The 72,089-nt window shown below is 37.8% G+C and overlaps 5 protein-coding genes, 1 long non-coding RNA gene and 1 pseudogene across 6 annotated transcripts; 6 read left to right on the forward strand and 1 right to left on the reverse strand.

The window, feature by feature from the left end:
- Positions 1-2,012: 2,012 nt before the first annotated feature.
- On the forward strand, positions 2,013-3,829 carry LOC107637942 (RING/U-box superfamily protein). The gene has a single exon (XM_016341174.3). The coding sequence runs from the start codon at positions 2,940-2,942 to the stop codon at positions 3,504-3,506; it is 567 nt and encodes a 188-aa protein (XP_016196660.1). The 5' UTR covers positions 2,013-2,939; the 3' UTR covers positions 3,507-3,829.
- Positions 3,830-13,401: 9,572 nt separating this feature from the next.
- On the forward strand, positions 13,402-14,169 carry LOC148569073 (protein FAR1-RELATED SEQUENCE 5-like). Its single transcript, XM_088484877.1, has one exon. It carries the CDS (start codon positions 13,402-13,404, stop codon positions 14,167-14,169), a length of 768 nt encoding a protein of 255 aa, XP_088341003.1.
- A 6,362-nt stretch (positions 14,170-20,531) lies between these two features.
- On the reverse strand, positions 20,532-21,926 carry LOC148569074 (uncharacterized). The gene is made up of 3 exons (XM_088483424.1): positions 21,740-21,926; positions 20,982-21,257; positions 20,532-20,869 (listed from the first exon to the last, which is right to left on the reverse strand). Exons 1-3 carry the CDS (start codon positions 21,924-21,926, stop codon positions 20,532-20,534), a joined length of 801 nt encoding a protein of 266 aa, XP_088339550.1.
- A 628-nt stretch (positions 21,927-22,554) lies between these two features.
- Positions 22,555-34,908, forward strand: LOC148569075 (uncharacterized). Its single transcript, XR_015881347.1, has 2 exons — positions 22,555-22,960; positions 34,577-34,908. It is a non-coding gene; the product is annotated as an uncharacterized LOC148569075 (long non-coding RNA).
- A 5,105-nt stretch (positions 34,909-40,013) lies between these two features.
- Positions 40,014-40,583, forward strand: LOC107636802 (uncharacterized). The gene has a single exon (XM_016340284.1). It carries the CDS (start codon positions 40,014-40,016, stop codon positions 40,581-40,583), a length of 570 nt encoding a protein of 189 aa, XP_016195770.1.
- Positions 40,584-43,040: 2,457 nt separating this feature from the next.
- LOC148569076 (uncharacterized) lies at positions 43,041-43,853 on the forward strand. Its single transcript, XM_088484878.1, has 2 exons — positions 43,041-43,429; positions 43,472-43,853. The coding sequence occupies exons 1-2, from the start codon at positions 43,041-43,043 to the stop codon at positions 43,851-43,853; spliced, it is 771 nt and encodes a 256-aa protein (XP_088341004.1).
- Positions 43,854-45,051: 1,198 nt separating this feature from the next.
- On the forward strand, positions 45,052-46,251 carry LOC148569077 (uncharacterized; annotated as a pseudogene).
- Positions 46,252-72,089: the final 25,838 nt, after the last annotated feature.

Consider the following 72,089-nt stretch of genomic DNA (forward strand, 5'->3'; position numbering starts at 1 on the left):
GATAGCATCACGAAATGCTCTCTGATCACTTCAACTTTCGAGAGCTGGTAGAATCCGGTGGTTCGTAAGGCTTGGTCAATCGCCGGATGCCACGTCTCTGGCTGGTCAAGCTTAAGGGACAGAAGATTCCTATTAGCCTGATAAAGTTCAACCACAAGAAATTAATTTAATAAATAACAAAAAGAATAAATTAATAACATCTTTTAACAAAAATTAAAATAAATAATAATAACAAAAATCCGAATTTCTTATTATTCACATTTATATTCTTTATTAGTTTCACTATATACATCATTTTATTAATTAAAACAGAAAATAAAATAAAAATAATATTAAAACACAAAACAACATATAATTATATATTATTCACTAGCAAAATATATGTTTATAATCATATTGATTATTAATTTTAATAAATACCAATTACAATAAAATACTGATGTTAAAATAAAAAATAAAATAAAAAACAACATAAAATTCGAATTTTATGTATATTAATTTAATCATTAAAATTTACACTACATAACAACAACCACAATATTATAACAGAAAATTTTAAAAAAATATGTATCTTATTTATTAATTTAAAAATTAACAAAAATATCATATTCTAATAAATAATAAAAAGAATCATATTCATTAAATTTATTAATTATTAAAATATAAAATATCATATTTTAATAAATAATAAAAAATATATACATACTAACAACACAAGAATAGTAAAAAAACAGCATAAGATTAATTTAAAAAAAATTATTATTAATTATATTATTTATTTATATTAATATTTAATAGTATATTTAGAGTAATATTATTCAAATAAATAATAACAAACTATTAAACTAATGTTAATCAAGTAAATACTAATAAATTAATCAAAATAACAAACTTATATAATTAAGATGTCCCAAATAATTGATAATATAATTTTTAGGAGACGTATAATTACGTATCATTTTAAATGTTCTAATCTCACTCTCAACCCTAAAACTAATTTATCACTCTCAATCCAATGAATGGAACCAACTGAATATGAAATGAAATGAAATACCCTATCTAAGCTTTCCCTCTCAACTATGGAATGAAATGAACATGAAGCCCGAAGTTCCACCACTCTTTTATACACTTGCGGCACCAACCCTCACCATAAATGACGCCTGTTTTTGGAGTGGGGCTTGTCTCTTGCATGGAGACACTGGACACGCATATTGCGTGCTGCTGCATGGACGACACGTGGCGGAGCCACATTAACACGCAACTTGCGTTCTGCTTGGATGAAGACATGTGGTTTTAGTGTGTTTGGAGTCACTAATCAATGCACCTTGAGAACCTGCGAAGAATCTCTACCACAAGAATTACGCACCCTGCGTGTTGCAATTCAGCTGACACGTGGCGAATCTCTGCTAAGAATTTTTCATAAAGTTGTCTCGAAAAATTGCGCGGAATTCCTGCTAAAGCAACACAGAACCTATGTGTTGCACGACACGTGGCGAATCTCTACTGAGTTCATTTTTTAAAAAACCAACATAGTATCTGTGTATTGAACAGTATTTCTGATACCTCCACATTTCTGTAAAGTATCTCAAACATCAATATTTAACAAAAATACCACATATTTTTTTATATCTAAAATAATTTCTGTTAAAATCAAATGATCTTTAATAATTTTTTTTAAATTATTTTTTTTCCATCTTTAACGTCATTATCAGTTTATCACCATCGTAAGTAATTGTCACTTCCACTATGACACTTACCTAGCAATTATTTAGAAAACAATATTTAGGGACTAATTTAAAATAGTTAAAGACAATTTAAAAAAATTTTAAAAATGATCATTTTAATTTTCAATTCAAATGTTACTAACCAAAACTAAATTAATAACTCTAGCAAAAATATAAAAAGTCTTGAACTGCTTGCCACTTGATCCACTAATTTGGTGCCCTTAAACAAATCATAAATTATTTTGTATCTTCTCATCTGCTGAGCATAAAGCCTTGAACCCCTTAAGACCAACATATAAATTGCATTTCAAACTTATATAGGAACCAAACACATCATCAACCCCCCCCCTCCTCCTTTGAATCTCGTGAGTGTGTGTGTGTGTTGCATTACTTTGTTAAGGTTAATTAGTTTCTTCCATTAACAAGAAAGGAACATATTATTTCTGAGAGAAACTGGGAGAATCAAACCTGAATTGTAGCAGCACAAGAACGGTCCCCAATTAGGATAACAACAACTTTTCTTTTCAATACCCTCAATTTTCGAGTTTTTTAATTTTGATATGGGGAAGGTGCTGGTGTTTCGCAGAGTTATGGGGTTTTGGGGTGTTTGACGGAACTGTGACGGCATTGATGAAGAAATCGGTGGCACCGATGGGTGGGACGGAAATCGGTGGGACCGATTACTGCACTCTTAGCTAACGTCTTCCAGCACCCACAAATCGGTGGCACCGATTTAATACCCCTTAGCCTCTCCCTCGCACAAATCGGTGGCACCGATTTCTTCCTCCTCGAATCGGTGCCTCCGATTTCTTCCCCCAAAATTTCAAAAAAGCAACGCCGTCATAACAGTGTAAATCACCCGTAATCATCATATTCCAGCATAACTCACACCCCCAAATCATATCTAAAAAAATCAGCCTCAATTTTCACCCTTCATTTTCCTTATCCTATTCTAATTCTAAATTCTCAAAAACAAAAGACAGAAACAGATGCTTTTCCTATTGTTCATTGTCTTTTTCTAATCAGAATCTCTTCTCGTCACACACTTCAGAGTAGTAGTACCCAAAAACCAAAAACTCTGAACCCAAAAAACAAAAAGAGACTCCATTGAAATTTCTTCTTATCACTTCACTAAAAGAGGAAACACCCCATTAAAATTCTCAGCAAAAAGCTTCAAACTTTAATAAGAAAGAAGACAAATTCCCACTACAAACTATGCAATTGCAACGGCGTGTTCTCGAAACAGGGTTAAGCATTTCACCATCTTCTTCATCATCTTCTTCTTCTTCGATCATCAATGAAGCGAACTTCGACACCAACATGGTGATAATCCTGGCGGCGCTAATGTGCGCACTGGTGTGCGCCTTGGGTCTGAACTCCATAGCACGGTGTGCGCTCCGGTGCGGACGGAGGCTGACGGCGGAGCAAGAGGCGGAGAGGCTGGCGACGACGGGGCTCAAGAAGAGCCACCTGAGGAGGATTCCCGTGGCGGTGTACGGCTCCGGCGAGAATATTCCGGCGACGGAGTGCCCAATATGTTTGGGTGAGTTCGAGAGAGGGGATAAAGTTAGAATGCTTCCTCAGTGTAACCACGGGTTTCACGTGAAGTGTATTGACACGTGGCTCGTTTCGCATTCGTCTTGCCCTAATTGCCGACACTCCTTGCTTGAGAAGCCTAAGGTAAATAATAGTGGTTCTGCTTCTTCAGGTGGTGGTGACGGCGGCGGTGGTGGGGGAGGCGGGGGAGGAAACATGGTGATCGTCCTCGACCGGGCAAGTTAATACTTATTACAAACATTTGACAATCAGACTCGGCTCGGATCGGCTCGGCTCAACTCGCCTCCATTCTGCATTTGTGGTTGGCTCTTTGAACGTGATGGTGTTTTTAAGGAACGCAGGCAAGTTAGTTATTGCCAGAGGAAAATGTGATATAATTTCAGAGACATGATATTAAATTCAGTAGACTTTTTATACATCTCTCTTATATCATTTGTTTTTATGATATAACTTCATACAGATTATGATAGCTTTAGATAATATGAGTAGTTTTTGTAATTTGATGAGTTAATAATTGGTTGTGAATATGAAGGAAAATTCAAAACACAATGAGGATACAAAGAGCAAAGGATAGTGTTTGCTGTTTGGTGAAGGGAGTTGGGATTACAGGGGCAAGCTAGGTTGAAGTTGAGAGAAGGGTTAGAAATTAATTTTATAATAAAAAAGAGTAAATTAAAAATTTTAAGAAGGCTAAAATAAAATTTATACATAATTTATAAAAAAAAATTTTAAATTTGGGACGGCCATTACTCTCCTTTTGTTATATGTGGCTCCACCCGACCACCCGTGGTTGAGAAAGTTAAGAATAGTTGTTAGTTATTAAATAAGTAAAAATAGTATATGCACACTAAAGTTAATTTTTTTCTAAGGTAGAAAAATATTTATTAAAATAATAAGATGGATACAATAAGTTGTTCGTCCTATCTAGACACTAAAAACTAGATTCAGAACGGTGGGTTTTCTAAAATATTCTTATGAATTATGATTAAGAAAAGAAGTTAACTAAAAAACTCAGAAGAAAGGAAGAAAATTGAAAAGAAAAAAGAAAGAAAAAGGAAAGTCACGCTACAAGTTCTCGTTCTTGTCTAAAACTCCTGTAATAATGTTATGGTTTGTTCAAAGGCATGTTGAGAAGCAATGATTTTATTCTCAAAGATCTTTATTAAATTTCTGGCTTCCCAGTTCATTCAGCACAACACTGCGAGCACCAAGTTCTTCATCTCATAAGGCATTTGGTTCGACTAATTTATTACTTGCGACCACCACTTTTAGAATGGTAGAGTTTTCAATACTTGGCCTTAATGTCTAACCGGTGAAAACTACCATGTTTGATTTACGAGATAGTACTGGATCAAGTAGTGAATGACTGATTCTCTATTTTTTTTTACATCTAGGGCAGATATTGGAGATGCTCTAGAATTTTTTATTCAATCTTCTCCTCACAGCGAGTCCATTATAACAAACTTTTCAAACGAAGACATATTTTTGGAGCGCATCATAGATTTCAAAGGGCTCCGTATCTTTCTTTTTTCTATTTGCTTCCGGTAATTATTCTATGGGTTGGTGAAAAAATTGATACGCAATTTGGTAACCCGTGTATACTAAGTATCTTCCCAATTTTTTTCTGGACCAAGTTAGTCTATCTTTTCCTTCTCCAATTTATGTTTGTAATATTCTTGTTACAAGTTGCAATATCTAAAATAAAATTTGTTGTTATTGTGTGTTCATCCCATTATCTATTGTTGTTAATAAATTGGTTAACCTGTTCTAGTTTAGCATTAGGATCTGATTTTGCGTTGTAGCAATAGGCAATAAGTTTCTAATCCAAGAGTCTTCAAAAATGCACACTGAGTTTTCCCGGCCAATTTTTCATAGCAGTCGTTTCTCCAAAATCTTCATCTTTTTAAGTAGGCTCCTCTATGCCTAAGATGGATTGTAACATATCTCAACTTTCAAGAAAGTAGAATACCTAAAATATCTTCCTTTGTAAAGCTTACTAACTAGTGAATATGATTTACTGGATATTCTCCATCCTTGTTTGGCTAGCATGGCCAAGTTGAAAGCTTTTAGATTTTTGATTCTCAGGCCTCCTTGACTCTTCTCTCTACTGATAACACCCCATTTAATCCACCATGGTTTTCTTTTCGAAACCTTTTGGTCCCACCAAAAGTTCATTATCTTCCTTTGTATTTCCTCTAATAAAGAGTCAGGTAATCTAAAACAACTCAAAGTATAGAGTGAAACAGTTATTGCTATTGTCTTGACAAGTACTTTTTTTTCACTTACCGAGAGCAATGATCTTTTGCAATTTTGCAATCTTTTTCTATTTTATCTTTGATATAGTTGACGATGCTCTTCTTAAACCGTTGTATAACCACCGGTAATCCTAAATATTTATCTTGAACTCCAATATGAAGAATATTCATTCTTTGTGCTAGATCATCTCTGACTTGCGAGGGGTGTTTTTTACTGGAAAAAAAAAAGGAGGATTTATTAAGATTTGTTTGTTGTCCACTTAGTTCATTATAGGTTTGTAGTACTTGAATCAATTTTTGGCATGCATTCTCGCTTGTTTTACAAAAGAGAATCGAGTCATCCGCAAATAACAGGTGGTTGATTGACAGGCACCTATTGTTAATCCTCAATCCTGAGATTTTTAGTTTTTGTTCTCCCTGTAGAGCAGATAGGAGAGTCTTTCTGCGCAGATGGTCACCTTGTCGCAACCCCTGCATGGTTTGAAAAAACTATGAGGTTGACCATCCATAGTAACAGAATATGATACAGTAGTTACATATTCCTTCATCTCCCCCAATCCACTGACTGCAGAAATCCAGTTTCTTTATTTCTTTCCAAACAAAGCACAATTCAACCTGTTGTATGCTTTGTTTGTATCAAGCTTCAAAGCTACTTCATAATCACCTTCACTTTTATTTTTTAGAAAATGCATCAACCTATGAGAAATTAGAGTATTATCGCTAATTAGTCGGCCTTTAACAAAAGCACTTTAATTTTCACTAATCACTCTGTTTAAAACACCCTGTATACGATGAACCAGCACTTTCGAAATAATTTTATAAACAACATTGCTCAAACTGATTGGTCTAATAGTGTTAGCATGTGGGACCTTAGGAATTAAATAGATATGAGTATGATTGAAACTCCTTAACCTTTTTCCACCACAAAAGAAGCTTGGAACCGCATGTATAACATCATTTTTTATGACAATCCAGAAAAATTGAAAGAATTTACATGTGAAACCATCATCATCGGGGCTGAGAAAGGATTGATTGAGAATGTAGCTTTCTTGATTTTCTCCTCTGTGACCTCTTTGTAAGTCTCCTATTAGCCTCCTCATTCACTTGCCTTCCCATCTCCTCTAATTCCTCTGTAGCCCTTCTTAGATTAGAAGTAGAGAAAAGATAACTGAAGTATTCTTAAGTAATGTGTGTCATGCCTTTCAAATCAGCTTTGTAGGAACCCGAGTTGTCTTGGAGTCTGTGTATCTTGTTCTTTTGGTTTCTATTCTAAAATTTTGCATAAAAAAATTTTGTATTCTGGTCCCCTCATTATAGCCATTGCACCCTAGATTTCTCTTTCCAATATCTCTCCTTTAATTCCTAGGCATTTGTTTATTCGGCTTCTAAAACTTGAATTCTCCTTTGCTCTGCCAACTTCCCTTTAGCCTTCTCTACTTCTAGCTTTTTTCTGATCACAGCGATTCTTTTTTGTGAATTGTGATTGTTACTCTGCTGCCAATCAACAAGAATATGTCTGCATTTTTTTAATTTGCAAAATAGCTTGTACATTGGCGAGCCATCCATATTTCAGCTGCCATGCTTCCTTTACAATCCTTATAACCTCTTCATTTTCGCACTACCTTTCTTGAAAACGAAACCTCCTTTTCATTCTTCTCTCTTCACTATCTGACTGAAGTAAAAGAGGGTAATGGTCTGATCCCGTATCTTCTAGATAGATGATTTGTACATTTGGATAGTCTACTCTCAACTGAGTTGAAGTTAAGCATCTATCCAGTCTTTCCCGAATAAATTTTGAATCCTATTGCTTATTGCTCCAAGTAAATTTTCTTCCCACGTATCCTAAATCCACTAAATTTTCTGCACTAATGAAGTTGTTAAATGCCTCAATAGAAGATGCTGATTTCATTCTCCCACCCTCTTTCTCATGATAAGATGTTACTGCATTAAAATCACCTATGATCATGAAATAAGGGTTGTCTCTTCTGACCATCTCCAAAACCACTTTGTACTAATCTTTCCTACGATTATCATCATCGTGATGATGAACCGTAACCACTTTCCATTACTTCTAAAGAGAGCGGTCAATCCACTAAAAATGAATTAGGAAATCTTCACTGTGTTAAATCGTGATGTCCGCTTCCTCTTTCCAAGCCAACGCTAATCCCTCTGTCATGCCTTTATGATTGACACAAAAAATTCTTAAAACTCGCCATCTTGCACTTCTCCATCACCGTCGAGACAATGTTTTTAGTATTTCACTGTTCTAATTTATATTTGTGCAATACACTAATATAGCATTCATTTAAAACATAAATCTTACTGTATCATGATTTTCCATAGGTTTCAATGCTATCGTTCTGGCACTTAGATTTATCCAATCTCTTGAGTTAAGGCCGAGTTAAGACCAAGTCAATCCAACTCTTAATATTTAGCAAGAAAAGTAAGAATACAAGACAATTCAAGAAAAATAAAGTTTTTGTGAAAATAATACTTTACTCTATAAGGTAGTGTTTGTTTTCAGAGATTGGAACTAAGACTGAAAAATTGAGACTTAGTATTGTATTTGGTGGCCAGAAACTGGAATTAAAATTTTAATCCTGAAATACAAAATTTCAGTACCTTTAGGTAGTGTTTGGTGGAGAGACAGAGACGAAAAGACTGAGACTGAGAGACAGAGACTAAGAGACAGAGATTAAAATCAATCTCAGTATTCTGTTTGGTACAAAATGAGAGACAGAAATTGAAACAAGAATAAAACTCTAATTTAATTTGCACAAAGGGTAAAATTAGAATTAATTAATTAAAATGAGGGTATTTTAGGTATAAAATGTTATTAAAGTTTCAGTCTCCATCTCTAAAAATTTTAGTCCCATGTGTCCTCACTTTTTGGAGGTATTGAAATACTGAAATTTTTGAGACAGAGACAGAAATTTTAATACGAGTCTCTGAACCAACAAACATGATACTGAGTCTCAGTCTCTTAGTCTCTGTCTCAGTACCTCAAAACAAACGCTACCTTAGTACCTCCAGAAAGTAGAAACACAAGGGACTAGAATTTCTGGGGACGGGGGACTAAAAACTTTAACATTATTTTTTAATAACTAAGGATATTTTAATAAATATTCTCATTTTATATCCATATTTAATCTTAGTCTCTGTCTCTCTTTCAAATATTATTTCTTAGTTTTAGTCTGTCTTTTAAATGCAGCTTAAATATTTGTTACAAATGATTTACACACTCAAACTAAAGTTGTCACTCTATTTATAAGCATCTATCTCCTAAATAAAAAATAAAGATTATAATAAACTATCTAGATTAAATATCTAAAACTTTTATTATAAATATCTTACTTATCATATTTTTTTAAATACTTCAAAATATTTTGTATTACTATTCTTCCTACTTTAATACGTATTTATATTATGTGAAAATGCTTTATAACATTTTAGAACCTTTGAATGCTTTCTAGAATCTTTTAGAATATTTTGTCATATTTTAGAACGTTCCAAAATTATTCAAAAAAAAATTTAAATATTCTCAATTTTATCTAATTTTTATATGATACCATTAAACGTAACATTTTAAAATTTACAATTAAATTTGACAAAAGACGATATATTATTACACAATATAAAGTACCAAAAAAAATAGTTGTAAGTTGAGATATTAGAAGAAAAAAGTTTAAAGAGCAAGATAGTAGACTTGCTTTATTCCTCGATCATGCTTTCTGTTTTTTTTTTTTTTTTTGAAATTTTAAATCTACGACTAAATCTGTAAAGGCAGTCCTTCAGATTTACAGCTTTTACTATTTTAGTTTTTTAGATATAAAATTCACTATATTGGTCCTTGAGATCCAATTTTTGATATTATATTAGTCCCTAGACCCTTTTAAATGCCGAATCAGCAAACAAAATACTGAGCATGTTCTGATTTGCCACGCTAGACACGTTGTTAAATAGTGTTGTTTCATTTTTTATGCTTAAATAAGGTAAAAACGAGAAGATGAAAAAGAGCTTATATAATGTGCAAACCATTTTGTCCCCCTTCATTCTCCAAATTAACTTTTATTTTATCTTGTTTAAGTGTCAAAATAAAACAACGGCATTTAGCCATATATCCAACATGGCAAGACAGAGTCAGTTTAGTACTTTGTTCACTGACTTGACATCGTAAAAAATTTAGGGACTAATATAGTGTTTAGAGCTAGATCTCAAGGACTAGTATATCAAATTTTGGATCTACACAATGAATTGTCCTCTAATATCTATTGATAACTAGACTTGTCAACTCTAATTACAAGGAGATTTGTAACTTCGTTTAAATCCTTATTTTATAGGTAGATAAAGCATAAATTCCGCAAAAAGATTTAGCAGAGTAAAATATATTTTTTATTTTTAATATGTATCAAAATTTTTAAAAGTATTTTTAAAATTTTAATTTACATTAGTTTTATTCATAATAGGTCAAAGAAGAATATTAGGGAATCAATATTTTTTATTAATATTAACTAACATTTAGTCAACACTTTATTTTTATATCTTTATTATTTAGGGTTTAGAATTTATAATTTAAAAATTAATAAATATTAACAAAAAATAATAAATTTTATTGATTATATTTTTTTTTTCTAAAGTTAAGAACGAGACTCGAACTCGTGACCTCTAAGTGAGTATGAAGAGACTATATCATCGCTTAACTTTAAAAAAAAATTATTGGTTATATAATATTGCATAAATAATTAATTTTATCTTTTTATATAAGTTCATATTTTTTTATTTATATTATAACTTTTTTTATAGCATCTTCTCTCAAACTTGGTTCTTTTCTAATTATTACCACCATGCCCTCTCATCTGCTGCCACAACCATTTAATGGAAAATAAATGAATTAATAGAAAATAAAAGTCATCGCCTCTTGTTTCATTTTCACTTCTGTCGCAACCTCGCACTAGGAGAACTCAGTATCACCTCCATTGACACTCATCCAGCATTTTGGAAGATAATGGTTTATCAACCTTCTCAATTTTCTTCAACAGTAACAAGGTCGTAGGAGAAGAAGAACATTCTTTTGTGGTGAAAGACCAGTTTTACACACATCATCAACGCATAAAACCCATGACGTTGAGGAAGTGTTGCAAGTAGCTTTTGCTAAAATTTTTCTAATAACACGCAGGAATAAAAAATAGTTCTCTTAACTAGTAACAGGTTTAATGTACATGTCAATCTCTCCGTTAATTGTTATCTAAAAAATTTAATTATAGAATTAAAATAAAATATTAAAAATATTAAAAGATAAATTAAAATTTCGATCAAATATTACATACCAAAATAATAGTAACAAAAAAAAACACACGTTTGAACTCATATAATGAAATGTGATTTTAATTTTATAGGCTCCTGCTTCAAATTTGTAATATGAATTCATATGTAGCTCTACCGGATCAAATAAATAATGATGCATTTGCTGAAAACACATACTTGCAAAAGAGATTACCCATAAAAGGAAATGAGAACCCTGAAAATCTATTGTTTTTGGTTATTATTTAGTTATTAATTTAATTTTTTTAATTGAGCAATTTAATAATATATTTTATTTTATATTTTTAAATATTAATAATTGATTAAAAATAATAAATTTTAATACTTTTTTAGTATTTATTTATCCATAAATATTATTACACTTATCATATGTTCAAATTATCTTGTAACATTCCAAATTTTTTAACATGTTCATTATTTAATAATTAATTAATTAAAATCATAATCATTTAAAATTCAAATTTATAATTAAAAAAATTAGAAGATAATATACTTAAAAAACTAACATATTTAATTTAAAATTTAAAAATATAAAAATATTCTTAACCAATAAGAAGTAATCTTTTAAGATATAGTCATAACTAATTTTATATTTATCGAATTTTAATAATCTTTGCTTATATGAAAAGATCGCATTGTAATCAACCAACCTAACATAATAATAGTATTTCGTAAATATCTCAAGTTACAGTTACTCGATTGACTTATTTCAAAGCTCGTTTTAAACTTAACTCAATTATCTGTAAATTTATATCTAATAGGTATTTTCAAATTTCAAACGTAGAAAATTTTATAAAGCTTTTAAAGTGACCATTCAGATTGAAAATTTCAATCTTTCGGTAATGAAAAGTAACCCCAAAGATAAAATAATCAAAGTGGTCTTTTTAGTAAGAGAAGGTGATTAATAAGCTTTTGGGATAAGAACTTTTGATAAAGAAAGAGGACTTCTATCAATTTTATATCTGGTTTGAACTCTCAATACCTTCCAAAGACAAAGTAATGTTAAAACTGAAAAGAATGCTTAAGAAAAGTTAAATTCAATTTCATGCATTGTATTAGAGTCCAAATCAACAATGGATCATTTTCAGTTCAAGTATGGAGATGCTAGGAGAAGGTCAAGAGAAACTAAGTCAAGGTTCTTGTGTTTACGTTCCGTATAATTTAATATTATAGGCATTTCAGTCATGAGCCACATGATTCATAACATAAATAAGTGAGAAGCATCTAAAAGTCATACCACTCCAACTAACAAAGACTTTTGAAAATAATAATTGAATAACATTGCATTATCATTTTTTTTATTTTAAAATTCAAAGTGGTCAGAAATAGATACGATGACACCATATAGATAAACTAATAATAAATCTTGGTTTCTCCCTCCTCTTCCTGTACCATCTTCAGGAACAACGCAGTACGAAGCAATTCGCTAATCGATTGAGCTGAAAAGACCAGTGTACTATAAGATGATTAGAAATTGAATACCAAGACATGAAAGGTTATGCACTTGCTCAAATTCATATTAAAGATGGAGAATAGGCAATTACGAAGTGAGAGAATTAAGATTCTCAATATGTCTTATTTTATCTTTATTGAGTGGCTATAATACTTGTTTTTTTATATGATTATTTGATATGAGTAAAGTTTGTCATTGTTTTTGTCTTTATAGTTTTGTACGTCTATTTTCGTATTAGTATCACTAAGTACACTTATATTTCTCAATTAATAACAATTCTAATGATCAAGACTCACTATTTTCAAATAGCTTTAAAAAATAAATACTAGTTATCCACTATTTTTTTATAAATTATTTTATATAAAGATTTTATTTCAAAAATTTTATACAATTTAAATATCAACAACCAATATAATTCAAATAATACTTAAGCCTACACTATTTATGCCTTACCCGAGCCAATTTCAGCAATGAAGGAAGACCATGGGAGAATGAAAATTGTCTTAAATGCTGAATTCACAATGGGTAGTACAAATAATGTGAAAGGAGAAAGCAGAAAAATGCTACAACTAAAACATCTTACAAAAAACGAGGAAGCAAGAGAGAGACTATTTGTTAGAATCAGAGGTAAAAGAAGTCCATAGCAGAAAGATGATGATTTGGAAGAGGAAAGCATGAGCAATTCAAAAAAAAAAAATTCTTGCTAAAAGGGAGCAGGGTGCCATCTGAAAATGGACACCCTAACAGTTATGAAGATGCTCCAGTAGAACTGCTGGGATTTCGAGAAGCTTCTAACAGTTCACAATTAATATCAAAGGGATTCAGATTTTTCATTCCCCTGAGGTGCTGTTTCTAAGTGAAACAAAGCAACATCCCTCATTTGTCGAGAGGCAATTAAAGGAATGTGATTTCTCATAATTTTACAATGTAGCGCCCAATGAAATAGCAGGAGGACTAACCTTAGCATGGAAGGAAGGACACAACATAGTGGTGCGAAATAGTGGGGAGTTTTTCATAGTATTTTCTATTAAAGATCCAAAAACTCATATCATATGGAAAGTAATCACTAATCAGGGTACACCTTAACAACATGAATAACGTTAGAATAAAATTGGTGAAAGGTCGGAATAATCCAATTTTTGTTGATGACGAGCTTGTTCCAAAGGTCGGAATGACCTTTACCACCCTTAAAGATGCTGAAAAATTTTACAGAAACTACGCCAAGGCTGCAGGTTTTTCTACAAGAGTTTGGTGCACAAATAGGAAGGGAAACGAGATTAAGAATCAACTGATTACATGTAGCAGAGAGGGAAAATGGAAATCTAAAATATCTCCGACCGAGAAGACCAATCCGACAGCCGGTTTAAACTGTCCTGCAAGAATTTATATACACACATTGAAGGATGTCGGTGCTTGGATCATTTCAAAGGTTGTGCTGGATCATTCACACCCCTGCTGTCCAAGTAAAGCAGAGATGCTCAAACAGCACAGGGAACTAAGCATGTCCATTCGTCGTACGATAGAGAATAACGAGGAGGCCGGTATCAGACCAAGCAAAACCTACCAATCATTTGTTGCGGCTGCCGGGGGTCACCGCGAGTTAAATTTTATCGAAAAGGACGTGAGAAATTACATTACGAGGGAAGTGCGGAATGTTTTCGAACAAGAAGATGCAAAGGAATTCGGAAAATATTTCTTAAGAATGAAAGAGAAGAATCCGAATTTCTTTTTTGAGCTCGAACTGGAGGAGGATCAATCGATTAAGCTGGCTTTTTGGGCCGATGCAAGAAGCAGAGCCGCCTTTGAGTATTTCGGAGACGTCATTTCATTCGACACTACCTACAATACAAACAGATAACAAACTGCCCCTGTTTATGATGCTAAATTAATGTATTTTTACGAAACCGCAGCAGAGGTGTATATTGGCTGTTTCATTGGGTGTATACGAAGCATTTGTTAGGGTGTACCTAATGATTTTGCATTCTGGACTATGGTAATTTGTTTCAGGTATAATTTGGTCTGTGGTTCTTTTGTCGGGGTGAATCACCACGGTCAGTCAACACTTCTCGGATGCTCTTTGATGAAGAACGAAGAAATTGAATCATTCAAATGGTTATTTCAATGCTGGCTTCGTTGCATGGGAGGAAATACTCCGAAAGGGTTTCTAACCGATCAGTGCGCATCAATGAAAAGGGCTTTAGAGGCCTGTATGCCAACAACAGTTCACCGTTGGTGTATTTGGCACATCATGAAGAAGATTCCAAGCAAATTAAATGGGTACAAGGGACATGCCGATATTGAACAAGAAATGAGCCAAGTTGTTTGGAACTCTCATAGCAAAGACTCATTTGATAGGAATTGGAATGATTTTCTGCTAAATTTTGGTCTTGCGGACAACAAGTGGCTTTCAGGTAATGTCTTTTTAAAATCTTCAGCAGAGGTATAAATTGCATGTTTCCTCGGGTGTATTTATAGTCTGTGTTTGGGTGTATTATGCAGATCTGTACGAAGACCGTCACATATGGGTTCCTATCTATCTGGATCACCACTTCTAGGCAGGGATGAGAAGCACATAAAGGAGCGAGAGCATGCATTCATTTTTTAACAAGTATATCACCTGGAACAGCTCGCTTATTCAGTTCGTCAAACAATACGATAATTGCCTCGGAAGCAGGGAGCAAGCAGAGAGAGAATCAGATGCTGCAGCTTTTCATACGGTCATACCGTGTGCAACCAAATCCTCCATTGAAGCTCAGTTTCAAGATGCGTACACTCATGCAAAGTTTAGGGAAGTCTAAGCGCAACTCAGAGGAAAGGCGAATTGCATCACCAGATTAAAGAATTCCGCTCTAGGCTATTCAGTATACGAAGTCGGAGAACAAGTTTCCAGCTCAATATTCAACAAGTTCGTGGTTACTTACGACTCAGTTGCAGCCGAGGTAAAATGCCAATGCTTATTATTCGAGTCGAGAGGGATACTGTGCCGTCACGCACTAAGCGTGTTAAGCTTCGAACAAGTAAGCCAAGTGTCACCTAGATATATACTGGAACGATGGAGCAAGAAGGTAAAGAGGCGACACATACACATTAAGAGCAGCCACGACGAGGCACTGATGGAGCCAAGAAGCAAGAGGTTCGACCAATTGGTTTTTTGTTCACAAAATATTTGCGAATTTGCCTCCGAATAGGATGAGCTGACTGTAATTCTGCACCGTGCGTACGATAACGTCATGGCCGAGATGGAATCATTAAAAGCCAAAAGGAAGGGGACATCTTCTTTATCCCACGAAGACGCCAACTTGGAATCCGTTAACGAGCTTCAAAGCCCGCCAAGGATTCGAACAAGAGGACGTCCAAAAAATAGGCTAGGTTCAAAGCTGGACAAACAGATTGCAAATGCCACAAAGAAGAAGAAGACGAAAGTTTTAAGCGAGGTAAAAGTAATGTTCTTTAAATTTGTGGTGATTGAGTTTATTTTTCTCGTTAATAGTTTAGCTAATGTGTGAGTGTTATATTCAGATAAACCTGTTTGATGCTGCATCAGCGGTGCATTCAAATTCCAGCCAATATCAAGGACACGTTATGAATTATCAGTTCAGGATACCAGCAGCAGGGGATAACTCTTTGGGTGTATAGTTTTATAGAATATGGGTGTAAAAGCACTGTTCTTTTGGGTGTATTTTTGTTAATTCACAATTTACATATAGACACATATATAGATACATATAGAACAAAAGCTGTAAAAATTCGCAGGTTATGGGTGTATATTTGATTTGATGTTTTTCTTCATATTTTAGTACATGTAATTCATACATTTTGAATACAGCACATACAGTTTTGGTGTATATTTTATGCAATCTTGGGTGTATTATTAGACTTGCGTTGGGTGTAACAGTTTATAATTTGCGTTTATATATACCTTGATTTTTTCCTTCATATTTTACCACCTGTAATACAGCTTTTGAATACAGCACAGACAGTTTAACAGCACAGATAGTTTAACTATGGAAAAAAATATACATGGAATAGAAGTTGTTGATAAATGGCAAATATTTACATCATTTGTTCAATTTACAAACTACCCAGCAGTTGGATTACGCAGTTTCTATATCAGCAGAATTTATCTGACAAAACGGACTCAATAATACAGAGGATGGCTTCGACAGCCTTATAGCACTACTCTCTCTAATTGCCCGATCTCTTTGTTTATTCATCTCACTGAATAGTATCCGGGAAGCATACTCCACTCTATAGTGGTCCACCTCCTCCTACAATTAAAAAGTATATTCTGTTTAAACAGCAAATATTAATTCAGTAAAGTAATACAGAGTTATATAGTTCTAAAGACAGTTACCTGTTTCCAATTATCCCATTTATACTTCCCCTTTTTAATGTTTTCCGGCTCAATTAACTTAAGCCACTTCATAACGTAGATAGCGCAATCATAGCTGAAAACGAAGAAAATAGATTACAAATCTCATTTAGGAAAGTTTAATGTTCAGAGTAACAAATTTATACCTTATTTTTTGGCCTGATATTTTAACATATGATGCTTTAATTTCCTTCTCCTTCTCGTCTTTCTGCAGAGGTTCCCCGCCGGCATATGCTCTCAATCTTGAAAATACATATCCCTTAAATACCAAAACAAATCAGTAATACACCCGAATGAATGCACAAGATACACCCAACTGAATGGACAACATACACGCAACACAACTAACGAAATAGACCTATCTATTAAAGTAAAGAAGACAGAGGCAACTTACAGTGAATTTATTAATCTGCTTTCTCTCTTCGCTTGGAACTTTTTTGTGTAGCGGGTCAAGTATATGACATTTCCGCTTCGTTGTATTTATCAGCCATAACCACCAATGCCCCGAGTGGCAAACAGGTGCAAAAATCTGAAGGATTGCCACATTTCAACAGTGCGTTATTTTATTTGGCATATAAGTAAATAAGCGTACTAACAAATTTAGCAAACGAAAACTTACATATGGATGCGAAGTTAATTTTTTTCTATATATGAAGGGAATAAAACTCGGGTAGTCTTCCACCCTGAATTCCTTATTCGTTTTCGGTGATATGAATTCCCCCTCTGGGTGATCCGAAAGTGCCATGCTCTGCAAGAATTGCGAAACAAGAAATGAAATACTGAAAATACACAACTTACACCCAATTGAACGTAAAAAATACACCCAATTCAATACAGAAAATACACCCAAAGTTCGTAGAAGTAACACTTACCACAATATCGGGGGGAGACAGTATATTTGTTCTTGAAACCTCTTTTCATTTTTCTGGTTGAGGATGAGGCAGATGGCAGACAATCTAGAAATATATGCCGAAATCAATTTTACATTAATAAACATTGCAGTTGACTTTGGTGTAAAAACATTAATGTTATTCTAATATTACCTGAGATTCTATATCACTTTTCGCCTGGAGGGATGCAAGGTGCATTCTCATCAAAATGTATTTATGTTGGGCAATGAAAGTGCACATCTCCTCATACTCATTAGTATTGCCATCTGCGTCTTCCTTCAGTCTCGTCCCCCAGATGTAGCACTTTTGTTTCATATCATCCGTAATCTGATTTATTGTCCCAGGAGTTTCAAACTTCGCAGAACTTTCTCCCCCAGTCTCCCTCTAAATTTGTGGACTTTTGTTTTTTCCCTTCGCCGCACTGCTTGCTATTTTTTGGACCAAATCGTCCAATTGTTCTACAAATTTGTAGCTTCAGGAGATTTTGCCCTTTCTGTCTCCTGCGTTGACGCCCCCTCCTGGCTTGAATCAGTCAATCCAAGGCTGAATGATGGCACCCCTGGATCTGTTTTAGGAACATAGGTTGCTGTCCGTACCATCATCAACAAGGCAGCAGCGTCTTCTGCGGCTGGATGACTGTGTCATCATGTATAAGAATAAGAATAAGAATAAGAATATACAGATGATAAGCAAAGATTGATTTTAGTCTGATGAACTTACATTTTAGTTGGAGCTGGGGGAATCGTGGGTGTGGTCTCTTGAAGTTGTTTGGGGGTTTCAGGAGTGCTGCACAGTTACAAAAAATTAATCATGGCGTAAAAAAAAACTAATCATGAACAATATACACCCAAACTGTTAGCAAATATATACCCAAACTCTAAACAAATATACACCCAATACTATTTCTTACGTTTCTCTAGTCCCTTCAATCTGTAGCATAGGGGTTGGTTCAAAATCTGTCTCAGTGGTTGTTTGGGATGCCGGCGCAAAAACCTGAATCGAGACTCTAAACAAGAAGAAAAATGAAAGGTTAACAACGCCTTTGAAAATAATAAGGTTATAAGGTTGAAATATTATTGGAAAACTCACATTGCAAGCGCTTCCGACGGTGTCTGTTCCCTCACAACCATCATATTCGAATCAGCCGGACTCAACCTAAAATACACCCAAAGAAAGTCAAAAGATACACCCGAACAATTCAAAAAGAAGATAGGCTTTGTTTTTTGAGAACTTACATACTTGCAGTTTTTGCTTTTTTTTCCTGCCTTTTTTTTTTCTTGAATGAAATAATAAAGGGCTTTTTTTTCTAAAAAAATATATACATAATTAGAAGTAGAAGGGTAATAGAAGAACAAAAGTAACAGTTATTTGAAAGAGAAATTACATGCTCTGTGACGGCTAGTTTACACTACTCTGTTCTGTGCGTCCTTGAGAGGAAGGATCATCACTTCCCAAGTTCACAGCTGGTATTCTAAAACAGATTTCATGTTATTCAGACAAAATAAGATACAGGTATAAAATACACTCAAATGAATGCACAAGATACAACCAACCAAATGGACAATATACATCCAACACAACAAACGAAATATCCCAACTTAATAAACAACATACACCCAACTTGATCAACACAATACACCGAAATACTTCCACAAAATACACCCAAATCATGATAACAAGATTTTATTAAATAAAGCTTCTTACATTTCAGAGGACACATAGCGACCTTCTGTCGATCGCAGGTCAGCTTGGTTCTCCCTGCGAAACAAGAAACAATTATTAGCATACAAAACACACCAAAATCTGAAATAGACAGCCCAGCAAGACATACCCCTCTGCAGCAGATTTATCAACGTTTTGCCTTAGCCATTCATCTAGTTCGTCACTTGATATTTCATATCTCTCACTACATTCATAAAAGAAGATGTTAACAAAAATAATTACGATGATAGACGGTAATATAGCTTACGAGGTACTGTACCCATCAAAGTATTGATCTTCTTCAGGAGGTGAATCCTCCACAACAACTTTTTTCTTTTTTGGTTGTGTTCTGGGTGGAAAAAAAAGAATACCAATCAGAAATAAAAAATTAATTTTATCACAGAATATTATTCAAAGAAGTGCTTACTTTTTTGGTGTTGTTTTTGTCTTTTTCTTTTTCTTTTCCTTCTCCACCGGTGATGATTTTTCGCTCCTATAAGTTAATAATAGACACTTCAGTTAATACACAAAATCTTAATAATGAAGCCAAAAGAAAGGAGTAATAATTTCAGGACATTACTCATCACTTGATTCAGATTCAGATTCTGAATCAGAATCGGACCTCTCTTGACTTTTCTTTCTTTTTCTGGAGTCCATTCTGGAAGGCAAACAATCATTATTTAGAACATACTAAAAAATACATACACCCAACGCAGCAAACGAAACACACCCAGCTTAGTAAACTACATACACCCAACGTGATCAACAAAATACACCCAACTCGAAAAAGAAATTACACCCCAGTATGGTACTTACTTTTTCCCCTTTTTGCTGTGGTGTTTTCTTCCTGAATCCTCTGAGTCTTCTTGAGTCTCAGACTCAGAGGTAGGAGTGTCACTGTCAGTAGTTGTTTCTTTCTCCGAAGACGATGTTGAACTCGCCTTCCTTTTTTTGTTTTTTTTATTTCTTGTTTTTTTTTTCTTTTTTTTTTTCATTTTTTCTCTTGCTCTTGTCTCCTCCATCTTCACAATCCCCTGAAACATTAGATATTTTAGCTAGCAGCATTCAGGTAAATAAAATACAAGCAACATATTATGTTTACTTACCAAAATTTCCTCTCTTTCTGCAGCCATTCTTTCCACCAACTGCTCCTTAGTCCAGTTGGCAATCCAGGGCTTTGGTGGTCTTTCAGCCCTCTTCTTGCCTTTGTTTTTTGAAAGATGAAAGTAAACTATCATCAGGGCGAAGAGGCAGCCATCAATTGCCTTCTTCTTTTTCTCCTTGTAGTCTGTGATGCCCTTGACCATGAAGGTCAAAACATGCCCCCCAGTTTCTCTCCGATATGCTGTCCATCTTAAAAATTGGGGCCAAGTGCACAGGCGATATTTTGTTTATCGTCGTTGGCAAAAGGAACGCCATCTGTATATAGAGGATGAATATCCTCTTGAACATCAGGCGTTCCTCTTCGTTGCCAACGCCGATTTCCATCATCTCATCGGTAAGACTTTTGAGGGTCTTACCCTGGAATCTTCTAAAAATTATTTTGTCATCATCAGAAAGTTTCTTATACTCAACTTTCTCAGGAAATAGATCTCCTACAAAAAGAAAAACAACAAAGTATCCAAGTCAGTTCAAATACACCCAAGCATCAACTTAAATACACCCAAGCATCAACTTAATATACACCTATAATTTTAAGCCAGTTACCTGTTGCATTGATGCCAAGCGCATCACCTATTGTTTTTGGTGTTATTTGGAAAGAACCATATCCTGTTTTCAGTCTGTTCTCCCCAAGTTTGAAGTTGTTTGCCAGCTCCCTTAACAGTTGGTGATCCACCCTCAGTGGTGGGATGTGCATCAACCCACCGAATCCGAGATCCCTCACAATCGCCTTCTTCTCCTCACTCATGTTTCTGAACTTATCACTTAGGAGATGTGTGGTACACTTAAGGTCTTTTGTTTGGTTTCTTGCTGCCATTTTCTTTGAAACGAAAAATACACCCAAAGATATCGTTAAGATACTCCCATATATATGAGTCAGATACACCCATTAATAACAGTAAGATACACGCATATATGAGTCAGATACACCCATTGATAACAGTAAGATACACCCATATGTAAGAATCAGATACACCCATTGATAACAGTGAGATACTCCTATAGATATGATTCAGATATAGTATCCATATATATCAGTCAGATATCACTCAAACATGCTTCAATATCAAGTCACATTACAAGGTCAAGCAGTATACACCCCCCAATCTACGGAATAAACCCCCAAAAATCAGTTACCAGAAGATCTAGAACAACAAGAATAACAGGATAACTTAGAACAACAACATAGAAGAACAGTGTAACAAAGAAGCAAGAATAACAGTAAACCCCAGAACAACGACGTAGAAGGAAAGTAAAACGTAGTTTGTAATATGGAAAATATACAGGAATCTTAATGAACTTACGTTGAGTATTGTTGCTTTGTTTTCTCTTCAGATTCTTGATGGAGAGTTTGCTGGTGTTTTGACCGAGGTTTTGAACAATGACTTGTGTATTTTGAACTTTGATTTTCGCTCGAAAATGGAAGGGTTTCCTTGTTTTCGAAGCGCTTTGAGAAGTGGAAGAAGTGGAAGAAGTGGAAGAGTTTGCCATACGTAACCGTTTGAGTGTTGAGCGCGTGAAGGTGACGCTCCATGTAATCTCTCTTCATGCGCGTGACTTGTATTTGGACTGGGCCAACTTGTAAACTTGTAAGTTTGTATGTGCAGCAGGCCCGTTTATTTTTCACCCTTTAATTCTTTGCTTGACATTAAAGATGTCTTGTCTAAATTTTACACAAACTATGTGCCTTTTATTTAAGAAGACACTTTCTCAAAATTTGTCTTATTTGCTAATTTTCTCTATGATAATTCAGTTATCATACTTTTAAATTTAACATCATTTCAATTTGGAAAAAACACTATCTTGGTTCAACGAACAAAATATATGATCGCCTATTACAAAGTCACAAAAGCTAAGTTTTAAATAAAAAATTTTAACTACAAGGCAAATAGTGATAACTCGCAAATCAATAATCTCATTTACCGAACAAATCCAAAAATAGAATCATTATTAGCCGTTCATCTATCTGTTTATGATCCAAATTTTAGAAAGACCACCAGTGACGTTCTCCACACAAGGTCTACAATAAAATTACGAAGAATCTTGTTCAAATTTAAAATCCGTTGCTTCAACGGCTATTTGAGCACTCAAATTAAAAAGGTTGGAAAAACAAAAGCTAGAGATGATGTGCAGTTCTATCTCTCTGCAATTCTGAATCTGAATTCTGATTGAGAATGCAAAGAGAGAGAGATCTTCAGTCATGGAGAATAATCTATGCCACCGCCAAATCCAAAGGTTTCAATTTCAAATTCAAGTTCGCAATCAACAATCTCACTAACCCTAATTTCACTCCCACTACTTGGACCCTCTCCTTTCTCCTCAAAATTCGAAAATTCACATTCAGAATCAACACAAAACAACAACAACAACCACCACACGCTATTACTCTGCGGAGAAATGCGGGAAGATTCATTAGAGCCAAAATCGAGAAAATCCTTCACAAATTTCAGGTTCGGTTCAAGAAGAAGAACAGATCAACAATTGTTTCTGCGAACAGAGAAGAATCGCGTCGTCCATATCCGAAGGTGCGTGAAGATTACTTATCATTTCTCTCTAAATCTTACTATTTGATTTGATTACTTTAAAGTTTGTGAGCAATAATCTTTTAAAAAAGAGATATATAAAATTAGAGTGTGTTAAAAATTAAAATGATCAATTAAATTTTTTTATTAAAAATATAAAATTTAGATTTTCAATGTAGTTTTATGGTCATATACTACGTATATATTTGGACTAACAAGTAAAAGGTCGCATTATTGAAACAATTTAATTTTGATGTATTATAAATAATTTTATAAACGCATCTAATTATGTAATGCGACTTAAATAAAAATAACTGCGAATGTAATTCCTAACAATACTTCATATTATCTTCAAAGATGATTCCTAACGAAAATAAAAGAAAAAAAAGGCCCCGTCTTTTATTGCTTTCCAATTTGAGTGGCCTTTCATGAGCAAATTAAGAACCTTCTAAAATTATGGATAGGATAGTTAAAATAGATTAAATTCATGGATCCAACTTATTTATCCATTTAAATAGGTAGATTTGTTTTTAAAATTAAATCTGTTTAAATTTTGGACTAAATAAATTAAACGGACTAATCCCTAAAGCTAAATAGTTAATTTGTTTATTTTTTTTATATTTTTTTTTAGAAAGAAACATTTTAAGTTGATATTTTTCTGATCTTTTGATCCAATTTAAAAATTTGATCCATCAATTAAAACAAAATATTATTTATTTAAGATTTTTTACTTAAAAATAAAATAAAATGATAAATTGTTCAAACCAAAAAATTATAATCCGTAAATAAAATAAATAGACAATTAGACATAGACCAGATTTGTTATGTTTATGTACCTACAAAATAAAGAATAGTGTGTTGAAAATATAAAGAACCGAAACAGCATTTAATTTGCGATTTTTTTTTATTTTTTGTTTTTATTTTTAAAATTTAATAAATAAAGAAATAAAATAAGAGGTGAAATAAAAAACATATTATTTTTTTATAAAATCTAAAAAATAGAAAATATTAAAAATAAAAATAACAAATAAAAATGTAAATTAAACATAATTTTTATTCGATAAAAAGCTTTTTTCTTTTGTTTTTCTTTTGTTTTTCTTAACATGTATCCTAAAGTTACAAAATTACATTTTAACACTTCTTTCATTAGAATTTCTTAAAAATGAAGCATATGCTTAATAAAAATTTACACAATATATCATACATGATTGTGCGGTATAATTACTAACACACTCAAAACCAATGCAATAAAAGATAGAAAGAAATGAAAAATCTAAAACGTAATTTAATAACATTTAAATTCAAAGTTCAAAACAAATTAAAAATTACAAACCTACATGAAATTCATAATAAACATCCAAATGCAATATGTTCAAGAGTAGGGCTTTTTTATTAAATAAATAACGAAAAAACTTTAATTCCCTAATTACGCATGGATGAAAATAATTTTAAGAGTACGCAGTCCTAATTCATGCACAACACCTACGAAATGGACAGCAGACACGAAATGACACCTCAGGTACAGCGTCTACAAATTGGTACAACTCCGGGGTGGTACACGCGAATTGGCACACCATGGGCAAGTCTATCGAGCTAGACGCGAAATGGAACCACATCGGCTGTACTCCACACGAAATGGAGCCCGGAATTCGTTACATAAGAAACACATAGTTCCAATGAGTAGATACTTCCAATGCTCCAAAAATAAGAAAACATCATTGAAACTTGTTGGTACTACATTTTCTGATATGCAAACGAGTTGGCAACCACAACTGGCATTCTATAAGTTAACTTCGTGATTTCCTTCTTTCCGATCAGATCGGTATTCATTAGGATCACATTCTTCAGCTCTTCGAACACCTTCTGCGGAAGAATCATTATCCACAGTGGATCATCACAAACAAATATAACACCTTTAGATGTGAGAGAAATTTCTCCATTCGAATATACAATAACGTACACATTTTTGGTGGCCATGGACACTACAAAATACCCACTACAGAATTTTACAAAGAAGAGAAAGACATAGAAAAAAAGAGAGAGTCGTTGGAATAGAATTTTTTCGTCACACAACAAAAATTTTCATCCATGCTTGCAAATTGCCTACCCCGCCCCTTTATATAGCGAATTCTGGACTCCATTTCGTGTGGAGTATAGCTGATGTGGTTCCATTTCGCGTCTGACCCGATAGACTTGCCCATGACGTGCCAATTCGCGTGTACCACCCTGGAGTTGCACCAATTCGCGTCCCGGAGTCACACCAATTCGCGGACGCTGTACCTGAGGTGCCATTTCGTGCCTGCTATCCCTGTATTGGAACCCTGGCCCATTTCATGGACGGCTCCTCTGAATTGGCATGCAAACCCATTTCGTGGGTGACGTGCATGAATTGGGACTGCGTACTCTTAGAATTATTTTCATCCATACGTAATTAGAGAATTAAAGTTTTTTCCTTATTTATTTTAATAAAAAAGCCCAACAGTAGTAACAAATCAATTTTCATGTTCCAAATCAACAAGGTTAGAAGCCAATCTAAAACCATTTAATTATTATAACCCACATCGTTATCTATGATTTAGAATAGAATTAAGTATAAGTATCATTTTAATCCGTATAATTTTGATCAAAAATTAAAATTATTTTTATTTTTTTATTCAAAATCATCTCTGACATTAAATTTTATTTTAAAATTTTTTAATTTTTCAGATAAAAAAACTTGTCTTCTTTTGCCTCTTCAACATTTTTCACCCTCTCTCTTCTCATCACACTCTAAGTCTCTCACCTTTATCTCTATTATCACTCCTCTCCCTCGAATTATTGACGCCTATACTGTCACCACCACCTTTGAAAAAATAAGTTTCTCCAAAAAAGAAATAAATAAATAAATAAAATAATAGAAAAAGAAAAAGATCTAAGGTTTGAACCAATTCACTCCTAATTACAAAACTGTTAGGATTTGATTGAATTAGTCCCACATTGCTTAGGATAGCAAATGGAGTGGGTGAGCTAGGTTATAAATATGAGGCTAAGTTCTCCATATTTTTTGCACCAATCGAAAACCCTTAAAACTTGTATCTGACTTTTCTTTTCCTCTATACTCTTTGATTAGAGTGTTGTGAGGTGTAGTTAAATATTTGTTTTGAGAGTGTGGGTGTACTGGGGTGCCGGTGTTAGAGAGAAAGAAGTCTATGTGTTGTAATAATTTTCACATAGTGATATTCTCTAGTTGTCATTTGACAACGGCCGTGGTTTTTTCTCCAGTAATTGGAGTTAGCTTCGGTTCGGTGGGATTTATTCTTAGTATGCTCTGTGGTTGCAGCCTAGTCTGACCTTCCATATCAGAAAAGAATTTTGTCCTGTGGCTTGAGGTTGATCTTTGGTTGCTGTTGTTGTTGCTGGAAGGCAGTGTGACACTGTGAGAGTGCAGTTTGGAAAGGTTCTGGCTAAGGAAAGACTTGGTATTTAAGTGTGTCCATTGTGACCCACCTCTCTTTCCTGGGGACCCTTCCTAGTGCACGGTCTACAGTTGAGTTATACTATTCCAGTATACGGTTGCAACAATGTCAGGATATTCAAGTGCTGTGAAGCTTGAAATAGAAAAATTTGATGGAAGAATCAATTTTGGCTTGTGGCAAAGACAAGTCAAGGATGTGTTGATACAATCAGGTTTGCACAAGGCGTTGAAGGAGAAGATCTCTGGTATGAAGGATGAAGAATGAGAGGAACTAGATTTGAGAGTTGCAAGTGCTATCCGCCTGTGTTTGGCTAAGAATGTTCTTGTAAATGTGCAAGGAATGAAAACAGCCAAGGAACTTTGGGATAAACTCGAAGGGTTGTATCAGGCAAAGGGCATATCAAATCGGTTGTTATTGAAGGAGCAGTTCCATAATCTACGCGTGGATCACAGTGTGAAAATCTCCGACCATCTTAGTGCTATCAATGGTATTATCTCTGAATTAAAGGCAATTGGAGTGAAAATTAATGATGAAGATAAGGCACCGAGGCTCATATTATCTCTTCCTTCTTCCTATAAGTATATCAAACCTGTTTTAATGTATGGGAAGAAAACTCTGAATTTTGAAGAAGTTGCCAGTAAGCTCATTGCTGAAGAAAGAAGAATGAAAAATGAGGGTAGCACTTCATCAGATTTGGCATTTGTAGCTAGAAGTGACAATTATGGAAAAGGAAATCGTGGAAGGAATGTAACATACTGGAAATGTGGAAAGCCTGGGCATGTAAAGAGAAATTGTCCAGGTAATGCGGTTTCAGAAAAAGGTTCTCAATCTGATACTTGCAATATTGCTCTCTCTATGAGAGAAGATGATGTTCTCTAGAAGATAAGAAGTATCCTTATGGTATTGCTGCACTGCCATGGATAAGGATAAGTTGTGGCAATCGGGTCCACAATTGCACACGGGCATTGGTTGGCGTTGAGATGCAAGGTGTGTGGCGGAGTTATGTCGATGGCTGAAGAACTTCCAGGAAAAGCCAATTTGGAAGTTGCACCATAAATTTTCAGCAAGGTTTCGATCTGAATTTTGAAGAAGTTGCCAGTAAGCTCATTGCTGAAGAAAGAAGAATGAAAAATGAGGGTAGCACTTCATCAGATTTGGCATTTGTAGCTAGAAGTGACAATTATGGAAAAGGAAATCGTGGAAAGCCTGGGCATGTAAAGAGAAATTGTCCAGGTAATGCGGTTTCAGAAAAAGGTTCTCAATCTGATACTTGCAATATTGCTCTCTCTATGAGAGAAGATGATGTTCTCTAGAAGATAAGAAGTATCCTCATGGTATTGCTGCACTGCCATGGATAAGGATAAGTTGTGGCAATCGGGTCCACAATTGCACACGGGCATTGGTTGGCGTTGAGATGCAAGGTGTGTGGCGGAGTTATGTCGATGGCTGAAGAACTTCCAGGAAAAGCCAATTTGGAAGTTGCACCATAAATTTTCAGCAAGGTTTCGATCTGTACCAAGGCGAAATACTTGGAGTGGTCTAATTCCAAGTGAGTATACTTTCATAGTGGAGTATGACAGTTCTCTGAACTATGATTGTCGGTATAGACAATGGCAGCAAAGAATTGTCGGTGTTGACTATGGAAGCTGAAGATGTGTGACTATTTCAATCAAGGTGGAGATTGTTAGGATTTGGTTGAATTAGTCCCACATTGCTTAGGATAGCAAATGGAGTGGGTGACCTAGGCTATAAATATGAGGCTAAGTTCTCCATATTTTTTGCACCAGTCGGAAACACTTAAAGATTGTATCTGACTTTTCTTTTTCTCTGTACTCTTTGATTAGAGAGTATTGTGAGGTGTAGTTAAATATTTGCTTTGAGAGTGTGGGTGTATTGGGGTGCTGGTGTTAGAGAGAAAGAAGTCTATGTGTTGTAACAATTTTCACATAGTGATATTTTCTGGTTGTCATTTGACAACGGCCGTGGTTTTTTCTCCAATAATTGGAGTTTCCACGTTAAATTCTTGTGTTGTGATTGTGTCTATTTTATTTCTCTGTGAAAGGTATTTTCTCAAAGGGGAATGGTGTATTATTCCCAACAAAAACCAAGGGAGAGGAGTGTGTGATTGTTTTTTTGGGGGGTGGGGTGGGGGGGGGGGGTTCGCCATTTTCACTGTGTCAATTCGGTTTTGCACAACCTCCACCCCCCATCTGCAGTGACATGATTGGAGGCTGTTACATCATTATTGGATCGGATTGTGGTAGAATGAGCTTTTCATGAATGTCTTTCAACACCTCAAATTACTGTCAGATTTAGTTTTTTATTGTGTTAAGTACGATTTTGATCCCTAAAGTAGGATTGAAAATATTTTTCATTTCTAATCTTTTTTTGTTTACAAAATTATCCTTAAAGTTTAACTTAATTTTAAAATTGTCATCCTGATGAAAATACACTTCTTCCTTTTTTCCCAAAATCAACCAGAAACAGAACAAAAGCTGAAGCTGAACCAAAACCCACCACCATCATCATCATTAGAAGAACAATGGATAATGAAATTATAAGAAGAAATATAAGAACAACAACAACAATGGATAATGAAATCATAAGAAGAAACATCAGAAAATCAACATCATCGTCATCATCATCAAAACTTAGAACCCACCACCACTACCCTCCATCCACTACCACTCCATCACCATTTGCATCACCCCACCGAGAACTCAGAAAATCATCATCATCATCATCGTCATCATTATCAAAACCCAGAACTGAGGAAAACAAAAAAATCAACATCATTATCGTCAAAACTCAAAACCATTAACAAAACTCAAAACTAAAAATTCTTCCTTACAATAATTAGAAATCCCTAAATTTCTCTTCAATTACAAAAACAAAAAATCTAAAAATATAATTATCAAAACAAATGACGAGACAAGGTGTAACGACGAGGAGGTGGTGCAGCGAGACAAGGGCGAGGAGGAGAAGAAGAAACGGCTCGCGGCGCGCAACGTCCATCCTAGCGGTGAGATCCAGTGGTGAGGACCGAACGACGAGGAGCAGGAACGGCGGCGGCGAGGAACAGCGGCGATGACCCTTCCCTTTCCATTCCTTCTCTTCTTTCCTGAACCAAAACCCCAAACCCCCCTTTAATTAAGGATATTTTCGGAATAAAACTTAAAAATTTAGTAAAAAGAACAATTTTAAAACTAAGTTAAATTTTAGAAACCATTTTATAAAAAAAAAAAAGTTAAAAGTGAAAAAAATTTTCCGCCCTTATTTAGGACTAAAATCATACTTAACCTATTTTTTATTAAAGAAAAAAATTTACTAAATCTATTAAACATTGAAAGAAAAAATATATAATTTTATAAATATTTTAATAAACTTATAATTTTTAACTTCATAAACACTGAAATTTTTATAATTTTAAATTTTTAATAAATATAATTATTAACTAAATTTTTTAAAATAACATAATTAAATAAGCATTTAAAGTATCTAATTAAATATTGTCTAAATTTTTAATCAAACAAACATCACATACAAAAATTTAGTAATAATTCAAAATAAAATAAACAAACATTTCAAATAAAAGCACAAAAATTAATATTCTAAATTCAGTCTTTAATATCTTGTATGTCAATAATATCATTTAAACCAACTCATGAAAAATACTATTTTTCTTTTGCAATATCTTTTTCGTCTAGATTTTTTTTACAAAATAAAATAAACCATTGTATCAAAAAAATAATAAAAGATAATGAACAAATTTCAACAAATTAATATCTTGTAAATATTATTATGTCATAATTAGCAAATTCATATATTCTTTTTTAAGTGTAAATCATAGTTTTAACATTTGCTGGCAATAAACTACTTCTATATTTGTTCAAAATATGAGAATCAATGCTAAGAGAGATTACGAAACAATGTTGCTTCATTCAAATATACATTGAAGCGTGTAATCCATCTTAAACATTAAGATTTAAAATATGAATAGAGCAAGAGTATAAAAAAATTCACCATCACATAACAACGAATCATGTACATTTAATGTCTTTTTCAAATGATTAACATGAATGTTATTCGACTATAAATTATCCAAAGTAATGGATAAAATTTTTTTGTCAATTTTTCATTCATTCAAAAGCATAAAAAATTTTAGAAGACAACTCAAATACGGGGGAGGAGGAGGCATGTGGCAAAAATTCAGAGTTTTATTCTATAAATTCTAGTTCTCATCAATGAAGCATACAATCAAGCATATGAACCCCTCATTGTTTATAGATATCCAAAGATAAGATGTTAAGCAAATCCTACTTGAAATGGAAACTAGATTTTTTTTTAAAAGCTTCGTCAGTTTACTTTTATGAAATTTTATGTGTGTCTTGATCGTATTTCTAATCTCCTGTTATTAACCATATTATATACCATAAGCAGTTTAATATTTCTAACAACTTTTGAATTCATATTAAGTGAGCTCATATTATTTGTATATCTGCTATAGTCTGACTCTTCATGCTTAATTTGACACAACTATAATATGTTGTTTTATAGATGTGTCATATAGCTTACTTTTGGCTTTAAACATTTTCTTGCATCTTTTACACTCGGCAAGTTTTATTCCATCTTTATCTAGATTGGGTTTTTTGAAAAAGTTCCAGACATAAGATGTTACTGATCTGACGTTTTTGAACTATGTGTATTAACCACGACTTAAGACTTAAATTCAGAAAGTAACTCCACCAATGTTGTTCATGGTTTTTGACTATTGTTCTTAATATAAGTGCAATATGGCACATCTTTTATAAAAAGACATGTTCATAGTTGTATTCAAATTAAACATGAGGATATCAGATGACGATAGCGAATATGCAAAATAAAATAGACTTACTTAATATTGATTCAAAAGTTTTTAGGGATATATTTGTCACTTATGTAGTTGATGGGGACAACCCATTTAATATGTTGATAATAGGAGATTTTGAAATTAGGTGAAATATACAAGTCCAAATTTACACCTTTCTAGTAGGCATACGATTAAGACAAACATATTGAAACTTCAGAAGAGAGAACAAGTGATGTTAAAAAACATTCTAGCTTCCATTTCAACAATGAAAAATTTATATGCTTAATTGCATACTTCAATGATGAGAAATATAAATTAAAATGGGCTAAGTAAGATTGATTTAAAAGCTGTTAGGGATATGTTTATTACTTATGTAGTTGATGGAGACAAGCCATTTAATATGGTTGATAATAGGAAATTTTGAAATTATGTGAAATATACAAGTCCAAATTTACAATTTTCTAGTAGGCATACGGTTAAGACAAACATATTGAAACTTCAGAAGAGAGAACAGGTGAAGTTAACAAAAATTCTGGCTTCTATTTCAAATAAGATTTGCTTAACATATGATCTTTGAATATCTATTGACAATCAAGAGTTTATATACTTGACTACATATTTTATTGATGAGAAACATAAATTACAGAACAAAAATCTCATTTTTTGCCACATGCCTTTTTCTCACTAGATTTGAGTTGTCTTCTAAAATTTTAAGTTTTTTAATGGAGTGAAAATTCAACAAAAAGATTTTTTTTTTCATTATTTTGGATAATGTATTTTGAAAAGTATTTTGAATGTGTATGATTTCGTTATGTGGTGGTGAATTCTTTATGTTAGTTGCTTTGCTTATGTTTTGAATTTTATTGGTCAAGATGGATAAAAAATAGCAGGCAATGTTTAGCATAAGATTAGCAAAAGTGTTAAGTATGTGAAAAAAATCTAAAGTAGGATGGTAAAATTTTTAGAATATTTTTCAGACATGTATACAAATGCATTGAGTTATATAAAGTGAAAAAAAGGTTAAATTTAGGGATGATTGTCCTCAGATGAGTGAAAAAGAGTTTAAAAGATATATGTAATTTCTTATTCTCATTTTATGAAACTACTGAGTTGTTCAATTTGAAATTACTTATCCAATTTCTACCGAATTTGTTACAAGTTTGACAAATTCAACTTGTTTTGATGAATAGTCTGAGTAATGATATGAGATATTATAACGAAATTGAGAGAACAAATGATACTTAAGTTTGAGATTATAACGAGGATGACAGAATAAATGATGCTCAAGTTTAACAAATATAATGATGACAAAAGTGTTGTTCTTGCATTTGAAGTAATTATCGATTCCAAATTTCTACTCAATGCTCATTGTTACGGTGAAATCGATTCTATTAGTGCTAAAAGACAAGGTAAAATTTGTGAAAAGTAAATTATATAAACTCTTTAATTTTTATGATGGTAATTCATTTCTCTACTATTATGGAAACTGCTTCTTCTCAAACATCAAGTTTGATTTCTCAAGTGATATCTCTGCAAGCTAAGCATTGCTCTTTGATTAAAGCATTATTCTTGTGTCATTCGATTCATGTTATATTGTTTGTATTACAAAAGATTTGATGTCACATAATCAAAGAAGCTAATGTTAATAGTGAAAAGAACTAACTTAATGTGTATTTGAGTGAAGCAATATTATTTTGCATGGGAAAAAGACAGCAATCACGTTTTCCAACACTATCACTCTTGGCACAAAACTTATTGCGTATTTCTATTACCACTGTGACTTCAAAATTTGCCTTTTGCGTATTTCTATATAGGAATGTTTATTGCCAGAGAATGTAAAAATTGTGATTTGTACTCAAAATTGGTTAAGTGAATTTACTGATTATAGTAGAATGACATTTACAGGATACTAATTGGTAAGAATTTATTCATTATCATTTATTATCTTTTTGATACATTTGTTTATTTTATTTTGTTGAGAGAGATATTGCAAAAGAAAATAATTATTCTTTAGTAATTAATTCAAATTATATTATTGACCTACGTGATGACGAAGATTATAATTAAATTTAAAATGTTATTTTTATATTTCTATTTGACATGCTACTTTAAATTATAACTTCATTTCTGCATGTAATATTTATTTAATTTGAGACTTTAATAAAGTTTAATTATCTGCTTTGAATAATATTTTTTTTTATTATAATGTTTTAAGAAGTTTGGTTGATGATTATATTTATTAAAAGTTTAGAATTATAAGATTAGTGTTTGTCAACTTAAAAAATTATAAATTTATTAAAATATTTATAAAATTATGATTTTTTTTCAGTGATTAATGGAGTTAGTAAAACTGGCGGGTGGGCACGCCGTTAGGCGAGGCGGGGGTATAGGCCTGCCTGCCGCTGCCACCCTAGCGTGGATTTTCAATTTTTTGTAAGAACAAATATATAAGTCTATGTACTCTCCTGTCCAAAGAAAATTTGAGTCATAGTAGAATAAATAAGAAGTATGTGTATATCTTTTGGTGGCTATAGAGACTAACCAAACTAATCCTACCTAAGGAATCACACTTGCTTTTCATTTTTTCTCACTCATGAGTAGAAAGGGAGCTTATACAATCTCAGGCCATATATAAGTAAAATTTCATCTAGCGGAAACATAATCTTATTCAATGCATCCTGAAAAACTAAGATACCAGTAGAACAACAAACATGAAAGAACTTTCCATCACATAAAAACTATTTATGCATGTTCTAAATAATTTTAAAATATTTTTGGTATGTCTCAACTCATTTAAAAGCTAAAATTTTTTTAAAAACAAGTCAATCAGTGTAGCGAGGAGGAAGATGGCAGAAACTTTTACAAAATAATCTTGGACAGTGACAGAAGCTAAGTTAAAAAATTATTACAAGTCAAACAAATCTTATCAAGAATAACAACTAGAGTAATTTTTTTAGTTTTCCATAATACTCTCCAATTCCTTAGATAAAGGACTAATTCATTCGATGACAATGATAATGATAGTAAAGTGACTAAATTTAATCATTAAAGTTTCAATTATCTCAATTTATTCCCTAAACTTTTTAAATTTTAATCACGTTAGTCCCTGTGGTAGTTTCCGTCACAGAGTTAATTGAAAAGTTTAGGAACTAAATTGAAGCAATTGAAACTTTAAGAACTAAATTGTGACTCAAGTGAATCTTCAGGGACCAAACTAAGTATTTTTTTACTAGTGCTTTGTGTATTGTGTATATTGATGTCATGTTTGACTTTTGATATTACTATGTTCTTTGATTGAACCAATTAAAACTGTAGGACCTAACTCATATTGGATTTGGAGTTGTCGGGTTTTTAGAGTCTCTAGCTCAATCTATCTCCAGTCGAAAAGGTTTAAAGGTAATCAAGATGGTTTCTTTTCTTCTATTCAACAAATTGAGGTTAGCAATAAAGTTTATGAATTTAGCCTTTTTTTCTTTGGTCGTTGTGGTGGCAGTAATAGCTTGCTTATCCTTTATTTTTCACACGAAATAAGATAGCAATCTCTAGTTTTAAGTTTCTAAGCAGAATTTGAGAGCTAATACTCAATTTAGTATCTAAATTTGTACGTGAATTTCAATTTAATTTTTAAATTTTACAAATGTGATTTATATCTGTTAATAAAGTGCTAATATAGACAATTGGATGTTACATTAGACTTCTTACAACGTGGTTTTGATTTTGGTGTTTAAATAACCTAAAAATTTATGAATTTACCAATAAAGTTTATGAATTTAGCCTTTTTTCCTTTGGTCGTTGTGGTGGCAATAATAGCTTGCTTGTCCTTTATTTTCCACACGAAATAAGATAGCAATCTCTAGTTTTAAGTTTCTAAAGAGAATTTGAGAGCTAATACTCAATTTAGTATCTGAATTTGCACGTGAGTTTCAATTTAGTTTTTAAATTTTGTAAATGTAATTTATATCTGTTAATAAAGTGCTAATATGGACAACCGAATGTTACATTAGACTTCTTACAATGTCGTTTTGATTTTGGTATTTAAATAACCTAAAAACAATATCATAATATGAGTGGCATTTAGGCTTAAGAAGTCCTGAATGTTTATGATATCGCTTTTGGAACTATTTACTATTTAGACTTAAAAAATCCTAAATGGCATCCGATTATTTATGTCAATATTTTGTTGATGTCTACATGTTAAAAATTATTCCAAAAATTAATATAAGTCATGTTTGCGAAATTTAAAAATTAAATAGACTCAATTGAAATTTTAAAAATTAAATTACGACTTACGTATAAATTCGGAAACTAAATTAATTTAATGTTATTATGAGTAAGTGAATGTGTGCATGTGGTTTTTTTTACTTTTTTAAATTAAGAAATATGAGTTTAATGTTATGTCAATGATCATTATTGAGGGATTGAGAGGAAACTAGGCACCGGATTCAATAATTCCAGAACGTTTGTACCATTAAATAGTCTCATAATAAAACATGTTTTTAAAGTTTTTTTTAACAACTGCTATATAGTCCTTTAACTAATTTTAATTACAAATTAACCCTATATATTTTTTTAATTATAAAAACTGTTTTTAATTTTATAAATTACTATTTTATCAATCATCTATTATGTTTATTAACAATAAAAAACAAAAACAATAACGAATTATATCTTATATTGATCGTAATAAACCTCTTGGCTATTTCAATGAATTAAAAGTTTATATTTGATCCGTGACGTTCCTGATCAACAATAAAATCGTATTTCCTTGAAAACAATCGATTGGAATTTCAAAACAATCGATTGAATTATAACTCAATCGATTGAAAATTGCAAGGCACCACGGTTTTCACATAAATCAATCGATTGGGTATCGATTGAACGATGAATAAAAAGTGGATTTTTGTAATTCAATCGATTGTTTATACTCTCCAATCGATTGAATGCTTGAAAACAACCTGAGGTCTCACCAAAACAATCGATTAGTTTGGTTACTCAATCGATTGAATTCACCAAAACAATATGGATTTGCCAAATTCAATCGATTGGTTGTTTATGTGAATTCCAATTCAATCGATTGGAAAGCGTTGTAAATGATTTTTTTTTTCTGAATTTAATCGATTGTTAATATATTCCAATCGATTGAAATTTGAAATGCCTATCTATTAAACAAGAAAATCATGCGTATTCACACCTAGTCTCTCCCCATTTTCTAAAACGTGAGAAGCTTTCTGGATTTTAGAGAGAAGAAAGAGGAACCGAACTGGTGTTCTTATGTGGTCGAAGCAGGATGTAATTAAGGTTATATATTAAATAATATTTTATTTTGTTATTTAGGTACTTCTTAAGTTCTCCTAAAGTTATATATTAAATAATATCGTCTTTTTATTCCTCCATTTGTCTTGAATTACCATAAAATAACAAAAATTAAAAATCTTAAACCCTTAAACTCAGTTTTCTCATACTCAAATCTCAGTGGAATTTTTACCTTGAGCTTATGGTTGTTACGTGAAGCCAAGAAGGGTGCAAATTCCGGCTCAATGAGCGCGTCTTCTTCTTTCTTTCATTTCTCCCTTTACTTACCCATTTGACTGCACCATAACAACAATGATTTTTTTAACAATTCAACTTGAGAAGCTTTCTGAATTTTAGAGAGAGGAGAGAGGAACTGAACTGGTGTTCTTACGTTTCAAAACGAGGAGAGACTGAGTGTGAATACGCATGGTTTTATTGTTTAATAGATAGGCATTTCAAATTTCAATCGATTGAATTCAGAAAAAAAATCATTTACAACGCTTTCCAATCGATTGAATTGGAATTCACATACACAACCAATCGATTGAATTTGGCAAATCCATATTGTTTTGGTGAATTCAATCGATTGAGTAACAAAACCAATCGATTGTTTTGGTGAGATATCAGGTTGTTTTCAAGCATTCAATCGATTGGAGAGTATAAACAATCGATTGAATTACAAAAATCTACTTTTTATTCATCGTTCAATCGATTGGGTCATATAACCAATCGATTGATTTATGCAAAAACTATGCTGCCTTGCAATTTTCAATCGATTGTTTTGTGATGAACTGTAGTCCAATCGATTGAGTTATAACTCAATCGATTGTTTTGAAATTCCAATCGATTGGTTTTAAAGGAAACACGATTTTATTGTTGATCACGAACGTCACGGATCAAATATAAACTTTTAATCCATTGAAATGGCCAAGAGGTTTATTACGATCAATGGAAAATCTAATTCGTTATTGTTTTTTATTTTTATTGTTAATAAACATAATAGATGATTGATAAAATAATAATTTATAAAATAAAAAACTGTTTTTATAATTAAATAAAATATATAGGGTTAATTTATAATTAAAATTAGTTAAAAGACTATGTAGCCGTTGTTAAAAAGACTTTAAAAACATGTTTTGTTATAGAACCATTTAATGGTCCAAACGTTCTGGGACCATCGAATCCGATGCTAGGAAACTACACTTTGGCCACATTAAACTTGTTATTTTATGATCTTAGAACCCGTTTGGATATGACTATTTTGCCCGAGAAAAAGAATTTTGGATATTTATATAGTTGTAAGAAAAAAATCAGTTTTCAAATATCCAGAGAGTAAGTTGTAGAATCACTATATTTAGAATTTGAAACAAGCACATCCTTAGCTTTTTGAATAAATTTGCCAACTAGAGAGTTTGATCAATAAAAAAATAGAATTTCGATGTAAAATGGTTGTAATTGCTTCTAAAATACGTATTAAAAAAGAATATGATAAATATTATTCAATTTTCAATTCAATATATTATATAATGTTATTATTATTAGATTAGGTACTTTTATATTTATCAAGTTGGCTAAAATATCAAACTCCGCCCTCACAAAATCTTATTACCAAAAGTCAATTATTTTCAAACTATTTATTTATGAAAAATATAGGAACCAAGTGTTTAATTAGTTTAAAATTGAATAATTCAATAATTTTAAATTATTTTTTAAATTTAAAATTTGATTAATTGACATTAATGATATTTTTGAATAAAAATTTACCCTAATTTATTTTTACTTTCACTAACCATTTACTACACAAAACCACAAATCCTAATCCCTCTTCCTAATGTTCCACGCTGTCACGGTTTCATCGTGCCTTCATAGCGCCGCCGCTGCACTGTCCTCGCACATCATCGCCGGTCGTCTTTGCATCCTTCTTCGCCACCTCATCTGTCATTCGCGCAAGAAAGACAGCCACCATCGTGCTTCTGCTTCACCCTTCTCACATCCCATCGTGAATTGTCCGTGTATCACTCGCACCAACTCCCCTCGCCTGACGCATCCTCGCCGCTCGCGACTCCCCATTGCTCGCCACTTGCACCCCACGGTTCTTCATCCATCGCGATGCAGCCAGGCCCTCATTCGCGACGCACGATCAACTACTCCAATCCATGTCGACTCCTCCACTTGCGATGCGCAGCCTCCATAGCTTCATCCTCGCAACGCGCCACCGCGAGTCCCCCACCGTCCACGCAATGCCGTCCAAGACGTCGTCATCGGCCATCCTGTGGCTCTTCTTCTCCTCCTCCTATTTAGTTTTGAATGATTTTTTAACTAGTTTTTTATTTTTTTTCTTAAATTTCGGATGATTCTTTCTATTAGTTTTGGATGATTCTTTTTCCTATGTGTTCCGGCCTAATGCCCGGGTCCGAGCGGCTGGCCGACCTGATGGGTTGACAAAACCCGAATCGGTGGACGATCCAAGCATCCCTCCACGAGGTACCTGGCAATTGGGGAAGGAAACTTCCTGGAAGGTGGGACTGTCCATGAGGCGCCCACCCCAGCACGGACTATATAAGGGGAGGGCACTACCCCTCCCCAGAGGTATGACACTTATCCCTTACTTTTTCTGCCACCTTGTACGGATTCTGACTTAAGCGTTGGAATCCCTTTTGCAGGTGGCTCCCCCCCCCACACACGTCACACCGACCTGTCGATAAGATCCTTGAGCCCTCCTCCTCTCTTCGCCACACCATTCCATGAGATCCAGTCACCCGCGAATGATCCGGATCCAGATCTCCCATAAATCCAGAGTACCCAGCACCTCCGACCTGTTCAGGAACCGAGCAACCGAACATTGGCGCCGTCTGTGGGGAACGTTGGATCGGCGTGAATGGATTTTCTATTGGGGCCCGCTGAGGGAGAAGAGGATGCCGTGCACGGAGAATAGGGAGCTCACCACATGAGCAGGGTGGCCTCCCTTGCTTCCTCTCACGAGCGCTCGAGATCCCCCTCTCGTAAGGACGAGAGGCGTCCTTTCGGAGGGACAGGGGGTGACAGCGCGAGAATCATGCAGGAACTGCGCCACAGAGTACAAAATCTGGAGAGGGAACTCGTGGCCAGGGACCGCTATCACCCCAGCCCGTGTCCGTCCCACACCCGATCTCCCCAACAAAGAACGACCCCTAGGGGAAGAAGCCCCCGGAGACACCACGTCAAGCAAGGAGCAGGTACCCGGTCCCCATCGCCCCAAGCGGAGTCAGAGGGCCAGAGCGGAAGCAGGGAAGGATCGCAGAGGTGGCAAGACCCCGTGATCTACGCCTGACATCGTTCAACCCGCTCCGATTCAGCAAGCCAAGGCAGTAGCAGAGAGAGGCCGAGAAGATGACGAGACCCCATAATCATAGGGGCGACCCCTTTCCACCATTCCATCCTCAAGGTCCAGCTACCAAAACACTTCGACAAGTCAAAGGACATGAGGTATGATGGAACCCAAGACCCTCAGGAACACATAGTGGCCTTTGAGGCCAGGATGAACCTGGAAGGTGTGGGCGATGCGGTGAGATGTCGTGCTTTTCCTGTGACTTTGGCCGGACTGGCAATTCGGTGGTTCAACGTGCTACCGCAGCAGTTCGTGGCTACCTTTTCAGATATAACACGTGGTTTTCTATCACAGTTCACCACACGCTTAGCCAAAGCTAAACACCCGATCAACCTCCTAGGCATGACTCAAAGAAACGGGGAACTGACAAGGAAGTATCTCGACAGGTTCAACGATGAGTGCCTAGAGATTGATGGTCTGACCAACTCGGTGGCCAGCCTATGTCTGACGAACGGGCTGTCAAATGAAGACTTCAGGAAAAACCTCACCACCAAGCCCGTATGGACCATGGAAGAAAACCAGAATGTGTCAAGAGAGTATATCAACGACAGGGAGGTAAGCCAGGTTATGGTAGCCAACAAACTAGCCAGCCCACCTTCCTCCCCATCAACCCGGGCACGACGAGAGGCCAAAGGAACATCCCAAAGATGGGGGTTCAGTTAAGCCTTTCAAGCCGTATCCCCGGATCGGAAAGTTCACAAACTACACACTCCTGACCGCCCCGATCGCGGAAGTCTACCAGCATATCGCCGATAAGGGCATCTTGTCAAAACCTCGACAGCTCAAGGATAGAACAGGCGGGAACAAAAGCCTGTACTATGACTACCATAAAGGCTTCGGCCATAAAATTGGGGATTGCTTCGATTTGAAGGACGCTTTGGAGCAAGACATTCGCGAAGGCAAGCTAGTGGAGTTCCCACAGTTTATAAGGGAACCGAGGAGGAGAGAACGCGACCGTTCCGAAGAGAATAAAGGCCGAGCCATGAAGCCGAGGCAAGACGCCCACGAAGACGGTGACTGGGGCCTCACGATCGTCAATGTTGTAGTAAGAAGGGACACCCCCCATGTCTAAGTCTGCAGCAAGAAAGGACGCGAAAGTCTTGGCCGTGTCGTCAAGCAGCCGGAGGAAGAACTCATACAAGGAAGGCCCAACGATATCGTTCGGGCCAGAAGACTGGTGGTTCGACGAAATCCCTGAAAACCCTCCCATGGTAATCACGGCAAGAGTTGGAATGGGTCTGGTCAAGTGGATCCTCGTTGATACCGGGGCCGACTCCAATATCATGTTCCGAAACGTTTTTGACGCCCTGGGCCTCCAAGAAACCGGCTTGAAAACTCATCAGCACGGAGTAGTCGGCGTAGGGGATAACTTCATTAAACCTGACGGGCGTAGTCTCCCTCCCGGTTTCAATCAGAGGAGGTCAGTGGAAGAGGACGCTAATGGCGGAGTTTGTAGTCCTAAGGGACTCCACGACTTACAACCTTATCCTAGGGAGGAAAACAATCAATGAGTTTTGTGCGGTAATTTAATGCATTAAGCTGCTGATCATGAAGTTTGTCACCGACGATGGATCGGTGGGATCCCTTAGGAGAAACGGCGGTTGTGTGCGACAATTCCAACATTTTCCTAAGGAAGAAGTCGAAGGAGGGGTCTGGGATCTTCCTAACCGATCTGGACGCTAGGATTGATGACAAACTGAGACTAGAGCCTGAAGGAGACCTGGAAAAGTTTAGGGTCGGGGACTGGAGGACAAGTTCACTTTCGTGAACAGGAACCTCCCCCACAATTTGAAAGAGCCCCTGGTAGAGATGATTCGAGCAAACGGCGACTTGTTCGCCTGGACACCTGTCGACATGCCGAGGGTCGACCCTCAGTTCATGTCACATCGCCTAGCCGTAAAAGCAGATGCGAAGCCCGTAGCCCAACGGCCGAGGAAGATGTCCTAGGAGAGAACCAACGAGGTGGCCAAGCAAACGGCCGGCTTGCTACAAGCAAGGTTCATCTGGGAACTAGACTACTCGACTTGGCTATCGAACATAGTTCTAGTCAAGAAGGCCAAACGGGAAGTAGAGGATGTGTATAGACTACTCGGACCTCAACAAGGCATTCCCTAAAGACTCCTTCCCCCTCCCCAACATTGATGCTTTAGTGGGCGCGGCCGCGGGATATCGTTTTCTGAGTTTCATAGACGCGTACTCTGGTTATAACCAGATACCGATGCACCAGCTGGACGAGGAGAAAACGGCGTTTATAACGCCATGTGGCACTTACTACTACAGGGTAATGCCGTTCGGATTGAAGAATGCAGGAGCGACTTACCAAAGGTTGATGAGCAAGGTTTTCAGCGACCTGATCAGGAAGTCGGTAGAGGTGTACGTAGATGACATCTTAGTAAAAACTGGCCAATCGGGAGACTTAGTCAACGACCTAAAGACTGTGTTCGCGTCTCTCCGGAAGCACAACATAAGGCTTAACCCCCTCAAGTGCGCCTTTGCCATGGAAGGCAGGAACTTCCTAGGTCAGAGGGGGGTTGAAGCCAACTCTAAAAAATGTGAAGCTATTTTGCAAATGACAAGGCCCGGGTGCATCAAGGATGTACAGAGGTTGGCCGGGAGGCTCACAGCCCTATCTCGTTTTCTCAGAGCATCGGCGGCCAAAGCTCTTCCATTTTTCAACCTCATGAAAAAAGAAATCGCTTTCGAATGGACACCAGCGTGCAAAGATGCCTTTAACCACTTCAAGAGCATACTCTTGGAGCCACCAGTCCTTGGCAAGCCCAAGACCGGCGAGATGCTATTCCTGTATTTGGTAGTAACAGACAAAGCGTTGGCCGCCGTCCTTGTTCGAGAAGAAAGAAAGATCCAGCAGCCAGTCTACTTCATAAGCAAGGCGCAGAGTTAAGGTATAGCAAATTGGAAAAGTTAGCCTATGCACTGCTGATCTTGACCTGAAGATTGAGGCAGCATTTCCAGGGTCATCGAGTAGCTGTCACGACAGATCATGCGATCCATCAAGTTCTGCAAAAACCTGACCTGGCTGGACGAATGATGACGTGGGTAGTCGAGTTGTCTCAATATGACCTGCAATATGAGACCAGACATGCAATTAAGGCCTAGGCTATGGCCAACTTTCTGGTGGAAGTAACTGGAGACCTTCACGAGGCCCTGGGTATACGGTGGAAACTCCATGTAGACGGAGCTTCCAACCAAACGTTTGGGAGAGCAGGGATAATCCTCGAAAGCCCGACAAGAATGGTATACGAGCAGTCCATCAAGTTCGAGTTTCTGGTCTCTAACAACCAGGCGAAATATGAGGCCCTCATTGGTGGGTTGCTCTTGTCAAAAGAAGTTGGGGCGACCATAGTGGAGGTGAATAGCGGCTCTCAAGTCGTTACCTCCCAAATCAATGGAACTTATCAAGCCAAGGACCCCCTGCTACAAAAATACCTGGAAAAGGTCAGGGGTTTGAGCAAAGATTTCGATGAGGTCGTGGTGCAGCATGTTCCAAGGTAAAGGAACACACGAGCCGACCTTCTATCGAAACTGGCCAGCACAAAGCCAGGAACAGGAAACCGGTCTTTGATCCAAGGATTGGTGAAAGAGCTGACAGTCGCCCTGTGCGTTACCCGAGCAGACGTCGTTCCCTCATGGATCGACCCAATTACCGACTTTTTGGAAAACGGCAAGCTCCCCGACGACTACAAGACTGCAAAGGCATTAAGGAGGGAGGCGGCCAAGTACGTAATAGTACAGGGCCAACTATTCAAGAAAGGACTAAACCAACCCCTGTTGAAATGCCTACGCACCGACCAGACGGACTATGTCTTAAGGGAAGTCCATGAGGGGTGTTGCGGCCACCATATCGGTGGAAAGGCCTTGGCCCGTAAGCTCGTTAGACTCCCAAGAGTTCATCAAGAGATGCAAGAAGTGTAAAGAGAACGCTAATTTCCATAAGACCCCAGTAGCCGAGTTAAGTTTGCTAATGGCCTCCCTACAAGATTTTGTGTCACTCTCGGGAAGGGTGGCGCCTAACTTGGCTCCATCAAGTTAGGCGCCACATCAAGCATTGAAACTGCATGTAATTCGGGAGGGTTGAAGTTAGGTGCCAAGCATCCGAAGTTAGGTGCCAACCCAAGGAGTAGAATTCCATTCTATTCGGGACACCTCAAGTTAGGCACTATTGGAGTCCAAGTTAGGCGCCAAGTATGAAGGAATTCCAAGTGGATTCAGTCACCTTGAAGTTAGGCGCACCAAATAGCGAAGTTAGGCGCCACGGTTGAGTGCCCAAGGGAAGTTAGGCGCAAGAAATCCAAAGTTAGGCGCCGTGAGGGAGTGCAACACACAAAGTTAGGCGCAAGGAACATCAAGTTAGGCGCCATGAAGAGTGTGAACATGAAGTTAGGCGTCGTGTCACCCAAGTTAGGCGCCTAACCAATTACCCCCCTCCCAATTACCATATCCCCTGTCCTTGCACCAAATCCCACCCAAATCAATTCCAAGATTCCCTTTCTTTTTCACAGCCTTAACCCTGTAACCCTTACCCGTGAACCTTGCCCCCCTCCTCACCCTTCCCCAAGCTTAGCCTGTGATCCCTCCCCCTCTTCCCTATCTCTCCCGTGACACCCTCCCCTTCCCAACACTCCGTGACACCATTCAATCTTCGAGACAAGCCCATGACCCTTCCTCCAAACCAACCCCAACCTCTCCCTCTATACAAACCCTCCCCCACCCCTCTTTACCCCATATACCTCTTCGAAGAACAACAAACCTCTACCCCCACTCCCCTCTCTATCCACACAACAAAACCCAAAACACAAATCTCCGAAACCCCTTCCCTTCTCAACTAACAACAACCATATCCCTTCCTTTACACCCAACCCCAAACCATACCACATAAACCCATTCTGTCAATCCCCTCTTCTTTTCTCCATCTTTTTCTGTTTTCTTTTAGTTCGAAAAAAAAAGAAAAGAATTTTTTAGCATTAAGTTTTATTTTCTTCTTTTCTTTTTCACTTTTTTATTTCACCGCCTCTTTCTTCCCCCTTTGTATTTCTCTAATTTGCTCGGGGACGAGCAAAGGTTTTATGTTTGGTGTTGTCGCTTTGCTTGTTTGTTTTCTCTGTTTTCTGTAATGGCACCCAAAACTAGTACACCTTCAAAGAAAAGGAAAGGTAAAGAGCCAGCCACCAGTTCTCATGGTACACACAGGTTCTGATGCAAGCTCCATGAAGAACATTTTTATGATCATACTTACAAGAGGGCTGTGACTCCGAAAGTGAGATTTGCACTGAAACCGGATGAATATTCAGAAATTCAATTTGAAATTGAGAGAAGAGGGTAGAATTTTATATGCAACCCGCACACGGAGGTTGGACAATTAATGGTCCAAGAGTTTTATGGAAACCTCTGGGTCACGTACAAGGACATTGAGGGAGTCAATGAGAAGAATTATCAAAGTTATGTGAGAGGCAAGGTCATTGATTTCAGCCCAAGAAGCGTCCGACATGCCTTCCATCTACTACGTCCACCTCAGCTAACTGCCTGTTATAGTGAGAGGATGCATAGAGACCCAAAACTGGATCTAGTTATTGAAGAATTATGCATTTCGGATTCTCAGTGGAGGATAGGTGCAGAGGGAAAGGCGAACCACTTAAAGAGCACTGACCTCATTCCTTTAGCTAGGGGATGGTTGGACTTCATCCGAAGATCTATCATGCCTACTAGCAACCGGTCCGAATGCACTGTGGACCGGACTGTCATGATTTATAGTATCATGAAGGGAGAAGTGGTGGATGTAGAGGAAATTATTCCAGAACAGATATACAATATTTCCTCTAATCCTCTTAAGAATGCTAGACTTGGATTCCCACATCTGATTTACCGCTTGTGTGAAGCAGCAGGGGTAAAGGTGGAGAATGATTTTTCTATTCCTGTTGAGAGACCAATCACCAAGAAGACCATGGAGACTCACAGGGAACAACACAGGGTCCACAGAGAAAAGCAAATTGAGGAGGAAGCTCAATAGGACCAGCCACCACCGCCTCAAGGACACTACTTCCCACCTCAGGAATACTGGCAGCAGCTCACCTCCTCTATTGAGCAGATGAGGATCACGCAAGACAGCCACTGCCAATAGTACACTACATCTATTGAGGAGATGAGGGTGACACAGAATAACCGTTGGGAGTATCTCACAACCACCCTTGATCAGATGAGAGCTGCTCAGGACTCTCAGCGCCAGGAGATTTCTCAGTTGAGACAGGATTATAGCTGCCTGAGAGGACCATACAGATCACAGCCAGAGGAGAGAGATCCCCACCATGGAGATTGAGGTGGCTTAGTTCCTTTCACTTCCTATATTATTTTGCCATTACTATGTTATGTTCCTGTTTTCTGCTGTTTTGTCTTGGTTATTGCATGATTCTTTGTTATTTCAATTCCTTGGTTCTAGTTTAATTTGCTATTTTTATTCTATTGTTTGCTTTTAATTCCGAAAAGTGTCTCATGTATTGCTCACTGAGCTTGAATCCAAAAGAAAAAGAAGAAAAAGATGTATTGCATGAGAAATAGAGTTTATAACAAAGGGTAGTCATATTTACTTAAATGCGGTGGTATTCTTTGTGATTCTGAATACATGACATGAACCGTGCATATTTGAATTTGAATCAAAGGATGTTGATGTATAAAGAATAGGAATTTTGAGAACTATTATGAATTTTCTAAAGTAAGTGAAAGCTTAATCCTTGAAGCAAAAGAAACAACAAAAGAAAAATAAAACCCTAGTCATTGATGCTCAGAGCCTTGGACCTTGCTTTTATTTTTCTTTTGCTGTTTCTTTTGGTTCAAGGATTAAGCTTTCACTTACTTCAGAAAATTCATAATAGTTCTTTAAATTCCTGTTCCTTATACATCAACATCCTTTGATTCAAATTCAAATATGCACGATTCATGTCATGTATTCAGAATCACAAAGAATACCACCGCATTTAAGTAAATATGACTACCCTTTGTTATAAACTCTATTTCTCATGCAATACATCTTTTTCTTCTTTTTCTTTTGGATTCAAGCTCAGTGAGCAATACATGAGACACTTTTTAGAATTAAAAGCAAACAACAGAATGAAAATAGCAAATTAAACTAGAACCTAGGAATTGAGATAACAAAGGATCATGCAATAACTAAGACAAAACAGCAGAAAATAGGAACATAACATAGTAATGAAAAATAATATAAGAAGTGAAAGGAACTAAGTCACCTCAATCTCCATGGTGGGGATCTCTCTCCTCTGGCTGTGATCCGTATGGTCCTCTCAGGCGGCTATAATCCTGTCTCAGCTGAGAAATCTCCTGGCGCTGAGAGTCCTGAGTAGCTCTCATCTGATCAAGGGTGGTTGTGAGATACTCCCAACGGCTGTTCTGTGTCACCCTCATCTCCTCAATAGATGCAGTGTACTGCTGCCAGTGGCTGTCCTGCGTGATCCTCATATGCTCAATGGAGGAGGTGAGCTGCTGCCAGTATTCCTGAGGTGGGAAGTAATGTCCCTGAGGCAGTGATGGCTGGTGTTGTTAAGCTTCCTCCTCAATTCGCTCTTCTCTATTGACCATGTGCTGTTCCCTGTGAATCTCCATGGTCTTCTTGGTGATTGGTCTCTCAACAGGAATAGGGAAATTATTCTCCACCTTTATCCCCGCTGCTTCACACAGGCGGTAAATCAGATGTGGGAATCCAAGCCTAGCCTTCTTAAGAGGATTAAAGGCAATGTTTTATATCTATTCTGGAATAATTTTCTCTACATCCACCACTTCTTCCTTCATGATACTGTAAATCATGACAGTCTGGTCCACAGTGCATTCGGACCGGTTGCTAGTAGGCATAATAGATCTTCGGATGAAGTCCATCCATCCCAAAGCTAAAGGAATGAGGTCAGTGCTCTTTAAGTAGTTCAGCTTTCCCTCTGCACCTATCCTCCACTGAGAATCCGGAATACATAATTCTTCAATAACTAGATCTAGTTCCGGGTCTCTATGCTTCCTCTCACTATAATAGGCAGTTAGCTGAGGTGGACACAGCAGATGGAGGTCCTGTCAGACGCTTCTTGGGCTGAAATCAATGACCTTGCCTCTCACATAACTCTGATAATTCTTCTCATTGACTCCCTCAATGTCCTTGTACGTGACCCAGAGGTTTCCATAAAACCCTTGGACCATCAATTGTCCAACCTCCGTGTGCGGGTTGCATATAAAATTCCACCCTCTTTTCTCAATTTCAAATTAAATTTCTGGATATTCATTCGATTTCAGTGCAAATCTCACTTTCGGAGTCACAGCCCTCTTATAAGTATGATCGTAAAAATGTTCTTCATGGAGCTTGGATCGGAACCTGTGTGTATCATGAGAATTGGTGGCTGGCTCTTTACCTTTCCTTTTCTTTGAAGGTGTACTAGTTTTGGGTGCCATTACAGAAAACGGAGAAAACAAACAAGCAAAGTGACAACACAAAACTTAAAACCTGTGCTCGTCCTCGAGCAAATTAGAGAAATACAAAGGGGGAAGAAAGAGGCAGTGAAATAAAAAAGTGAAAAAGAAAAGAAGAAAATAAAACTTAATGCTAAAAAATTCTTTTCTTTTCTTTTTTCGAACTAAAAGAAAACAGAAAAAGATGGAGAAAAAGAAGAGGGGATTGACAGAATGGGGTTGTGTGGTATGGTTTAGGGTTGGGTTTAAATGGAGGGATATGGTTGTTGTTAGTTGAGAAGGGAAGGGGTTACGGAGATTTGTGTTTTGGGTTTTGTTGTGTGGATAGAGAGTAGAGTGGGGGTAGAGGTTGGTTGTTCTTCGAAGAGGTGTGTGGGGTGAAGAGGGGGTGGGGGAGGGTTTATATAGGGGGGGTTGGGGTTGGTTTGGCGGAAGGGTCACGGGCTTGTCTCAAAGAATGAATGGTGTCACGGAGTGTTGGGAAGGGGAGGGTGTCACGGGAGGGATAGGGAAGAGGGGGAGGGATCACGACTAAGCTTCTTGGGGAAGGGTGAGGAGTGGGGCAAGGTTCACGGGTAAGGGTTAGAGGGTTAAGGCTGTGAAAAAGAAAGGGAATCTTGGAATTGATTTGGGTGGGATTTGGTGCAAGGACAGGGGATACGGTTAGGAATTATTGGGGGAGGGGGGTAATTGGTTAGGCGCCTAACTTGGGTGACACGGCGCCTAACTTCATTGAGGTAGAAGGCCTGGCGCCTAACTAGGTTGTCACGGCGCCTAACATGATGTTCACACTCTTCATGGCGCCTAACTTGATGTTCCTTGCACCTAACTTCGTGTGTTGCACCCCCTCACGGCGCCTAACTTTAGATTTCTTGCGCCTAATTTCAACCCTCCCGAATTGGGTGCAGTTTTAATGCTTGATGTGGCGCCTAAGTTAGGCGCCACCTTTCCCAAGAGTGACACAAATCTTGTACGCAGCATTGGCGCCTAACTTTGAGATTTTGAATCAATATACTCCAGGATGTCCGAAACTCTATCTTTAGGTACCTCTTTCTGTTCTAATTACTCTGGATGATCTACACACACAAAAAAAAAAAAAAGAAAAAACAGTAGAAACTCAAATAAAATCAAACAAATAACAACATCAAAGCAATAGAAATCAAACTAAAGGATACGAAAACATCGGGTTGCCTCCCGACAAGCGCTTCTTTAACGTCACTAGCTTGACGGTTAGTTCTGCTAGTTCAGCAGATGAGCGGACCTTTGGCGATCAATCTCGCCTCCAAGATAGTGCTTTAACCTCTGGCCATTAACTGTAAACTTTCTGTCAGAATTCTCTTCTTGAATTTCTACATGACCATATGGTGATGCTCTGGTTACCACAAACGGTCCTGACCACCGGAATTTTAGCTTCCCGTGAAAGAGTTTGAGCCTTGAATTAAACAGAAGCACTCTCTGACCCTGGCTCAAAGACTCCGATGGCAATCTTCTTGTCATGCCATATCTTAGTTCTCTCCTTATAGAGCTTGGCATTCTTTTAAGCCGAATATCTGAATTCATCAAGCTCATTCAACTGAAGCATTTTCTTTATTCCTGCAGCTTGAGTATCAAAGTTCAGAAACTTGATTGCCTAGTAAGCTCTATGCTCCAGCTCAACTGGCAAGTGACAAACTTTATCATAGACCAAATGATAAGGGGACATGCTAATAGGAGTCTTGTATGCTGTCCGGTATGCCCAGAGAGCATCATCAAGCTTCCTAGACCAGTCCTTCCTTGAGATGCTGATGGTCTTCTCTAGAATCCTCTTAAGTTCTCTGTTAGAAACCTCAACCTGTCCACTTGTCTGAGGGTGATACAGGGTTACCACTTTATGATGGACTCCATACCTCTGCAGAAGTGAATCTAGCTATCTATTACAGAAGTGACTTCCACCATTACTAATGAGTGTCCTTGGGACACCAAACCGGCTGAAAATATATCTCTGAAGAAAGCTCATCACCACTTTGGCATCATTGATCGGCAGAGCCACATCTTCCACCCACTTGGACACATAATCAACTGCCACCAAGATATAGTTGTTGGAATATGAGGGTGGAAAAGGTCCCATGAAGTCAATACCCCACACATCAAACAACTCAATCTCAAGAATCCCCTGATGTGGCATCTCATGGTTGGCAGGGAGATTCTTAGCTCTTTCACATCTGTCACAGTTCTTTACAAATGCTCTTGAATCCCAAAAGAGAGTCGGCCAGTAAAAACTGCTCTGAAGGACTTTTGTAGCTGTCCTTTCAACACCAAAGTGGCCTCCATAATCAGAGCCATGACAGTGCCAAAGAATCTGCTGTGTTTCCTCATCCAAAACACATCTCTGGATTATACCATCTGAGCATCTTCCAAGAAGGTATGGTTCCTCCCAAAAGTAGTACTTTGCATCAGTCAGTAGCTTCTTTACTTATTGTTTACTGTACTCTTTTGGAATGAAATTCATGGCTTTGTGATTTGCAATGTCCGCAAACCATGGAGCCTGCTGAATGAGGAATAGTTGCTCATCCAAAAATGTCTCAGTCACAGCTGTGGGTGGTTGCATGCCCTCTTCAGGTTCAATCCTGGAAAGGGGGTCAGCTACTTGATTTTCTGACCCTTTCCTGTCTTTGATCTCAAAATCAAACTCCTGAAGGAGTAGCACCCATCTGATTAATCTTGGTTTAGAATCCTGTTTGGTTAGAAGGTACTTCAAAGTAGCATGATCAGTATAAACAATAACCTTAGAACCAATTAAATAGGACCTAAACTTATCAGTAGCATACACAATGGCTAATAATTCTTTTTCTGTAGTTGTGTAATTCTTTTGAGCATCATTTAACACATGACTAGCATAGTAAATGACATGCATAAGCTTGCTGTGCCTCTATCCTAAAATAGCTCCTATAGCATAATCACTAGCATCACACATTAATTCAAATGGCAAATCCCAGTCAGGGGGAGCTATGATGGGAGCAGATGTAAGGTTTGCTTTTAGAGTTTCAAAAGCATGCAGACATTCAGTATCAAATACAAAAGGAACATCAGCAATTAGTAGGTTGCTCAATGGTTTAGTAATCTTAGAAAAATCCTTTATAAATCTTCTGTAAAATCCTGCATGACCCAAGAAACTCCGGACTGCCTTAACATTAGTTGGTGGTGGTAATTTTTCAATTACCTTCACCTTGGCTCTATCAACCTCAATCCCTTTGCTTGAAATCCGGTATCTAAGAACAATACCTTCTGTAACCATAAGATGACATTTTTTCCCAATTTAAAACAAGGTTTGATTCTTGCACCGTTTCAAGACCATAGATAAATGCTTAATGCAGGATTCAAAAGAATTACCAAAAACAGAAAAATCATCCATAAATACCTTAATAAACTTTTCAACCATATCAGAAAAAATTAAAAGCATACACCTCTGAAAAGTTGCTGGGGCATTACAGAGTCCAAATGGAATTCTCCTGTAAGCAAATACTCCGAAAGGACATGTGAATGCCGTCTTCTCTTGATATTGAGGGTCCACTGCAATTTGGTTATATCCAAAATATCCATCTAGAAAATAATAAAAAGCATGACAGCTAACCCCTCAAGCATCTGATCAGCAGGGGGAAGTGATCCTTCCTTGTAGTAGTGTTGAGGGGATTGACCTTTTGGGACCTTTCCTAATGGGCCCTGGACATGTTAAATACCTGATCGTGGCCATTAATTACTATACGAGGTGGGTCGAAGAGGAGCCGCTGGCCAGCATTTCATCAGAAAATTGCCGTAAGTTCATGTGGACGTAGGTAATTTCCAGATTCAGAATCCTAGAGTCTGTGATATCGGACAATGGGGCGCAGTTTGCAGATAAGAAGTTTGGGGAGTTTCTTATGGGCCTAGGGATAAAATAGAGGTTCTCGTCAGTGGAGCACCCACAGACCAATGGCCAAGTTGAAGCCGCAAATAAAGTCATCCTCCAAGGCCTCAAGAAACGGCTCGACCAGAAGAAGGGAACGTGGGCAGACAAACTCGCGTTGGTCCTATGGTCCTATAGAACAACACCCCAATCCTCCACCGGGAAAACTTCTTTCCGACTTACCTACGGGATTGACGCAGTGATTCCTATAAAGGTGGGAAAGCCGAGTCCACGGTTACTCCTGGGTGGAGTCGAAGAAATCGTAGAAAAGGACCTGGTCGACGAGACCAGGGAAATGGTCCACTTGTCTGAGACGGCACTGAAGCAGAGAATAGCCCTACATTAGAACGCCAAAGTGCTAAGAAGGAGTTTTGAGCCAAATGACCTAGTCCTATGTTGCAACGACGTAGGCCTCCCGACCAGGGGGAAGGGAAATTGGTGACTAATTGGGAAGGCCCATACAGAAAAGGAAGTGGTCAGCAACGGGGCTTACAAGCTGGAATGGCTGGATGGGAAAGAGGTACCCCAAACATGGAACGTGGCGAATTTGACAAGGTTCTGCTCTTAGAATCCAGGACGAACCCGACAACCAGCCGTTGCCCCGATTTAGTAACACCCGTTTTATTTCGTGATTTTGTTAATTTTTGCCATCGATTAGCATGTTTCGATTACACTTTTAAGTAAAAACCACTTCTTGCTTATTTCCATTTTACCGATGTTCTACCTTTAACTAACCAATTCAGTAAGATTATGGCATCACGGGACTGATCACCCCGGGAGCCAACGAAATTGTGAACACTACACTAAGAAGCTATGAAAATAAAGGCCACAATCTGAATATCTAAGGAGCCACAAGTCGGCTTGGCAAATATCAAACGTCGAGTAAAACGGTAAACAGTTTACACAAGTTACCAAAAATTTCAAAACAACACTTTACAAGGCCAGCACGGCCCAAAAAAGTACAATTACTTACACATTACTTTCTTTGGATGTCAATAATCTGACCATCCCAGATAGTCTTAAAAGCTCCAATGGCGGAGGTGTCGAACTCAGGAGAAAGCAGCTTGACCTGGGCCTTGATCGCTTCCTCGGTCCCGAAAGTCACCTCGCGAGCATTCCTCGCAGTCTCCTTGTTCTTCTTCTTCAAACCAGCAACCTGCCCCCTTTAGCCCGCGACACTAAGAGTTCCTGGTGGCTATGGATCTGGAAAATAAAGATTTCAGTTCTTCAAAAAAAAATAGTTAAAATCCAGTATTCATTGGGTGAGTGGTAGTCTATTGTTAATCGGGATATTCCTACGGAACCAAAGGAGGGCAATGATATCAGTTAGTTTCAAAAATGTCTTTTTTTCGCAGCCTCTCCTGTCGTTTTGCACACAGTCCATCTTCTTCCCACACAAAATCTAGTGTTCTTTCTGAGAAAGTTACTCGCCCTGAGGAACTCTCTCCTAATATTCCCCAGGATGAACTCTACGTTCCTGAAGAAACCAAACGTGACGACAGATCTGATTATATTATCAAAGCTGTCGAAAATAATATCCCTCTTGGACCAGAATCCGGTGAGGAATTCCACCTTTTAAACAAACAATCTAACCAAGAACATGTCCGCAAATATGAATATCTTCATATAGGATGTGTTCAGGTTGCAGTTAAGCCACTCATTAGAGAAGGTTTAAATGCCTCCATTCTTATGTGTCTAAGAGACGTTAGGCATAATAAGTTCTGTTCCGAGGGTTACCTGAAACTGTAGGTCGATCTCGGGCGAGATCTTTTGTACTGGTTGGAGCCGACGTGTCCGGCAGGTAGATAGTGGCCGGAGCTGGTGCGTCCGACTTGTTGGACTGAGAGGGCTGCTGATCCTTTGTCACTGAAGGGTGGGGGTACCTGCAAGGGACTCCGATGCTTAAGTTAGTAAGGGTATTAAACAGGTTTTTAGTAGAATCAGAGTATGAGTTATACCTGGGTGCTCCAGTGTATTTATAATGGTGAGATGTGACCTTCTGTGGATAAGATAAGTTAGTTATCTTATCTTATCTTATCTTTTGTTGAGGTCAGCTTATCTTCCATGGAACCGTCCTTGTCTCTATCGGCTTGGGCTGCCTTTTTGGATCTGGGTCGTATTCCTTGAGTTGGGCCCTTCTTTGGGCTTTCTTGTCGCTTTGGCCGAGTTCTTTGTAAAGAAGTCGGTCCGCTTGACCCTAAGAGGTCGGTTGCTATGTTTACTGAACATCCCGGCTCGGATAGCTCGACCCAGGGTATGAACAGTGCCCCTGCTTGAGCTCGGTCTTCTTCTTTGAGGTCGAGTCCTTGACTTCGGTCCTTCTCTAGTGAAGCCGAACTCAAGCATTTTGTCGACTCCTTTTGTAGCAGCTTTTGAATGTAGAACGTTTTTCCTCTAAAAGCGCGCGCTTTTATATCGGCGCTTTGGGAACGTGCGAGGGTTTAATGCCTTCATTAATTTTAGCATTAATTGCCCCGTTTCCCTTTGGCTCTTTATTTTGATTTTGAAAACCCAGAAACGGTTTCTCTCCTTCGCCCTTTTCGTAACTTCTTTCTCTGCTCTCTTCGCTCTCTGTCTTTTGTTTGCACTTCTGCTTTCTTGTGTCGCGGCGCTTGTTTGGCGATTTTCTGGGCAGCTTTCATTTATGCACCTCCATTTTTCTCCTTGAAGCTTCTTTCGTCTCCAGGTTAGTCCCATTTCGTGCTTTCTCTTTGTTTTTGTCTTTGTGATGAGGTTTTGTTTTTTGATCCTCGTTTAGAGAAAGTTTGGATCTTTCCGTTTTCATTGTGCCCTATTGTTGTTGAAATGTGCGTTTCGGGAGTTTCTTTATCTTCTGCATGATCCTTTTTGCTTTGCTTGATGCTTTTAGGGCTTTGCATGTTCTTTGTTGTTTCTGTTCTGATACCGCTGTCTACATCTGTTCCTTGCTTTATTTGAAGGTTGCTTTTGTCTGTTCTTGAAAAAGGTTGTATCTTTAATGGTTTCTGCTTGGCGTGCTTTGATGTTTGGGGGTGGTTTTTGCTGGTTTAGACTGTAAGGCCATGTTTTTTATGACTTTTTGCGTTTTTGCTTTGATGGAAAATGCTTGCTGTTTGAAGTCTTCTTTTCTGGTTTTGAGAGATGCTGGGGTGCGAGAAGTAGATTTTTCCTAGAAACCTTGCTTTATTGTTGCCTCCAAAGGATGCCCCAGGACTTTGGTTTGAGTCTTGGGGTTTTCCTTTTCTTGTTTGTTCGCCTGTATCGTATTGAGTTATTTTCTCCCTTGTCCGAGATGTTTTTAGTAACCCCATCTTCTTTTCTTACTTGTAGGATTAGTTGGCCTCATGTCTTCTCGCAATAACATTGTAGAGATGTCTTCCAGAGTTCCCGAGGGGATGTCCGATTGGCTGGACTCCCTTGTCTTGTTGTGTGTTTCTGTTGTGGATGCTGAATTTTGTACTGAGCTGAGGAAGCGCCATAGGATTTGTGGTAACAGTGCCCGGGAGGGGGATTATGAACTTGTTGCTCCTGATTCTGATGAGAGAGTTTGTTTTCCGACTTCCATCGAGGGGGAGCGTCCCTTCTTCTATGCTTATGAATACTTCTTCAGTCAATTGAACGTTACTTTTCCCTTTACTGCTTTTGAGACCGACCTGTTATGGTCGTGTAATATTGCCCCATCCCAGCTTCACCCAAATTTCTAGGGTTTTATCAAAATTTTTTAGCTACTTTGTCAAGAATTAGGTGTAATACCTTCTCAGACTCTTTTCCTTTATTTGTTTGTTTCCGCCAAGCCTGGCGGTTCTTCAAAAAAGAAAGCTTCATGGGTTTCTTTCCGGTCCGCTCAGGGCCATAAAGTTTTTGCTATGTATGATGAGTCCTTTAAGGACTTCAAGAATTACTTCTTTAGAATTCGCGCTGTCGAGGGGGCCCGCCCCTTTTTCCTTGATGAAAATGATGAGCCTTCCTTTCCTTTGGAGTGGCAGAAGGATGTGAGAGTGTCTCACTATACCTGGGAGATGCTTGATGATGTTGAGCGTGCCTTTGTTGTTGTGTTTGAGGATTTATGGGGAGCCCCACCCCATATTGATACAAAAAAGTTTTTGAATGACCCGTCCTTGGTTCGGACTGTTTTGGGTACTTGTCTGGCTTGTTTCTACACTTGTTTCTTAATTTTTTTGCTTCCTCTTCTTGTGATTGTAACTCTTTTCTGTGGCTGATTTTGTGTTTGCAGATATGTCAAAGAACAACGACTCCATGAAAGCCTTTAAAAAGGCGAAGAAGGCAACTGCTGCTATGAACATCTCGGCCAAGGCGGCCGGAGAGGGATCTTCTCAGGTTCCAGTAAAGCCTCCTGTGCCGAGTTCTCCGGGGTCGAGGAAAGTGATTCCCACTCCTCGGGTGCGTCTGGTCGAGCCCCCACAATCTTCTGCTGCAGCTTCTAGTGCCCCTCCTAGTAAGAAGCAAAAAATAATTGAGCCTTTCAACCTTGATGCTTCTGACTTTGATGCAGTCGAGTTTGTAGATCAACAAATCGGTCCTTATGGTGTCCTCCCTATGGATGACGTGTCACTTCTTCATCATTTTGATTATATAACTCGGAGTAGTATCAAGATGGCACACATGGGAGCGGCCTTATATCGAACTGCTCAAAGTCTTCCTCTCCATGCCACTAAAGCTTTTATGGAGGAGGCCAAACGGGAGTTTGATCGGATGAAAGGCTTGAAGAAGGAGCTGGAAGTGAAGGTGGCCAAGTTGGAAAAAGATCTGGATAATGAGAAAGCGAGTTCCCTCTCTCTGGCTGCCTCTGTAAGGCTGGCTGAGGACACAGCACTGAGGCATAAGGATAGCTATGTCACATCTTATCGGGAGGGAATGCGTCTGAAGGAGGAGTTGGAGAATGCCCGAGATGATTACTCCGAGCTCTAGGGTCATCTTGTTAGCAGTGTAACTGCTGCCTATGAGAACCTGAAGGAGCAGGTTCGGATTATTGCTCCTGAGGCCGACCTTACTCTCTTCAGCCTGGACAATGTTGTGAGGGATGGTAAGATTGTCCCTGATGACCAGGATGATGATGATGTTGAACCTCCCCCAGTGCCTTCTGTCAAAGTGTCGACCTCCTCGGTTCCTCCCGTTATGTTTGATCCGGATTGCCATATTCTGAACCGGGATGATGGAACTGTAGATGCTGTGCCTATTCAGGCTCGCCCTCCTTCTCCCCGTACGGATGCTGCCGGGAAGGCTCCCGATCTTTGCTGATCTTCTTTTTAAGTATTTGTGTAAATAGCCCGGTTTGTGGGCTTTTAAACTCTTTATTGTTTTGTTTTACTGCTGACACTTTTTAGTTGCCTGCCTGGCAACTTTTATTTTGAAAAACAAAAGTAGCTTTCTGAGGTAGATATTGGTGGCCTCTTGAAGCTTTATTATACTATGCTTTTATTGCGCTTTAACATGGTATCTCTTCTGGTTTCTGAGAGTGTTAGACTCTTGCTGCTTGACCTCTTTGGATTGCTTTGTACTTTATTGTTTGTAGCTTGGATCCTTTGAGGCTGTGGCGGTGTGGGTCCGACTTGTTTCTCGGTTTTCTCGCTCTTGCTTGCATTTTTAGCGCTTCATAACCGATTTCTTTGCGTTGGTCCCCTTCTAAGTTATTTTTGTAATCCTCTTTCTTGGACCTTTGTCAGGTTTCTTTCAGGGATTACTTTTATAACTTGTTTTGTAGGAGACCGACTTCGTCAGGTCGATCTCTTCTAAGTTATTTTTGTAATCCTCTTTCTTGGACCTTTGTCAGGTCTCTTTCAGGGATTACTTTTATAACTTTTTTTGTAGGAGACCGACTTCGTTAGGTCGATCTCTTCTAAGTTATTTTTGTAATCCTCTTTCTTGGACCTTTGTCAGGTCTCTTTCAGGAATTACTTTTATAACTTGTTTTGTAGGAGACCGACTTCGTTAGGTCGATCTCTTCTAAGTTATTTTTGTAATCCTCTTTCTTGGATCTTTGTCAGGTCTCTTTCAGGGATTACTTTTATAACTTGTTTTGTAGGAGACCGACTTCGTTAGGTCGATCTCTTCTAAGTTATTTTTGTAATCCTCTTTCTTGGACCTTTGTCAGGTCTCTTTCAGGGATTACTTTTATAACTTGTTTTGTAGGAGACCGACTTCGTTAGGTCGATCTCTTCTAAGTTATAGCAATTCCTCTTTTATAGGGTTGGCCAAACCTCTTTCCAGGGATTTGCTGATAACTTGGGTTGACTTGGTCCGACTTTTTAGTGTCGGCCAGTCTTTTTAAGTTATTATGTAGCAATCCATAAGACCTCGTCAGGTTCTTTTTTTGGGATCACTTTTGATAACTTCTTGCATTATTCTGTGTTCATCTTTGCCGATTTGTAGATGGTAGTTTCTGTCCCGGTTTGATCATCCTTTAGGTGAATCGCGTTTTCACCTTTGTTGGACGATCATTCCTATCGAGATCGTACAGTGAATCTGTTTTTCACTTTTTGTCGATCTGTTGCTTTATAATCGGACGATGAATGCTTCAGATTAATGCGTCTTGGGAATTTGTAGAATATCTGAAATGTATTTTATTCAAAAGAAACTGCAAATATATACATGCGGGAGTTTTTTGTACCCTTAAGTCGGATTGAATCTCAGCCTTGATGCCTCATTAAAAAACCTTTTCAGAAAAAAGAGTGCATCTTGTGATGAGATCTTTTACCTTTTCTAGCTATAGTACCTTCTTAGGTTACAGGCATGCCATGATCTGGGGAGTTCTCGTCCCTCGAGTTCGGACAGTCTGTAGTAGCCCTTCCCCAGTACTTCTATGATTCGGTAGGGTCCTTTCCAGTTGGCTGCCAACTTTCCTTCTCCGGGTCAAGTTGTTCCAATATCATTTCGGATTAAGATGAGATCATTCTCAGCGAAACCTCTTGGCACTACCTTTTGATTATACCTGGAAGCCATTCGCCACTTTAGTGCTTCTTCTCTGATCCGAGCTCTTTCTTGGATTTTCGGAAGTAGGTCGAGCTCTTCTCTTTGAAGTTGAGAGTTGGTTTGTTCATTGTAGTGGACTACTCGGGGGGACCCTTCCTCGACTTCTATTGGAATCATTGCCTCCACTCCGTATGCTAATCGAAAAAGTGATTCGTTCGTAGTGGAATGAGGGGTCGTTCGATACGCCCATAGGACTTGTGGAAGTTCCTCGGCCCAAGCTCCCTTTGCTTCTTGTAGTCTCCGTTTCAGCCCAGCCAATATGACTTTGTTGGCCACTTCGGCTTGTCCATTGGCTTGGGCATGTTCGACGGAGGCGAATTGGTGTTTTATATTCAAGTCGGCTACTAGTTTTCTGAAGCCTGCATCTGTGAATTGGGTGCCATTGTCTGTGGTGATGGAGTATGGGACCCCGAACCTTGTGACAATGTTCCTATATAGGAATTTCCGGCTTCTTTGAGCAGTGGCGTTGGCTAGGGGTTCTGTCTCGATCTATTTTGTGAAATAGTCTACCCCCACTATGAGGAATTTGACTTGTCCCGATCCCTGGGGAAAGGGTCCGAGAAGATTGAGTCCCCACTTTGCAAATGGCCAGGGTGAGGTCACGATGATGAGCTTTTCCAGCGGGATGATGTGAAAGTTGGCATGCTTCTGACATGGTGGACATGTCTTCACAAATTCTGTAGCTTTCTTTCGTAGAGTTGGCCAATAGAATCCCGCCCGGAGTACCTTTTTGGTGAGAGCTTACGCTCCGAGATGATTGCCACAAATGCCGCTGTGTACTTCCTCCAAGACTTCTTTTGTATTGGAGGTCGGTACGCATTTTAACAATGGTATTGAGATCCCTCTTTTGTACAGGGTGTTGTTTATGATAGTGTAGTACTGTGCCTCCCTTTTTAACCTATTTGCCTCTTTTTCATCTGTAGGGAACGCTTTTGTTTTGAGGTAGTTAATTATGGGGGTCATCCATCCTTGATCACAACCTGTTATGGCTAGGACTTTTTCTTCTTCCGATATTGACAGGTTCTGTAGTATTTCCTGGATGAGGCTTCTATTATTGCCCCCTGGTTTGGTGCTGGCTAGTTTTGAGAGTGCGTCAGCTCGGGCGTTTTGCTCGCGGGGTATGTGGCAGATCCTATATTTCCTGAGTTGTCCGAGCTGTTCCTTGGTTTTATCCAAATATTTTTTCATGGTAGGATCTTTGGCTTGGTAGCTCCCTGTTATTTGTGAGGTAACGACTTGTGAATCGCTGTAGATGTTGAGTTTCTGAGCTCCAACCTCCCTAGCCAGCTTCAAACCAGCTAATAACGCTTCATATTCCGCCTGGTTGTTTGAGGCCGGGAATCTGAATTTGAGGGAGAGCTCAAGTTGGGTTCTTTGGTTGCTTTCGATTATCACACCTGCACCACTTTCGGTTTATTCGAGGAACCGTCCACGTATATATTCCACTCTATGGGGATCTCCAGGGTGTCTGTGAATTCTGCAATGAAATCGGCTAGGTATTATGATTTAATGGCTGTCTGTGCCTCGTATTAAAGGTCGAACTCGGACAACTCGATTGCCCATTGTAGGATTCTTCCTGCTAGATCTATTTTCTGCAATATCTCCTTTATGGGCTGGTTGGTCCGAACCTTAATGGTACGAGCTTGGAAGTACGGGCGAAGTCGTTGGGATGTTAGTATGAGAGCGTAGGCAAACTTCTCTATTTTCTGGTAGTTCAGCTCTGACCCCTGCAGTGCTTTACTAATGAAGTAGACGGGTTGTTGCCCACCCTCGTCTTCTATAATTAGTGCTGAGGCTATTGCCCGATTTCCTACTGCGAGGTACAATATGAGTGGTTCTCCTTCTCGTGGTCGAGATAGGATAGGTGGCCGTCCCAAGAATTCTTTGAAGTCTTGGAAGGCTTGCTCACATTCCGTTGTCCACTTGAAGTTCTTTCCCTTCCTTAAAGTAGCGTAGAAAGGGAGGGATCTTATCGCTGACCTTGCTAGGAATCTGGACAAGGCCGCCAATCTCCCGTTGAGTTGTTGTACCTCTTTGACATAGGTTGGGCTCTTCATGTTGAGTATGGCCTGGCATTTATCTGGATTTGCCTCGATTCCTCTTTGTGTGAGCATAAAGTCCAAGAACTTACCTGCTTCCACTGCGAAGGTGCATTTAGCCGGGTTAAGTCGCATGCCATGCTTCCGTATGGTGTCGAACACTTGAACCAAGTCGGTCAGTAATGTCTCTTCACTTTGTGTCTTTATCAACATATCATCCACGTAGAACTCCATGATTTTTTCGATGTGGTCTGAAAAGACCTTATTCATTATCCTTTGATAAGTAGCTCCCGCATTCTTAAGGCCGAAAGGCATTACGATGTAGCAATAGTTTGCTTTGGGTGTTAGAAACGAGGTTTTTTCTTGATCCGGTGGATGCATTGGGATCTGGTTGTACCCCGAGTATGCGTCCATAAACGAGAGATACTTATATCCAGATGAGGCATCCACTAGAGCGTCGATGCTTGGGAGTGGATAAGGATCTTTTGGGCAGGCTTTGTTGAGGTCGGTGTAGTCGGTGCACATTCGCCACTTCCCATTTGACTTTCTCACCAAGACGACGTTTGCTAGCCATAGTGGGTACTTAACTTCTCTTATGAATCCTGTCTCTAGCAGTGCTTGCACCTATTCTTCCACAGCCTGAGACCGTTCTGGCCCAAGTTTTCTTCGTCTTTGTTGTACCGGCCGAGATCCCAGATAGACTGCCAACTTGTGGCTCATCAGTTCGGGATCTATGCCTGGCATGTCGGCGGCTTTTCATGCGAAGAGATCGACATTATCTCGTAGGAACTGTATGAGTGATTCCTTTGCGTCTCCTTTCAGGATTGTGCCAATATTAGTTGTTTTATCCGAGGTGTCTCTGATCTGAACTTTCTCTACTTCACCTTCGGGCTGTGGATGAAGTTCTTCTCGCCTCTGAACTCCACCAAGTTCGATTGTGTGGAACTCTTCTCCTTCGCCTCTGAGGTTTAGACTTTCATTATAACAGCGACGCGTCATCTTTTGATCTGCTTTTATTGTAGCTATCCCTTCTGCAGTTGGGAATTTCATACATAGATGTGGAGTTGAAGCTATTGCGCCGAGTTGGTTTAACGTTGTCCGACCTATTAAGGCATTGTAGGCTGAGCTTACGTCGACCACGATGTAGTCTATGTTGAGTGTTCTGGATTGGTTCCCCTTTCCGAAGGTTGTATGTAATGATACGTATCCCAGTGGTTGTACTGGGGTATCCCCAAGTCCGAACAGGCTGTTCGGGTATGCTCTTAGCTCTTTTCCTTTTAAGCCGAGCTTGTCGAAGGCAGTTTTGAATAAGATGTCGGCGGAGCTTCCTTGGTCAATTAATGTACAGTGGAGATTGGCGTTTGCCATTATGATGGTGATGACCATGGGGTCGTCGTGTCCTGAGGTGATTCCGGATGCGTCTTCTTTGGTAAACGTAATTACTGGGATGTCTGGTGCCTCCTTCTTTCCTTCGACATGGTATACTTCTTTGAGGTGTCGTTTGCGGGATGATTTGGATATTCCTCCTCCCGCAAATCCGCCGTGTATCATGTGGACGTGTCTTTCCGGTGTGCGAGGTGATCGCTCAGATCGTCCGACATCTTCATCCCTTCTTCTTTTTCTTGGCTCTTCATCCCGGTTGGCCAAAAACTGATCTAGTTTTCCTTCTCTTACTAATTTTTCTATGACATTTTTTAAGTCGAAGCATTCGTTGGTGGAATGTCCTCTGACTCGATGATACTCACAGTATTCGTTCCGATTTCCTCCTCCTCTTTTGCCTTTGAGTGGCCGAGCTGGGGGTATTTTTTTCGTATGGCAGACTTCTTTGTAAACATCTACCAAGGATACCCTAAGAGGGGTGTAGTTATGATATTTTTTGATTTTCTCCCCGGAGCGATCTTCCTTTTTCTTGGATTCTTTATCTTTATCTCGGTAGGCGGGACCGGACCTCGAGGCTTCCCCAAGTCGAGAATTCTCCTCCACGTTGATGTACTTTTGCGCCCGTTCTTGTACTTCGTCCAGGGATGTAGGGTACTTCTTTGATATAGATTGGCTAAAAGGTCCTTCTCGTAGGCCATTTATGAGGCCCATAATGGTAGCTTCTGTTGGTAGACTTTGTATGTCCATGCATATTTTGTTGAATCTTTCTATGTAGTTACGAAGACTCTCCCGATCTCCTTATTTGATTCCTAGTAGTCTGGGAGCGTGTTTAGCTTTATCTTTTTGTATGGAAAATCTGGCCAGGAACTTTTTGGCCAAGTCGTTGAAGCTCGAGATGGACTTTGGAGGTAGGCTGTCGAACCATCTAATGGCTGTCTTGGTAAGAGTTGTTGGAAAGGCTTTGCAGCGAACTGCATTCAAGGCATCAGTGAGGTACATTCTACTTCTGAAATTGCTGAGGTGATGGTTGGGGTCTGAAGTGCCGTCGTACAGAGTCATATCCAAAAGTTTGAAGTCTTTTGGAATTTTAGTCTTCATGATTTCTCTGGTGAATGGATCTTGATCCTTGCGAGAGCTATCCTCTGGAGTGGATCGAGTAGCTTTGGTTTTGAGATCGGCTTCGAGTTTTAGAAGCTTATCTTCTAATTCCCGGCATCGCCTTATCTCCCGATGTAGATCCTCTTCTTTTTCGTGCTGATGTTGGGCTTCTTTCTCGAGTTACTTTAATCGATCTTGAAGTGCCTCTATTACTCCCGAATTTGATGGATTTTTTTCCCCGTTGGACTCCGGAGAATCTTTTAGCGTAGCATCCGCGTTCTTGTGCGGCGTTCTATCTTCCAAACCTGAATCGTGGTCGTTGTCATGGTCGTCCGCCATGGTGATGGGATGACTTCCAGGTTCCCCGGCAATGGCGCCAATGTTCCGAGGGTTACCTGAAATTGTAGGTTGATCTCGGGTGAGATCTTCTGTACTGGTCGGAGCCGACGTGTCCGGCAGGTAGATAGCGGCCGGAGCTGTTGCGTCCGACTTGTTAGACTGAGAGGGCTGCTGATCCTTTGTCACCGAAGGGTGGGGGGTACCTGCAAGGGACTCCGATGCTTAAGTTAGCAAGGGTATTAAACAGGTTTTTAGTAGAATCAGAGTATGAGTTATACCTGGGTGCTCCAGTGTATTCATAATGGTGAGATGTGACCTTCTGTGGATAAGATAAGTTAGTTATCTTATCTTATCTTATCTTTTGTTGAGGACAGCTTATCTTCCATGGAACCGCCTTTATCTCTATCGGCTTGGGCTGCCTTTTTGGATCTGGGTCGTATTCCTTGAGTTGGGCCCTTCTTTGGGCTTTCTTGTCGCTTTGGCCAAGTTCTTTGTAAAGAAGTCGGTCTGCTTGACCCTAAGAGGTCGGTCGCTTTGTTTATTGAATATCCCGGCTCGGATAGCTCGACCCAGGGTATGAACAAGTTCCACGATTCCCTTATAGGAACTGTTGAAACAAGTTTAGGATATGGTCCGGTCTATTTCAATTGCTTTCCCAACAAAATTGTGAGTTTGTTAAATCGAAACATCTTAGACTCACTCTTTCTCGGCATCCGACTTCATGGCCATGACATGAAGGAAGGATCCATTCCTGCAGCCTTAATCTATAGGATTCAGTACAAGGTCATGAACACCTGTAACTCCAGAGTCCTTTTGAAAACAACCGACCGTGAGACAATTCTTTTTGTTACAGACATGACCAAAGCAAACGTCACTATACCCCGCCTCATTAAATGGGATGAAATTGATCTCCCTGAATCTTGGGCTATAGAGCGTGCCGTACCTACTCTCCCCAGACAAGCCCCCCAATTACAAGAAATTAAACAAGATGAGACTGAAAAAGTAGAAATCTTCTTTGATAGAAGAAACTCTTTTTTGTCGAGGTCCAACGCAGCATCTACTTACAGATCTGACTTCGCCTCCGCAAGAAGGCCTTTTTCCATAAGATCCCATTCCTCTCTTTCTAATCCATAAATTAGGATGGCCAACCCAGAAATCAACCTTACAGGGCAAACAAACTCTAGTATTACTAGACCTGTTTACCAAAAAGAAGAGGATATAGATGAACAGTCTATTTAATCTCCAACATATTCCTCCTAAAATGATGATGTCAATGTTAACTAAATACTTTGTTATAGACAGGGAAGCCTTGCGAAAGAATGTCAAATCTGAAGAGTGAAAACTTCAGAAGAGATGGTACTTGCAAACCTTTAAGGCTCATCAAATTTCATATTTTCGGGAGCAATATTATCACTTCCTCAACCAAGCCAAGATGCATATTCCTTTCTTTGAATGGTTCCATGCTTATAACATAAAAAATAATATAGACTACCCTTTTAAAGCAGATAGTAGTACATCTCATTCTTCGAACGTTATTTCCACCTGGAAAATCCAGGAGGGGGAATTAGTTAAGTTAGAATTTCCCCCAACAAGAAAGTTCATTTTTACAAATAACTTGGATACTAAACAAACTCCAGTCATGGCCTCACCCTTCAAAACCAAAAATTTAGATGAACCCATTGGGTCTAAAGATATCAAGAATATCATGGAACAAGCCAACTATACCAACAAATATCTTCAAACTTTAGGCCAAAAGCTCAGCTCCCCAAATAACAGTACCCATGATTCTCCAAAAGCTCTAGAAAAACCCCTGTTTAAACTTTTTAAGATCAACCCAAAGACTAGACAAAACCTCAAATCTTCCATTTTCAAACAAGATTCAGGTACCTCTGAACTTGTACATAAAATAGATAATCTTCTCAGCCAAATGACCATCCCTGACACTCCGTAAACCACCGAATCATCCACAAGAATTACTAGGCAAAAATGTCCATTAATGTTCTCCATGAAGAGTCGCAAGACTCAGACAATGGATCAGATTCACCTAGAATCAACCCTATCATGACCACCTCCATTACAAAATGGAAAGGTCTTACTAAACCTCATTAACACTATCATCTCCAAAATACTACTCCTAACCTAGCTTTGGAAGACAGAGAGCTAGGCTTCAACAGTTCCAATGCGAACAACGTCTATGAATAGAACATAGATAGAAAAATAGAGTATAACATCATGCACATGTTACAACATATGACAATGGTTTGTATAGCCTATTAAACTGCCCATGAAAGCTCTGAAGAAGCAATAGCAAATGTTATTGTATCAGGATTTTCAGGACAACTTAAAGGATGGTAGGATAATTATCTCACGAATGACAAAAAAAGATTCCATCCTGTCTGCAGTTAAAACCAATGATAATGGCGAACCTATTCTTAATGAGAATAGGAAAACCATCCATGATGCTGTTAGCACATTGATCTTTACTATAGCAAACCATTTCATAGGCGACCCATCTTTGTGGAAAGATAAGTCTGGTGAACTTCTGTCCAATCCCAAATGCAAATCCGTGTCTGATTTCAAGTGGTATAAAGATACCTTCTTAACCAGAGTCTTCACTAGAGAAGATAGCCAACAGTCATTCTGGAAAGAAAAGTTCTTAGCCGAACTCCCAAAATCTCTGGGAGATAAAGTTAGGGACAAAATCAGAAGCTTAACTCCGGATGAAATTATTCCGTACAATTCTTTAAGTTATGGCCAATTAATTTCTTATGTCCAAAAAGTGGCCTTAAAAATTTGTCAAGATGACAAAATTCAAAGGCAATTAGCCCGCAAAAAGGCCCAAAATAAAAAAGATCTAGGTTCTTTCTATGAACAGTTTAGCCTACCCTCCTGTAGTAAAAATAAAACAAAACAGTCTTACCAAAAAAACCGATGGCCTGATCAAAACCCACGTCAATGGAAACCTAGGAAGCATTACAAGCCTCCTCCTAGACAAAGGAAAGACAAAGATAAAGAACCTCACAAAAACTAAATTATCTGCTTTAATTGCAAAAAACTGGGTCATATTAGTAAGTACTGTAGGCTCAAAAAGAGGATCAACAACCTCAACCTTGACCCTCAGATTGAGGAGCAGATTAATAATCTCCTCCTTGAAAGCTCCGAAGAAGAATTAGAGCATGAATTTTCGAAGGACTTAAACAACATCTAGCATGATGATGATATATCCTCATCATTTGATGAATATTTTGAGCTCAATATCACTATACAAGAACAAGATCTTCTTTTCGATGCCATAAACACTATCTCTGACCCTGAACAGAGAAAATACTTCCTTCAGAAGCTCAAACAAACCTTAGAAACCAAAAATAAATCCAAAACCAAAATCCTGGTTATAAAAAACAAGTACGATATCAAAATTATTTTCAAAAAACTCAAAAAATAAGTTTCTAAACCTGTTACTATTCAGGACCTCCAAAATGAGATTAATATTCTCAAGAAAGAAATTCATCTCATCAAACAACAACAACAACACCAGAATTGCTTGTCTCATATTTTGGACGAAGATTCTGATAACACTGAGGAAGAACCTCAGAATGATCAAAATCTTCAAAACCAAATTTTTAAAAATGAAGAGGATGACCAAATTGTCCAACTCTCAAAGGATGATCAAAAAGATGAGATAGCAGAAATTTTCTGGTTAGTCAGTCAACTAACCGTCATGAAATTCTATATCAATATTCGAATTGTCATCCAGGACTTTGTTTTGGAAACTGTAGCCTTGTTCGATACAGGTCCAGATAAAAATTGTATTCTGGAGGGTTTAATCCCAACAAAATATTTTGAAAAAACTGCAGAGCGCCTTAGTACAGCTAACGGTGAACATTTACAAATTAGGTACAGGCTTTCTGAGGCTGTCATAAAAAATGGTCTTTTATGGATAAAAACACCTTTCTTTCTTGTGCAAGATTTAAGAAATCAGGTCATTTTGGGGACACCCTTTATTAGAGCTCTTTTTCCTTTAATGATGTCATATGACGGTATCACTACCTATATAGGAGGAACGCCAACAACCTTCCAATTTGTTTCAACTCCTGCCCATAAGACCCTCAACCTGCTCCAATTCAAAACTAACTAAATTAACTTCTTGAAAGAAGAAGTCTCCTTCAAAACCCTTGAAACCCAGTTACCAAAGCCTCAAATCCAACAAAAGATTAAGTCCCTTCTTCAACAAATGCAAGAAACAATATGTTTAGATTTGTCTCACACATTCTGGAATAGAAAACAACATATTGTAGATCTTCTTTATGAAAAGGATCTTAAAGAAAGCCAAATCCCAACAAAGGCCAGACCCATACAAATGAATGAACAACTTCTCCAATATTGTTAAAAGAAAATTACAGACCTTTTGCACAAAAAGCTTATTAGGCCCAATAAAAGCCCATAGTCTTGTTTAACTTTCTATGTCAACAAACAAGCTGAATTGGAAAGAGGCACCCCTAAGTTGGTTATTAATTATAAGCATCTAAACCAAGTTCTCCGGTGGATTAGATATCCTATCCCAAACAAAAAAAATTTGTTAAATAGACTAAACTCATCAAGCATTTTTTCAAAATTTGATATGAAATCTGGGTATTGGCAAATCCAGATTAGCGAGGCTGATGGATACAAAACGACATTCACAGTACCTTTCAATCAGTATGAATGGAATGTGATGCCTTTTGGCCTAAAAAATGCTCCATCAAAATTCCAAAAAATCATGAATGACATCTTTAATCCCTTTTCCGGCTTTGCCATCGTCTATATAGACGACATGCTAATTTTTTCCTAATCATTGCATGATCATTTTAAACACGTGAAGACTTTCATGCACACCATCAGTCATAATGGTCTAGCAGTCTCTAAATAAAAAATTAGTTTATTCTAAACTAAAATCCGTTTCCTTGGTCACATGATCTATCAGGGAACAATTACACCCATTGACAGGGCTATCCAATTTGCGCATAAATTCCCTGATCACATTTTAGAAAGGAATCAACTCCAACGGTTCCTTGGCTGCATAAATTATGTAGCAGATTTATTCCAAATCTAAGCACTCTTATCAAACCTCTCCATGAGCGTTTGGGAAAAAAACTCCCTCCTTGGATAGATATTGATGAGCGGATAATTTATACGCTTTTTGGCATTATTTTTAGTATATTTTTAGTATGATCTAGTTACTTTTAGGGATGTTTTTAATAGATTTTGTGTTAAATTCACATTTCTGGACTTTACTATGAGTTTGTGTGTTTTTCTGTGATTTCAGGTATTTTCTGGCTGAAATTGAGGGACTTGAGCAGAAATCAGATTCAGAGGTTGAAAAAGGACTGCTGATGCTGTTGGATTCTGACCTCCCTGCACTCAAAGTGGATTTTCTGGAGCTACAGAACTCGAAATGGCGCACTTCCAATTGCGTTGGAAAGTAGACATCCAGGGCTTTCCAGCAATATAAATAGTCCATACTTTGGCCAAGAATTGACGACGTAAACTGGCGTTCAACGCCAGCTTTCTATCCAAATCTGGCGTCCAGCGCCAGAAAAGGATCCAAAACCAGAGTTGAACGCCCAAACTGGCACAAAAACTGGCGTTCAACTCCACAAATGGCCTCTGCACGTGCTACACTTAAGCTCAGCCCAAACACACACCAAGTGGGCCCCGGAAGTGGATTTATGCATCAATTACTTACTCATGTAAACCCTAGTAGCTAGTTTATTATAAATAGGACCTCTTACTATTGTATTTGACATCTTTGGATTACATTATGATCCTTTGATCACGTTTCAGAGGGGCTGGCCATCTCGGCCATGCCTGGACTCTCACTTATGTATTTTTAACGGTAGAGTTTCTACACTCCATAGATTAAGGTGTGGAGCTCTGCTGTTCCTCAAAGATTAATGCAAAGTACTACTGTTTTCTATTCAATTCTTCTTATTTCGCTTCTAAGATATCCATTCGCATCCAAGAACGTGATGAAGGTGATGATTATGTGTGACGCTCATCATCCTTCTCCCCTATGAACGCGTGCCTGACAAACACTTCTGTTCTACATGAATTAAGCTAGAATGAATATCTCTTAGATCTCCTAACCAGAATCTTCGTGGCGTAAGCTAGAATGATGGCGGCATTCAAGAGAATCCGGAAGGTCTAAACCTTGTCTGTGGTATTCTGAGTATGATTCAATGATTGAATGACTGTGACGAGCTTCAAACTCGCGATTGTTGGGCGTTAGTGACAGACGCAAAAGGAGGGTGAATCCTATTCCAGCATGATCGAGAACCGACAGATGGATAGCCGTGCCGTGACAGGGTGCGTGAGCATATTATTCACTGAGAGGAAGGGATGTAGCCACTGACAACGGTGATGCCCTTGCATAAAGCCAGCCATGGAAAGGAGTAAGACCAACTGGATGAAGATAGCAGGAAAGCAGAGGTTCAGAGGAACGAAAAGCATCTCCATTCGCTTATCTGAAATTCCTACCAATGATTTACATAAGTATCCCTATCCCTATTTTATTATATTAAATTCGAAAACTCCATGATTATTTTATATCTGCCTGACTGAGATTTACAAGGTAACCATAGCTTGCTTCATACCAACAATCTTCGTGGGATTCGACCCTTACTCACGTAAGGTATTACTTGGACGACCCAGTGCACTTGCTGGTTAGTTGTATCGAAATTGTGACAATTATGAATTAAGATCAGAGCACCAAGCTTTGGAGCCATTACCAGGATTTGTTCGAGCCTGGAGATCACAATTTCGTGCACCAAGTTTTTGGCGCCGTTGCCGGGGATTGTTCGAGTATGGACAACTGACGGTTCATCTTGTTGCTCAGATTAGGTAATTTTCTTTTTATTTTATTTTCAAAAATCTTTCAAAAATATTTTCAAAAATCTCTCATCTGTTTTCGAAAAAAAAAATTTAAAAATGTTTTCAAAAATATATTTTTCTTCAAAATTTTTGAGAATGAATTCTAGTGTCTCATATAACATGTTTTAGCTTGGCTGGCTATTAAGCCATGTCTAATTCCCAGGATTTTGATTGAGGACTATGAATTCATTGCTTCCTTTTTCCCAAATATTTTCGAAAAAAATTAAAAGAAAATACAAAAAAATTAGAAAATCATAAAAATCAAAAATATTTTTCTGTTTCTTGTTTGAGTCATGTGTCATGTTATAAGTTTGGTGTCAATTGCATATGCATCTTGCATTTTTTCGAAAATTCATGCATTCATAGTGTTCTTCATGATCTTCAAGTTGTTCTTGGTAAGTCTTCTTGTTTGATCTTGATGATTTTTTGTTTTGTGTCTTTTCATGTTTATCATATGCATTCTTGAATTCTTAGTGCGTAAGCATTAAAGAATTCTAAGTTTGGTGTCTTGCATGTTTTCTTTGCATTAAAAATTTTTCAAAATTATGTCTATGATATTCATCTTGACATTCATAGTGTTCTTGGTGTTCATCTTGACACTCATATCATTCATGCATACATTCATTGTTTTGATCTAAAAATTTCATGCATTGCATCTTTTTTGTGTTTTTCTCTCTCATCTTAAAAATTCAAAAATAAAAAAAATATATTTTCCATTTTTCTCTCATCAAATTCGAAAATTTGAGTTGACTTTTTCAAAAAATTTTAAAAATCAAGTTGTTGCCAATGAGTCAAATCAAATTTTCAATTTGAAAATCTTATCTTTTTCAAAATCTTTTTCAAAAATCAAATCTTTTTCAAAATTCTTAGTTATTTTCGAAAATTCCAAAAATATTTTTCAAAAATCTTTTTCTTATTTTTATACTAAATTTTCGAAAATAATAATAGCAATTAATGTTTTGATTCAAAAATTTCAAGTTTGTTACTTACTTGTTAAGAAAGATTCAAACTTTGAGTTCTAGAATCATATCTTGTGATTTC

The sequence above is a fragment of the Arachis ipaensis genome, chromosome B4, assembly GCF_059453495.1.
Source record: "Arachis ipaensis isolate K30076 ecotype BB chromosome B4, ASM5945349v1, whole genome shotgun sequence".
In the NCBI taxonomy this organism is placed as follows: domain Eukaryota; kingdom Viridiplantae; phylum Streptophyta; class Magnoliopsida; order Fabales; family Fabaceae; genus Arachis; species Arachis ipaensis.

Bases quoted from the DNA above. Each gene is read 5' to 3' on its own strand.
- LOC107637942 (XM_016341174.3), top strand. From the start codon at position 2,940: ATGCAATTGCAACGGCGTGTTCTCGAAACAGGGTTAAGCATTTCACCA.
- LOC148569073 (XM_088484877.1), top strand. From the start codon at position 13,402: ATGAATAACGTTAGAATAAAATTGGTGAAAGGTCGGAATAATCCAATT.
- LOC148569074 (XM_088483424.1), bottom strand. From the start codon at position 21,926: ATGGCAAACTCTTCCACTTCTTCCACTTCTTCCACTTCTCAAAGCGCT. The intron at 21,258-21,739 runs GTAAGTTCATTA...TTTTCGTTTCAA, and splicing joins ACAAAGCAACAATACTCAAC to AGAAAATGGCAGCAAGAAAC. The intron at 20,870-20,981 runs GTAACTGGCTTA...TTCTTTTTGTAG, and splicing joins GCTTGGCATCAATGCAACAG to GAGATCTATTTCCTGAGAAA.
- LOC107636802 (XM_016340284.1), top strand. From the start codon at position 40,014: ATGAGGTATGATGGAACCCAAGACCCTCAGGAACACATAGTGGCCTTT.
- LOC148569076 (XM_088484878.1), top strand. From the start codon at position 43,041: ATGGCCAACTTTCTGGTGGAAGTAACTGGAGACCTTCACGAGGCCCTG. The intron at 43,430-43,471 runs GTAAAGGAACAC...GAAACTGGCCAG, and splicing joins GTGGTGCAGCATGTTCCAAG to CACAAAGCCAGGAACAGGAA.